The sequence below is a fragment of the Leptodactylus fuscus genome, chromosome 3 (genome assembly GCF_031893055.1).
Source record: "Leptodactylus fuscus isolate aLepFus1 chromosome 3, aLepFus1.hap2, whole genome shotgun sequence".
Classification (NCBI taxonomy): Eukaryota; Metazoa; Chordata; class Amphibia; order Anura; family Leptodactylidae; genus Leptodactylus; species Leptodactylus fuscus.
The window spans coordinates 137528692-137600780 of NC_134267.1; the positions used below are offsets into that span (position 1 = coordinate 137528692).

At 44.5% G+C, this 72089-nt stretch overlaps 3 protein-coding genes across 3 annotated transcripts in view; 2 read left to right on the top strand and 1 right to left on the bottom strand.

Moving 5' to 3' along the window:
* LOC142197823 (glutathione S-transferase 3-like) overlaps positions 1–13795 on the top strand; it is a 21627-nt gene extending 7832 nt beyond the window's left edge. Inside the window, exons 2-7 of the mRNA XM_075268436.1 lie at positions 2297–2389; positions 5358–5409; positions 8343–8475; positions 10928–11069; positions 11499–11624; positions 13633–13795. Coding sequence (XP_075124537.1) covers positions 2303–2389; positions 5358–5409; positions 8343–8475; positions 10928–11069; positions 11499–11624; positions 13633–13755 — 663 coding nt within the window. The 5' untranslated portion in view covers positions 2297–2302 and the 3' untranslated portion in view covers positions 13756–13795. The remainder of the gene's footprint in view (positions 1–2296; positions 2390–5357; positions 5410–8342; positions 8476–10927; positions 11070–11498; positions 11625–13632) is intronic.
* A 3365-nt stretch (positions 13796–17160) lies between these two features.
* On the bottom strand, positions 17161–27114 carry TMEM14A (transmembrane protein 14A). The gene is made up of 5 exons (XM_075266673.1): positions 27094–27114; positions 25106–25185; positions 22270–22371; positions 20783–20870; positions 17161–17405 (listed from the first exon to the last, which is right to left on the bottom strand). The coding sequence occupies exons 2-5, from the start codon at positions 25179–25181 to the stop codon at positions 17366–17368; spliced, it is 306 nt and encodes a 101-aa protein (XP_075122774.1). The 5' UTR covers positions 25182–25185; positions 27094–27114; the 3' UTR covers positions 17161–17365.
* Positions 27115–61681: 34567 nt separating this feature from the next.
* On the top strand, positions 61682–63110 carry LOC142197809 (cyclin-G1-like). The gene has a single exon (XM_075268405.1). The coding sequence runs from the start codon at positions 61833–61835 to the stop codon at positions 62718–62720; it is 888 nt and encodes a 295-aa protein (XP_075124506.1). The 5' UTR covers positions 61682–61832; the 3' UTR covers positions 62721–63110.
* Positions 63111–72089: the final 8979 nt, after the last annotated feature.

Sequence of the window (72089 nt, forward strand, 5' to 3'; positions counted from 1 at the left end):
ACCTTTGTCGAAGTCTGGAGGGCATGCAGGGTTTTTCTGTCCGCTTGAGAAGTCGGACATCTTCTCTTGCGGACAGGGAAGGATGTGCACGGAGTGCAAAAGAACGCACCCGATGCCCATTCAAGTGAATGACAGGTGTCACGGACACAGCTAGTGTCCGCTCCTAATGTCCGTGACAGATTTTGAGCGGACACTAGGAGCGGACACTACATGTCGGACACCGACGGTAGTGTGAACGCCCCCTAATAAAACTGTACTTGGGTGTTGTTCCTTCTAGGTAACTGGGTTTGCAGGCTCAATAGCTTTAATGAATACATAGTATGTGTGTGTTATGTGTTTAGGTGTGTCCTATAATCTACATACTGATAACCATAACTAATGTATATAACGTGCTGTGTATGATGACTTGCAGTTTTTTATGCATATATATATCAAGGAATTACTCCAGTTTTATTTTATCTACAATCATGAAATGTCAAATACTAACTGAGGTTTTTACTAAATCCAACATGTATGGTAACAATTTATAGAATCTTAAGAGCTCCATAACGTTCTTAAAGGAATAGCCTTAAACCTGCTGAACCAGGCATGCATATGTATTGGGTGGGTGGGTGGGAGGAAGGAACGGTTGATTGGCTGCTTCTAGAAAGATGTAGGCACTTGAAATGCTCCACTTGCAATTGCAGGCTTTGCATGTATTGTATGCATCTATTGTTCCCCTTATGCAGTCATTTTAATCTGTAGGGTGCCCCTATGGAAACTACTTTATATTCATTTGTCTTAAGTGCTTAGAAGCTTGAAAAATCACTTGCATATAGGAAACAGAGCTTATTCAGATGGGTGCAATTCACGTGCGTTATATAGACCATATAATGGCAGTAAATCTTATCCCAACCATGGACCATTGACCTGAACTAGCTGCATAGTCAGGTATGATTCTTGTAAATAATGAACCGTCACTCGGTAGCCCTAACTGGTGCCCGGAAAAGGCTTCTCACGGCCGTCATAAACAATAAAAAAGAATTTCTGGCACTCAAAAGGTATGCTTCCAGTGTGCAAAACTTTGTCCGATAAAAGTATAGACATTTCGGTCAAATACAGACCTTCAGTGTGTTGGTAAGGAGTAAATTGGAAGCCAAAGGATATGGAGTATGGAGTCCAGGTGAGTCACTTCCTCACCTGGACTCTATACTCCATACCCTTTGGCTTCCAATTTACTCCTTACCGACGCACTGAAGAACAGGCATGTCAAACTCAGGGAACCCCGAGGGCCACATGGGTAACGAGAGGTTGTTGCGAGGGCCACACACAGGAGCTAATGGCTAGGGCCTAGGGGACTGATCACTAATACCATGCATCACAAAAATCCGGCATTTCTATTGCAGGCTACATAGAGTAGCCTACAATAGATAGTATAGAATGACAGGCTGGAGCCTCACAAGGCTCCCGGCTGCCATAAAAATGCACGCAGGCCCCGAATCTTGCTCCGGGTGCCTGCGATTGCCGGTAAAATGGCACCTCAGTTAAAGCTGGCAGACACCATTATTGTGTTGGAGTGCTGGGGGAGGGGGGCTACTGGATGTCTGGCCCTTCCTTGGGCCTGAGGACTGTTTTTTTGTTTTTTTTTCCCACCCACTTGCAATTCTTGCACTTGGGGGTTGATAGGAGCACTACAGACTGTAATGCTCCAATTAACCCCCAAGTCAAAGAATTACAAGGTGGTTGGGAAAAAAAAGTCCTCAAGGAAGGGCCAGACAGACCTCCAGAAGCCCCCCTCCCCCAGCACTTCAAACCCCCCCCCCCCCCCCCCCATCATCATAAATCTAGCATTTATCTCCTGCTTACCTGCTTCTGCTCTTCAACCTGCGCAGCGGTCTTGTGAGACCGTGTAGGACGCAGGCACACGTCGGGTGCGGGCCTGATTACGTGGCCACGTCACCCGGTGTGTGGGGAGGAGGGAGCGGAGCAGGCAGGGAGCTTTCTTGTAATTGCTTACACACCCCTCACTATTTAGAGCAAATGGGTACTCAAAAGGCTAAGAAAGCTGTTGGGTCGTGTGTGTCAGCATTAGGGTCCATTCACATAGAGGAAAATGGTGAGGAACTTGGTGTGGCATTTGTGGTGTGCTTTTTTTCAGCCCCTAAATTCCACACCAAATTCCTCACCATTTTCCTCCATGTGAATGCACTCTTAGAACTCCACTAAAATGATGGTAACTTCTCACAGCAATAAATCTGACTGCTTTGTCTCCACAACATCTCAATATCTAATTTGTTTTTCTTCTGTTTTAAAACAGTTAATCATGTGTGACAAACCAGTACTTCATTACTTCAATGGACGCGGTAGAGGGGAGGCGATCAGAATTATGTTAGCAGTAGCTGGTGTTGAGGTTGGTAACAGAACTCATCAATTTCATCTTATGTGATAAAATTTATATTCTATGACCTGTTTTCAAGTCTATTTTTTCTTCCATTTGCAATCTGGCCTGTTTAAAATATTTAAATAAAAAAAATTAAAAGCTGTGAGCTGGATGAAAATCCTTAAAGGGATTCTACCATTAAAATAGAATTTTTTGTCAGTCACACGTAGCAATAGCGGTAAGAAAGGCTATTCTTCTCTGCGCTGCCGTTCCAAAGAAATCCTGGTGTTTGTTAGTATGCAAATGAGTTCTCTCGCAGCACTGGGGATGGTCCCCAGTGCTGAAATACCACTGGGGGGTATCCCCAATGCTGCTAGAGAACTCTAGGCTCCATTCACACAGAGTAACGTTGGCGTTTTTTGTGCTTATTTTGGCACATAGCGCTGCGTTTGCGCTGCGCTATTTTGTGGTCGCGTTGAACGGCGCAAACACGCCGTATATGCGGCGCTATGTGCCAAAATAAGTACAAAAAAACGCCAACGTTACTCTGTGTGAACTTTAAATAATTCCAGGTAAAATCACTAAATGTGAAACACATAAAAATTAGTGATGAGCGAATTGTATATCAGCTGAGTAGTATATATAGTAGTAATCAGCCGAACACCAAAGGGTTAAACTCATCGAATATTCGAAGTGTTTAACCCCTTGGTTTTCGGCCGACTACACGCATTCCTATGCCGGCGAGGTATTCGATTGGATACTACTTGCTCATCACTATTAAAAAAAGTCACGCATGAGGCTAATGACCTAATAAATAGTTCATTATGAAAACATTTTAAGTATTCATGCCCAATATAATCAAAAGGGACACAGCGGTCCCAAGTAAAGGTAACCAGTAGGACTTATCCAATTCCAATGAGGGAAGGGATACTTCAAAGGTCTGGAAGGAATTAACTAGGCAATCTTTTACGAAATAGATAGGGTGAAGCAGAAAAATGCAGAAACAGCCCTTATGCTTAATTAAAGATGCTGCAAAAGAGGGAACTGAGCTCACTGTAATGCCTATCATAGGGTCACCGTCCTATTTAGCAAGGGCCCTGGTCGGAACCTCACCCTCTCTAAGGGTGCATCCCTAGATGGCCCTTCCTGTAAGATATATGCAGATAGATAAGAGAGGCTAAAATAAATGGCGGAAACGCATTGCACTTGCTAAATAGGGTGGTGACCCTGTGATAGGCATTAGGGTGAGCTCGGTTCCCTCTTTTGCAGCATCTTTAATTAAGCATAGGACTGTTTCTGCATTTTCCTGCATCACCCTATCTATTTCGTCAAAGGTTGCCTAGTAAATTCCTTCCAGACCTTTGAAGTATCCCTTCCTTCATTGTAATTGGGTAAGTCCTACTGGTTACCTTTACTTGGGACTGCTATGTCCCTTTTGTTTATTTTGGGCATGGATACTTAAAATGTTTTTATGATGAACTATTTATTAGGTCATTTAGATCTCTGCTTGTGGTCATGCACTTAGGCCTGGTTCACATCTGCGTTTGGTATTCGGTTCAGGAAGTCCACATCAGGACCCCCCAAATGAAATACCGAACACAAGTGGTGAGCACAGAAAGCACACAGACCCCATAAACTATAATGGGGTCCATGTGTTTTCCGCACGATGTCCGCACGAATCATGTGGTGAGGAAAGTAGTTCATGAAGTACTTTTCTCTCCGCGTGACTCATGCGGAGACCGCATGGAAAACACACGGACCCCATTATATTGTATATGGGGTCCGTGTGCTTTCATAAGCTCAACGCTTGTCAGCGTGTTCAGTATTAATTTTGGGGTTCCCCATGCAGAATCCCCAAACGGAATACTGAACGCAGATGTGAACCAGGCCTAAGCTTACTCCCAGTGGATAAAAATCAGTCCTTGTCACATGACCATGGACTGTATATTACAAACAGGTGCACAGCTAATTACCAAGCAGATGTCTAATTACTGTTCTGAGAGTCTAACAAGCTGTGCACCTGTGTGTTCATCACATGACCCTAGACTATATCACATGACCCATGGACTGATTTTTATTCACTGGCAGTACACTGAGTGAATGACAGCAAGCAGATATCTAGAAAATGAAGGATTGATGCAGAAAGTATATTGGAGAACTTTTCATTATGCACACATACATTGGTCTCTTGATACTGGTTTTGAGTGGCCAACCCCTTTGAGGCCCGATTAACATTTGCATTCAGAGAGCACTTTTCTCGTTTCATGCGGAAACCACACAGACCCATTATAGTCTATGGGGTCCGCAGGTTTCCTTAGGTCACCGCTTTTTAATGCACATAGGTTTCTGTTTTCGGGGGTCCCCAAGAGGACTCACTGAACGGAAACCCTAATGCAGATGTCAATCGGTCTAAGCCTTTTTGTACATGGCTAAAGTGGGACTGATATGGAAGTAGATCTTAGTATGCTTCTGATTTCATAGGCAGACAAACAGGTGTTTGTTTTGGTTTGGAGTTTTTTCTTTTTTCTTTTTATTTATATTTTTTTAAATTTATAACACTCGTACACCAAAAAAAAAATTATTGCATGTTTCATAAAATTCTGCATGTCTTGTTACTTCCTTAGTTATGCATTTTCTGGCATTTGCCTACTATTTAATACTGCATAAGGGAGTCTGCACACAGAGTTTACGCTCGCTCATTCTGAACGTAAAACTTGTTCAGAGTGAGCGGCGTAAAAAACAGATCCCATTGACTTGAATGGGTGCCAGCATACGTACGCTACCCATTGAAATTAATGGCAGGCTTTTTTTTTTACCTATTGCTTTCAATGTGATACACGCGTATGCCAGCACCCATTCAAGTCAATGGGATCTGTTTTTTACGCTGCTCACTCTGAGTTTTACATTCAGAATGAGCGATCGTAAACTCTGTGTGCAAGTTCCCTACCTCCTATTAATGAGGTTTTAGCTAACGATTGTTATACTTTTGTCTTGACAGTTTGATGAAAAATTTTACAAGACAAAGGAGGAATTTAAAGAGCTGCTGCAATGTAAAGTATTTTAGTTCTTTTTAGTAACTTTATAAAGATGCTAAAACTTAAAGGGATCCTATCATTCAGATGGCATTTCTTTTGTGCCTAACACGTCGGAATGGCCTTAAGAAAGGCTATTCGTCTTCTCCGCGCCGCCATTCCGTAGAAATACCAGTTTTCATAATTCTTGTTTTGTTTTTTTTTTAAACTGTAATGTGATCTCTAATCTTTCTGTATAAAGTAGTCTACCACCTCCAAGCATATTCAGCTGTTACTGCTGTATTAGGGCCCCTTCACATGGAGTTTACGCTCCGTGTATTCTGTACATTTTACACGTGTAAAATGTAGTTAGCCATTGAGTTCAATGGCATATTTGTATAATGCGCGTCTTTTTGCGATGCAGTGCATCGGCATCCAGTCGCGCACTCTGCTCCGGATTAGGCCCAAATAAATGGGCCTAGTCTGGAGGGAGTGTCTTCAGGTGGATGGCGTGAGCGAATCCGCCTGAAAGAATGAGCATCTCGCTTCTTTTTCCAGGGAGCCAGAACAAATGGCTCCCAGAAAAAAAGAGCTGACCGGTTCCCATTGATTTCAATGGGAGCCGTTTTTTTTCTCAGGATTTTGAGGCTGTCAATTATTTATAGAACTGACTCCGTGATGTCTGCTCTGAGGGCAGGGCCCCCACGTGGTGTAAACACCGCATCAAAAAACAGCATTTTACAGTCTCTACAAAGTGGAGGGGATTTCATGCACAGTGGAGATGCTGCAATTTCCAATACTGTCGCGTTTTTGCACATCGCAGCATGTCAATTATGCCTATAGGGAAACCGTTTCCATATGTGTAATTGAAGCAGAAAGTTCGCAGAGGAAACTTCTGTACTCTGGAATTTCTGTGAAAAGTTCTGCGAGGAAAAACTACCATGCATTTCTGCTGCAGTTTTCCCCACATTGCTTTCTTGCTGTGGCCCAATACGTGGGGCCTTATCCTAGCGTGCTGCCTGCAGTTTAGGCTGCATTTTCTCAAGGCCATACATATAAAGTTCTTTAAGTCTCCTGATAGGTTAAGCTGTAGACTCTGTATTTTTGGAATCCACCTTAATCTTTACATTAAACTGTAAAAATTATTTCCATTTTTCATGGTGACGTGTGCAGATCTACAGAAGGGATACTGTATGTGATTGTGACTTGTTCTCTGTATGAGGTGACATATGTAGAAATATGTTTATGCGAGCAGTTTGGTGTGTTAACTATTTCTCAATAGTCAGCTTGATGGCTGCAGGCAATTTGGTGTAGACGAGTTCGCACACAATTTCATAATGGAGAATTGAATTCACTGTATTATATATTCAAGGATACACTAAAGGGTTTATTATTTGACCCGATTATCCGGATTAATTGCACATAGCAACGCTCATTTGTTAAACATTTAACTAGTTACTGTCTCTCCAAAAAACTTTCAACAGTACAGGCAATTGAAAAGAATTTTTAGTATATATCAGAGAACCCCCCCCCCCTTCCTCCCCAGTTAAATTGACTTTCATTGCAATCCTGAGTCAGACTGCAGGTTGCATTATGTAAAAATCTATAGATTGGGAGGAGTGAGGTGTAAGAACAAGATAGATAGAAACAGATGCTGCTAGAGCTAAGAGCATTCTGTCACTATCCATACATGTCAGTAATTCTTTATATAGGCCCTGCATGATCCTGGAGCTGTTTTTGTGAGAGAAACTGTTAGGGTAAGTTCAGACAGGGTTTTTTGGATCGGAAACCTGAGGCGGAGGTAAGTTCACACAGGGTTTTTCGGTCAGGATTTTGAGGCCGTATCCGCCTCAAAATCCTGACCAAAAAGACAGCTCCCATTGAAAACAATTGGAGCTGGTCAGTTTTTTTTTTTTTTTTTTTTTTTCCTGGAGTCAGCTCCCGGAAAAAAGAAACGACATGCTCATTCTTCAGGCTGATTCGCCTCGCAATTCGGCCTGAAGAAACTGACTAGTTTGGGCCTAATCCGAAGCGGAGTGCGCAACTGGATGCCAGTGCAGTGCACCAGCATTCAGTCGCGGCTACCCGTATTTTGGTCCGGAACCGTTTGAACTTACCCTTATGGCATGTATCACAGCTTGTCTCCACCAACCAGCTCAGAAATGAACATTTTGGACAGTCTACAAAAAGGAAGACTATAAAATGTATTGAATAAGATCCAGAAATAGTCTTACTCGTGCACATATCAGTTGAGCCTTCATAAAGTACCTGAAATGACAGGAGTTCTTTAATCCTCATGCTGTACTACATAATTGGTCTTTTGAAGGCCGAATTATCAACAATATGTAGCTGGGCTGGTTAGCTAACTTGCAACTTGTTCATATGTAAAGGCCATCTCAACCTCATCCTAGCCACATCTTCTAAACAAAAAATCCCTGGTTGTAATCTCCAGAATATCTAGGCTCTCAGCCTAAATGTAAACCTCATGGCACAGATTATATTAACTGCGCACAGACTTGTTAGATTTGTCTAGGATGTTTATAATTTATTGGATGGAGAGTAGAGATGAGCGAGTACTGTTCGGATCAGCCGATCTGAACAGCACGCTCCATAGAAATGAATGGCTGCACCTGGTACTTCCGCTTTGACGGCGGCTGGCCGCTTAACCCCCTGGGGGCCGGCTACGTCCATTCATTTCTATGTGAGCGTGCTGTTCGGATCGGCTGATCCGAACAGTACTCGCTCATCTCTAATGGAGAATACTCGTGAATGGAGTTTTCTAGGTCGTGCAGATTTCAGTGTTGTTCACCCTTTGCAAATAAAAGGGTGAAATTCCATGCAGATGTAAAACCTGTTTTGCCACAGATTCATGGCATAATCTACAGTATAAAAAAACAAAATACAAAAAACCTTTTGTACATATCTCAGTGCACCCTAATACATGTGACACTTTTTTTTTTTTTTTCTTCTAGCTGGGAAACTGATGTTTCAACAAATACCAATGCTGGAAATAGATGGGCTTTGTCTGGTACAAAGCAGAGCCATTCTGAGTTACATAGCAGAAAAGTATAACTTGTATGGAAGTGATCTTCAAGAAAGAGCTTTGTAAGTACATTTACTTTATATTTTTAAGTCCTTTAAAAATTTTTGTTTTTGCTAGGTTCACACCCGCTTTGGGGTTTTCATTCTCCAAGCAGACCCAAAAAAGTGAAACCCAATCCGCTAAACAAGTGGTTACTCACAGACCCCTTAGACCAGGGGTAGGCAACCTTCAGAACTCCAGCTGTTGTAAAACTACAACTCCAAGCATGCTGACTGTGAAGGATACTGCCTTATCAAAGAGTGATACTAAGGCCTGGTTCATCTGCTTTCGGTAATCTGTTTGGGGACCCCTCAAATGGAAATCTATATGCATTAAAAAGTGTTTAGCTAGGAAAGCACACAGAACCAATAGACTATAATGAAGTCCGTGTGGTTTCCGCACAAAACATGCAGGAAGAAAAGAGCTACTTGCAGTACTTCTCTCTCCGTGTGATTTGTGAGGAAACCACATGGACCCCATTATATGTGTAAACTGTATTTTATTGAAAATTTTACAACAAAATAAAAGGAACAAACATGTAAAACCACAATGTATAGCAATAACGCAAAATGAGGACCAACCATGGGCAGGTCTAATAGCGCAAAAACAACCACACAACGCCCAAAATGGGCCAAAAAAAGACAAACACGCACCATGAGCATACAACACTAAACCACACAGAAGGCGCTACCCACATGGACCCCATTATAGTCTATGGGGTCCGTGTGGTTTCCTAGCTAACTGCATTTTAATGCGTATAGGTTTCCGTTTGGGGGGTCGCCAAGTGGACTACCCATACGGAATCCGAAACGCAGTTAATAACCGGGGGTAAGGCACCAAGCAGCAGACTGCAGCGAATAAGTGCTGCAGGAAAAAAAATGCATTGCGTTTTACCACAGCAATTTTTTTAATTCTTTTTCCTCCGTGGACCTTCTGCTTCAATCATACCTATAGGGAAACCGCCAGTGTTTCCGCAGGTATAAATGACATGCTGTGATTTCCAAAAAAGTGACTGTTTTGGAAATCGCAGCATTTACACTGCCAGTATTTTTCTGCAATGTGTGGAAGGGATTTGCTAGCATCCCATCCATTTTGCAGGAACTGTAAAACCCTTTGGCAATTACACCACATGGGGATTCAACCTGAAAAGTGTTTTCTGGTGTGCATTTTACCCTTCCCTCCCTACACTACCATTCCTTTCTGGAGAGGCAGAGATGAGTATATCCAGTGTCCAGGCGTGAGCAGAGTTGAGAGACAGGCCTGCATACCAGCAATATAGGATATCAGTGTTACATGATTTGGTTGACCAATAGTCCATGCCTCTATCTGCTTCTTAGTCAGCCAAATGCTATGTGGTTTCTGGTCACAGCCATGTGGAACAGATAACCTGGTTGTCTGTCTTCTGGTCAGAAGCTAAAGGTGGCCATATACCTTCAATAACTGTTGTCTATAAGACCAGATCAAAATATTACACTGACGCTTTAGTTTTGCCTCACCTGTTAGTTAGTAATTAGAGATGAGCGAACAGTGAAATATTCGATATTCGTTTCGAGTAGAGCCTCAATATTCGACTACTCAATCGAATATCGAATCCCATTATAGTCTATGGGAAAAAATGCTCATTTCAGGGGAAACCACTATTCGACTAAAGGAGAGTCACCAAGTCCGCGAGTAGCAGGAGGAGAGTGTTTAGGAGGAGCGCTGTGCAGTTAAAGTGCATGGACCCCATTACATTATATGTAGCTGCAGGATGTCCTGTACATATTGCTGAGCTGTTAGTGTCCTTTGTATCACTTCAGGGGTTGACTGTCATAGGCGATGGCTCCACAGATCACCACACTAGCAGTGTTGATCCACAGTAATGACAGGATTGAAGTGCTGACAACTAGGTCTCCATACTGTAACCCAACCATCGTCAGATTCCAAACAGAACCTGAATTGACAAAATCTAGTCCATAGCAGTCCAGGTTCTTCAGGTGTCAATGTGAGGACACTTTATGGATATTGTGATACCAAATTCCTTGTGTTAAACTCCTGCAAATGTTGGGGTCTGCATATGCTTGTCACTGGATCAGTCAGTCTTCTCTACTAATGGTCTGTTTGGGCCCTCCAGAGCCTTGTTGCTGCACCCAACACCTCCTAACCTAACAGCTTGTCCATAATGGTCTAGATGGTGGTTAATTTCTGGAAATGACCATCCTTCTCAGATCACTTAAGTGATGTACCCCTTTCAAAGTCTGTCAACAGGACAGACTTGGACAAACTGCTAGACAAGACTATCACCAAGAGGTTGACTACCCTAAAATAGCCTTTGAGAGCCTATTATAGGGCAGTGAGAAGCACTTCTAGGCTCTGTAATCCTCTCAGTTCTGCAGCTTATTGGAATTTCTGTATGGGTATGTTGTTTGAGTTTTGTTTGGTTTTTTTTCTCAGAAAAAATGTATGTATAATATTTTTCTCTTTATTTCATTTCAGTGTTAACATGTATGTTGAGGGAACCACTGACCTTTTAACAGAGGTCTTGAAATATTTCTTCCTTTCCGAGAGCGAAAAGGAAAAACAACGAAGTTACATGAAGGACAGAGCATGCAACAGATACTTTCCTGTGTACAACAAAGTGAGATTACTATAGTTTTCTACCAGTTTCATATGTGGTTGCCAATTTTTGTTCTGATACTGTATTCCCTGTATGTATACTGTATATACTGTATATTGTTTTCCCCTACACACAAAATAGGGGAGGTCTAATCCCTGGGGGTCCCATCAATCATGAGAACAAAGGTGTATTTCCCACTGTAGTTGAATGGAGCAACAATTTAACATGCTTGCTGCTGCTCCACTCATCTCTATAGGACTCCTGGGATGATCCCCAGATTTGCTGGTGCTGCTACAATTTTTTGTTTAGAAAAAAAAAATAAAATAAAATATATATATGTTTTGATCTGACTTTGACATTCAGAATTTCTCTGCATGATTTGCCAGAATGGATATGTTATACAATGTAATGGATGTATCATTGCTTTCAGAGTCTCATTTTATGTTTTAGGCTCTTGAGGATAAAGAATTTCTAGTTGGAAAGCGGCTCAGCTGGGCAGATGTGTATCTGTTGGATACCATATTACAAATAAAGGAATTTCATCCTGACATCCTGCAAAACTTTCCCCATTTACAGGTATTTGTTGTACAAAGTCAAATTGAGTGCTGTATGTATAGGACAAGGTGCAAATGTGTCACTGAAAAGTGCTTTTCAGTAGTTTTTGAAACTTCAAGGAGAACCAAAGCATTCTTAAAGTCTTGTCCTTTTTGGAGACCTGGACCAGCGTTGTATGCTTTGGGAACTCTGCTATGTAATTGGGTGTCAAAATTTTGGGTATTTAGAGACTTCATCATATTCAGGGAACAGGCATGAGTGAGTGAATGGCGTCCTTCATGTACGGACTGTTACTAAGCCCCTCCATTTTCTTCAGAAGCCACTAAAGACCTATAATGGTTTATCAGTGTGGGGTAAAATTCCCATTTTATAGCTCTATGGGGCCGTTCACATGGATTAAACGTGAGCTGATTATGGCAAAATACATGTGTAAAAAATCAGACTCCCATTGACTTCAATGCCATTTTTTACACGTGTAAAAAACGTGCCAAAAAGTGTTTTTTACATGTGTAAAAAAAAAAAAAAAAAAAAAAGGCATTGAAGTCAATGGGAGTCTGATTTTTACACGTGTATTTTTCCATAATAGCTTGTGTTTACTCCATGTGAACGTCAACTATGAATGTAGAGTGGATAGTATGTTGACCTTCAGCACATTCATATCCTACAGACATACATCGTAAATGGCAGTTGTGTCCATCTTATCTTTTAGATATGTTTGAGGCCATCCATATTAGTTCAGCGTGTGTCTGGCTCTGGGCAGACTGAAGCAACTACAGTGTTTGTGCAGACTCTGTCCAGTTAAATTTAATATGACAAAGCTACAATATTCTACACTGACTTAGACAATAAACTGGCTGCAAAGTTACTATACCTTCCACAACGTAAAGCACGGCTTTCACCAGTATGTCCAATGTCCAGACCTGGAATTACTAGTGAAGGGGGTGCAGTACTCCACAAACACGGTTTTCTTCACAGCTGATCATTGGATTGCTGAGTCAGAATCCCAGCTTTTTTTGTTGCAGGTTTTTTTGTGCCAAAGCCAGGAGTGGATTGAGCAGAAGGGAGAAGTATAAGACCTTCCTATATATCTCCCATTCCTTTTGTAGCCACTCCTGGCTTTGGTTCAAAAAAATCGCAGCAAAATCTGCAATAACAAAAGCTGCGTTTCTGCAATGTGGGGCCTAAGGCTGGGGCCCCACAGAGCAAAAATTGACCCCAAGTACCTGCAAAGTGGATGGGATTCTGGCTAATGGATTTTTATATTCACCATAAAATCCTTTTCTTGTTGTACTTATTGGGGGACACTGCACCGTGGGTATAGACCTGGCCACTAGAAGGCTCACACTAGGAAAAGCAAAGCATGTCCGCTCCGCCTTCAGACTATACCCTCTCACTAGACTCTGTGCTAACCGGTTTGTACTGCTGCAGTAGGAGAGAGACTCAAATAAACAAAAAGAACATGGAACCAACAACCAACATCATGACCTGAACCCAAAAGCGGGCCAAAACAGCCCAACACTAGGGTAAAAGCGGTGAGCACAGTGTCTGTGGAAAGGGTATAGTCTGGAGGCAGAGCAGACATCCTTTGATTTTCCTAGTACCAGCCTCCTAGTGACCAGGTCTATACCCACGGGGCTGAGTCTCCAATGAAATAATATCTGCAACGGAAATGTTGCGATTTCAAAATTAGTTGCATTTTTGTAAATCACAGCATGTCAGTTATACCTATGGAGACGCTGGCATTTTTTGTATAGGTATAATAGAGACAAAGTCCCAGAGGAAAACTGTGGATTTTCTGTGAAAAACGCTGTAGAAAAAAAAATGCAATGCATTTCCGCAGCGTTTTTTTTGGCTGCAGTTCGCTTTGTGGGGCGTTAGCCTTAGGGAGTTATTCCAGGAATATAGGTATATATTAGGAAACTACAGTGGGTGCAATTCCCCCATATTTCTCAGCAGCTCCAGTTATTGTAGAAGATATGATGCACTATTGCTATTTCAATGCCTTTTTTTTTTTTTCTTCATATTTTAGGCTTTTGAAAAGAGAATGTGTGAAATCCCAAATATAAAGAAGTACTTGCAGCCAGGAGGTCAAAGAAAACCAATGGCTGATGACGAGTATGTAAAAACAGTAGTGGCACTTGTATTCAGCTAATGTGAAACAAGCATGTGGCTTAAAAGACCTGTTGTTGGGAACAATGTACTTGTATTCGTTTCACAATTAAACTCCATTATTATGATTGCCGTTTCTAATTTAATCAAATCTTTCCACACATACAAGGATAGATCAGGTCCCCGCTGATCTGCACCAGGACTGTTTTTGCTTCTTTATCCTAATAGGATACAAAACAATGAGTCACTTGTACTTTTACACTAAAAAGCTGAATGTTACTGCTCTTCTGTATTTCGTAGTTTCATAACTCACCTTTATGAACTTGAACATAGGCTTGACTGCATTATTCTGATTTACAATAGCTGCTATGAAAAGGTGTGTTGCATTTGGAATCCATCCATTTGCAATCTGTGATGAAAACCTAATTATTGCGCATCCACCCAATTAATGACCTGACCTGACTTGACATTATATTATGCTTAAAGACATGAGCTGAGTAATCTACACCAGAAGAAAGGAGTGGTAACTGTCTTTTCACTTGTTGCTATATCTGTGGTATTCAGCACAAAGTGTGCTGGACTAGACCCACCCGTCTCATATACAAAATGCCATCAAACATTGTTCCCTATGAATGCAACATATGGTAGAGGAGACTGCAGTCACAGGTTGTTCTAGATCTACAGGTTGCTGCTGGATGGGCCACGCATTTCAGCATTAAAAGCTCAATTATATTGCACAGTTTCTAATTCTAAGCCATCTCTAGTACAACATTGCTATAAAAGCAATACAGCCTTACAGTGGATAATTTGTCCTTATATATAGCAATGAAATCTGGTTTATGTGGTGGTCCTTTTTGGGCAACATTTCCTTCTAGGCCAATAAACTGCCCTGCCAAAAACTGGAACATGCCAAGCAACGCTCAGTTCTGCTGAGTAGTGTCATCTGTGGTGACAAGTCTTATGGCCACTTCACGTTCCTCATTAATAGATGGCTTTAAAAGGCCTTGTACCACATCGCACAGTGCTAACATCATATTCAGGTGGGCATAATATGATGGCTTTCTCTGACCACTAAATATAAACCTCTAGAACAGGGGTGGGCAATTAATTTTCCCATGGGGCCGCATAAGAAATTGAAACTATGCTAGAGGGCCGCACCATGACAAATTTAGCTCCACCCACTTCTATGTTGACTCCGCCCATTCCCAATCATCTTTCCATGTGCCCCCACAAAGTATAATCCTCCTACAGTCACCCGTACATTATATGCCCCCACATTATAATGTTCCCTTCCAACTGCCCCACAGTATTAAGTCCCTCTCCTGGTGCACCAGTATAAACTGGTGGAAACTAGAGGGGACATGAAGCTGGGACAGCTGGAGGGGCACATTAACAGTAGGGGTAGTTGGAGGGTGACAATAAATTGACAGCTGGAGCGGGACATGAAACTGGGGGCAACTAGAGGGGGACATTAAAATCGGGAAGCTGGAAGCAGACATTAAACCATAGGGGTATCTGGAGGGTGACATTAAACTGGGGACAACTAGAGTTGTCCCCATTTTAAGTGCCCTCTTCATCTACCCCCAGTTTCATGTCCTCCCTCCATCTCTCCCCCAGTTTCATGTCCCCCCTTCCATCTGCCATCTCTGCCCTAGTATAACATTCCCCTTCCATCTCTGCCCCTAGGTTACTGAGACACACACATACAGATAGACAGACACATATACAGACACACACACAGACACACACATACAGACAGACACATATAGACACACAGACAGACACACACACTCCCCCCTGCATCTCACATTCCCCAGTACCTTATGACACACACCACAAGTCTCCATCTTCCTGCACTGTCCTGCCGGCACGAAGACTCGCCCCCTAGACACGCTTCCCTAGACAAGCTGTGCGGGCTGGTCTGAATCAGACGGCCGGATATGGCCTGGGGGCTGTGCTTTGCCCAAGTCTGCTCTAGAGAATGTGACGGTCTAAATAAGGCAATAGTGGAAATCATGGTTAAAATTAGTTCACAGATCCCTACCAGTCCTCATCTGTGTCTTATGCTAGCAATAAAAACTCTCCAACTGACACACTCACTTGTGGACAAGTCAGTTTCTCTATTCATTCCTAGGTGAGCCCTTACAGTCTCTTACAAAAGAGTACACCCCTTATATTTCATTATATATTTTCATGGGACAACACTGAAGATATGATACTTTGATACAATGTAGTCAGTGTACAGCTTGTATAACAGTGTAAATGTTGTGCCATCAAAATCACTCAACCCACAGCCATTAAAGGGGCTCTATCACTAGGAAAAGTCATTTTTAACTAATCACATCCTTGCATAGCCTTTAGAAACGCTACTTCACACCTACCTTTTGTATGTAAATTGCCTCAGTGGTTTCTGAATAAGTCCGTTTTTATTCATATGCTAATTAGACTGTTGCATGATACATTGTGCACTCCTCTCCTGTTGTTTCCTATGGAAGGCTGCTGTTGCTGATGACTCAGCTTCCTGTTTGCCTCACACACATAGGAGATAGGAGGCTGCTGGGAACTTCCTGAGCTGGCTGGAAGCTCATTAGCGTATGAATAAAAATGGACTTATTCAGAAACCACTGAGGCAATTTACATACTAAAGGTAGGTGTGAAGTAGCATTTCCCAGCTATGGCCAGCACTGTTTCACTCTTTTTTTTTTTTTTTTTTTCTTTTTACATAGCACAGGGATACTGATTTGGCAGAGTGAGAGACTATAGACCAGGGTCAGGGAATAATCATACACATTAGGGAGAGTGTGTGCCTACATAGGCGTATGGAGACTTACATGTCATTCCTGCTCCACTAGGGATTCTGGGTAAAAAATATGCAAATCTATTCTCCAGGATGTAATTAGGAGAACAGTGCCCTCTAGAGGGCAGTATTCACTGTTCTCCTAATTACAGCCTGGAGAATAGATTTGCATATTTTTTACCCAGAATCCCTAGCGAAGCAGGAATGACTGGTAAGTCTCCGTACGTCTATGTAGGCACACACTCTCCCTAATGTGTATGATTAACAAAAACAAATACCGAGCCGATCCTCATGTATTATCACAAATAAATGGTGTAGTAAATAGGTACCAACAGGTGTCTGCTCACCTTGGTGGGTTGTGATGAGTCACAACAACCTGAAGAGCCTTAAACACTCGTAGATCCCAATAGGAATTACTGTGGCAGCAGCTGCAAGGGCATCTCGGTTGCTAATGTATATGATTATCCCCTAACCCATGTATATAAATGGATTATAACACATCATCTTCACATGCTTTGCTGGAGGAGGTCAATGGCATCTCTCTATATTAAGGAGCGGGAATTGCTCCTGAACATGATCTGTTATTGGCAGGTTAAACCAACTATACAGTATTTTACAAAGTTCAAATTTCTTCACGATACAGACGCATGATAATGTTTAGCATGCTTGTTTTATTTATTCATTCCAGCTGAATTAATTGGCAATATAAAAATATTAATTCTCATGTAAAATTAATATGGTACAAATGAACAGATTATAAAGATTCAGTGCACAATTCATTCTTGGCAAATGTATACAAAATTGATCCATATTGAAGAGTTGGCAAGAAGATGACCCCTTCGGAAAGAGCAGACCTCTAGCTCAGGTTGATCAACAGCTTCAAGACCATGGAAATGCTGTAGAAAGAGGGAAGTACTTATGAGTTGTAAAACAGAAACACACGCATACTGTGATGGTCATTAAATGTAAACTTTTTGGTTTTCAAGTACATGCAAATTTACACAGGATTCAGAATGTACAGAGGTTGTGATCCAGATGAAATTGGCCATACACATGAGACAGTATGGGCCATTTGATTACATTCACATACTATAAACAGTTTGTCACGGAGCAAAGGTATACGTCTTCCTCCGGAGGATATCTTGAATCAACATGGACGCAAGAGGTCAGGAGACAACAGCAATTTATTGTAATCCACAAAGTTAGTAGCCGGTGGCGGTCACATCAACCGTAACAACAATAAGTCCACAGAAGTCACAATCCAATGATAGCTTTGGCTCCTTGGTCCTGTAACTAAATCCTGGCTCTCTACAGAGCTGTGCACAGGCCGGCTAACACATACTAACTGCTAGCTACAACTATATACTAAGACTGTTACACCTATATCTGTGGGTGGGAAGGGCTGAGTCACAGATCCTTCCCCCCTCACCTATACCAAGGAGAGCAGACTCCCTGTCTACTATGGACAATGCACCATCCAACATCTTCTTGGAGACACTGATCAGATTATCTCCACCCATTGTCCTCACTGGTCCTCACTAGTTAGAGGTATTTGCATACAATGTGCTAACACACTAGACCCTAATCAGCCAACTACACATTGATGTATATAACAGGTTAGAGAATACATTCCACATGAAATATATATTACACATTGCCTATAGTATAGACTCTAACCATCCCGTGACAACCCCTCCCCCTCTCAAAACATGTGCATGACACAATTGGCCTACACAGGTAAATTGGGGAATGCACATCAGTCTCTATAGCTCATATGTCCTCCTGCCGGGATAACCCATCTGCGTTCTGGTGTTGGTTCCCTCGGCGGTACTGAATGGTAAAGTTGTAGAGTTGAAGGGCTGGCATCTGGCAGAAAATCCGGTGGATCCATGTTGGCGTCTCTCTGAGCTTGGCTTCGGGTCACTGCTCCCACAAAGTGGCACTGTAGATTTCCAACATCGTTGCCTAACAGAACATCGGCCGGCAGCCCGCTCATCACACCAATTGTGCATCGTTTTGGTCCATAACTATAGTCGAGTTCCACGGTAGCTTTAGGAATACGTTTCCGAGTACCTCCTGCCAACTCGATAGAAAGGCCAGGGCCCTCCTCTAGGGCCTCGGGTCGAACCACTCGGGGGTCCGCTACCGTTAGGAAAGCTCCCAAGTCCCGGAATCCAACAACTGTTCGGCCATCCAGTAGGACCTCCTGCAAGTGCTTCCGCTGAAGGTTTGCGGGATGTGTGGCGGAAGGCTGAATCCCATAGACCCCTGGAGGTGGAACAGATGGGTCATCTGGAAATGGGGCCACACTTTCTGTCCTAGGGGTGGTTCCCAGGTAGTGAATAGGCCGGGATGCCACGGTGGCCCGTGCCCCCATGTTAACAGGGCAACTAGCTTGCAAATGTCCAGGCCGCCCGCACCCAAAACATCTGCGCTCTAGCATTCTTCCAGTAGGTCGTTGTCTAGGGACAGGGTTGTTCATAGCTGGAGGCCGATGGGCTGGGGCAGGGGTAGAGGGGGAATTGTAATCCTGAGGCCGGGCACGAAAGGTGCGTGGCTGGATGAAGGGTGTCTGGCGGACTGTGGTAATTTTCCGCTCCTCTGCAAACAACCTCTTCCACTGCGGCTTGATGGTCAGGCCCTCATCTGCAAGGGAAGCAGCTTGCTCCACTGTGGCTGGGTTCCGTTCCAGCACCCACTCACGAATCTCAGCGGGGCACTGGGAAAAGAACTGTTCCTTAAGTATGACTTGGAGGATCTTATCGACTGTGACAGCCTCCTCTCCTTCTAGCCAGCGCTTGCATGCTTGCTTCAACTTGTGGGCGAACATGTGGAAGGAGCTTCCCCCATTGTAAGACAAAGAGCGGAACTGAACTCGGTAGGTCTCTGGAGTGACTGCATAATACTTCTGCACCGCTCTTTTAATGGCCTCATAGTCCCGCTGATCACTAGGGTCCATGGCTCTGAGAGCTTCCGCAGCCCCATCTCGTAGGTGCCCCACCAGATACCGGACCCAATCCTTCTCTGGGACTTCCATCAGGTGGCACTGGTGTTCGAAGTCCTGAAAATATCCATCAACATCCCCAGCCGCTTCATCAAAGGTCTTGAAGTGTTTATGGGAGACATATGGTGGTTCTCTCACTGTTGGGCTGGGGGTCGACGTTTGATTATAATTCCGCGTAGTTATCTCAGCCATTCGCATTTCATGCGCCATTCTTTCCTTTTCATGCGCCATTCTCTGTTCCTCCTTCTCGGTTTCCTGAGCCCTCTGTAATGCTCTACTCCTTTGCTCTGGAGTTGCTCCTAGCCCCAGCACTGCCAATTCCTCCTCATACAAAACAACCCATCTGCTCTTTTGGGTCTGTACCTGCCACTCCCGTATCTCTACTGTCTCCTGGGGGCAGCCCTCCTCATGGTCACTTTGCAGGGTCATCTCCTCCAGTGCCTCGATCAGTTGCTCTTTCGTTCTTCCCTGGTAACTCAGGTTTAGTTCCCGGGCCCTTACTTGTAGACTTGCGATAGTCCAGTTCCTGTATTCTGAGGTTGTAGCTCCATTAATCGCTGAGCTGCTGTAGTCCATCTCGCTGTCCGCTGTTGATCCCACCGCTGCCAACCAGTTGTCACGGAGCAAAGGTATACGTCTTCCTCCGGAGGATATCTTGAATCAACATGGACGCAAGAGGTCAGGAGACAACAGCAATTTATTGTAATCCACAAAGTTAGTAGCCGGTGGCGGTCACATCAACCGTAACAACAATAAGTCCACAGAAGTCACAATCCAATGATAGCTTTGGCTCCTTGGTCCTGTAACTAAATCCTGGCTCTCTACAGAGCTGTGCACAGGCCGGCTAACACATACTAACTGCTAGCTACAACTATATACTAAGACTGTTACACCTATATCTGTGGGTGGGAAGGGCTGAGTCACAGATCCTTCCCCCCTCACCTATACCAAGGAGAGCAGACTCCCTGTCTACTATGGACAATGCACCATCCAACATCTTCTTGGAGACACTGATCAGATTATCTCCACCCATTGTCCTCACTGGTCCTCACTAGTTAGAGGTATTTGCATACAATGTGCTAACACACTAGACCCTAATCAGCCAACTACACATTGATGTATATAACAGGTTAGAGAATACATTCCACATGAAATATATATTACACATTGCCTATAGTATAGACTCTAACCATCCCGTGACACAGTTCTATACATTTCACTTATGTGGAGGCCGCTATACTTGGCAGTAGGAAAAAGGAATAAACTCACCTTATTATTGCTAATAATCCGGCAGGCATGATTTTCTTACTGCGATTGTACCTCAGGCCCATTATTACAGATAAAGTACCTGCTGCGACTATGGATGAAAATTTTTAGGTTAGGATAGTCTTAATGAAGTGACCACACCAGCCACAATAAAGTACAACGAGGGTGATTTAGGATGTCTGACGCACATCTCTTTGTGTAGGAGGTGTATTTTCTGGTAGGACTTGAGAAAGTAGCGAGAGTGGTGAAAAAAAAAAAAAAAAAAAGCGCCTTGCCCCAATGCTTGTAAATATAACTAAACACCATTTACATGCAATGGAAAAATAAAGTCATTGAAATCCTGAATGTAGGATTTTCTAAATCTACAGTATGCTTTACCTGTTGTGGGCTTTTCTGGATTAGACACCTTTGTGATAAGAGGTAAAACCCACAGAAAAAAAATCTATATCAGTGGAACAATTGTAGATTTTGCAACGCATTTCAGTCTTTTTGCATTGCAGGCTATAAGGCTAAGGCCCCACATTGCAGAATGTAGTATTTTTTTTTTTTTAAAGCTTTTTTTGTTTTGGCAAAAATACTAGTGTTTCCGCAGGTAAAATTGACATTCTGCAATTTTGAAAATGCAGTCCCCCAGAAAGCAGTGAGTCAATAATCTATCCTGATATCACATGGTAGGCCAGATGCTGGGAGGAATTAGTTAACATAGCAGGTAAAAGGCCTAGTTTCTAAAGCTAAAATGTATTTAGGAAAATTTACATAAACTGGCAGCATAGATAGGAATACCCCATTTAAGGTAGAAAAGAATTTCTCTGCTTCAATGTCTGAGAAGAAGGATTTTTACACTATGCAGTATTTCAGTCCTGTGTGAGAAAAATTACACTGTGTATGGGCTTGCGAAAAACTACCAACAAGAAATATTTGATATGCTGCAAGGAGACATCCTTGTATATAAAATGGGAGGCTCAAACCCACAGGATAGGTCATAAGTATCAGATAACTCAGGGTCCGACACCAGAGCCCCACACCGTTCAGTTGATGCGGCTCCTAGAAGCTGTATATAAGGTATATAGCTGGAAACAGAGGTGCTTCTATTTATGTGAATGGGAGAGGAGCTGTAGTTTCCTGGGACCACTGCTAAGGTGTATGAAGCTTTTTCTGTCAGTCCGTACACCTTAAATACAGCTTCTGGTGGCTAGATCAGTAGTGCGGGGTATGTGTGTTGGATTCTCGAGACCCTCTACAACCCCTTTAAGAGAGTGTGAGCAGTATGGCTATACAGTATGAGATGCTTTATATTATATATACTATACTATATATTATACATCTTTATGCAACACAATGAAGATCAGGTGTTCATTTCTTTCTTTTATTCCCATGCTATTACTTACAATTATCCTCAAGACACACCCATATGACGCTCCTAAATCACAAAAGTCTGAATTGCATCATACGGAATCATTGTTCCTACAAAACAGGAATGGTTTACTTACTTAATGATATCTTGATATCCCTTGGATTGCTTGAAACACGCAGGGCCCCATAAGCTGCCAGCAATCCAAAAGTAAGACCTGCAGCAAGGGATACTATACTACCTGCAAAACAAAGCAACAACAATGAAAGGGAGAGAAATAAAAATCCTTTATTCCATCATGAACGGGACTTTATAGATACTAGATTTTCAGATATTCCAGATAGTCAGAGAAACCTCAGGGACCCAAACATATCTTAAGCATGGAGGTGTCCTATTCATTAATTGTGATCAAAATAAAATATTCTATTAAATGTGAATTTGATTTAGGTTATGGTCGCTCAGCCCTATAATATAGTATACAAAGCCAAATGCAGTAACTTGTTTATGTCCTGTGTTGCACACATATATCCGAACCTATGTTACAATCCTTCTGTCTCCCCCTGACATTTTCCACCAAGGGAAATCAAGGAGCACCCATACACAAAGATGGTTGGTCAGTCCCACAAAACTCAGCAACCTTTTATGTATGACTAGTTTTTGACTGAAGAGCCTCAATTATGTCCTTAGTTCCTAGTGAATGCACGGGCTAAATATTAGTTAGGCCTACAAATGGCTTTTTTGTGTATTTGTTAATACACCCACTAATTCAGGCAAGACAAACAGGAAAAGTTACAAGTGGACAGCATAAAACTATAAAAACTATAGCATCCAATGAACCCGATTATAGTCAATGAGGCTCATCGGATTTATGTGCTACTGCTTATTTAATGGTCCACTAAACTGTCCCAAACAACAGACCTGAACAACAAATAGGCGAAACTAGTGTGACTAATTTTTTTTTTTTTTTTTTACTATTTTATTAGCCAGACGTTCCTTTCCTTCCACATTCAAATACGCTATGGTCACATCTATCTTTAAAGGGGTTGTCCCATCACAAGGATCCTATCTATACCTCTTGTTAATGTGGATGTAAGACTTTTCCTAAATACACTGCTTCAGCAAAACTGCTTTGTTTGTCCACTATCTTACTTTATTCAATTCATTGTTGACACAGCCCTTGACTTATCTGCTCAAAAGTCAAGTGATGTATCTGCTGCTCTCAGGGGGGAGGGAGGAGGGGCTAAGTGCAGGGAGCCAGCCTGTGTATCTAGCTATTCCTGTGTCTACACCACGTGACCTAGGTCCTGATCTCAGATAGAGCAGGGGAGCTGCTTTCATTTCTGAACGTCTTCTGTTCTCCCAGTTATCAGGCTAGCTAATTCAATTGTGTTCATTATGGCAGAGACAGGCAGTCTCTGGATGTAACACAGAATGGAGTTGCTCCTGCCTGTACTTCATAGTCCAATATTGTGCATATAGTATTTAAGGACCTTCAATGACATCACAGGACCTTCAGCCGCCCCAATAGGATCACGCTATGCGGTGGGCGGAGCTAAACGGCAGGTTGCATGTGAAACTCCGCCCACCAAATGATGCAAGAAACCAGGAAGAAAGAAGATTTTACAGCAGTGAAGACTGGTGAGTATGCAACGTGGGAATACCCCTTTAAGATATCATCCCTCAACCTGTCCTCTCCATCCACCTATTGCCCTATCTCATTGCTTCCATATGACTCAAAGCTGCTTGAACAACAAGTCCACTCTGAACTATCCTATCTCTCGTACAACTTAATCTTTGACAGACTACAATCTGTTCCTCACCCATGAAGAGATGGCAACTAGGTGAGGTTATTGAATTCTTGTGAATCCTAATGGATTCACATTCTACAAACCCTTACTCTGAAACTACTTAATAGAAAATAAAACTTGGCAGTTTAATTACTTTTACTTTGTATTACGCGTTACCATTTTTTATATTTCCCATTTTTTGTAGACTATCTTAGTTGAGCTCCTGAGGATCCCTTGATATGTCAGGTGCCATAACCGCAGCTTCCTTCATGCGTACAAACCTTCCCTTCTGGTCTCCCTTTGATTTCTGTTTATTGAGTTCACTCTTTTTTCCATTATCCATTCTCTTCCCCCTTAATTGGTTTTATTTAAGTCTTTGACCTTTGTTACACCATCAGCTGGCTGGGATGCTCCTGATCTGTATATTATTGTGCAACAGCATCTCTGCTGCTTCTATCACTTACTATTCATATAGCCCAGGGACTCTCTTCTTAGTATGAGACCACCCTGTACATGACGACTTAGTCAGACCCAATGATTGTGATAATGTCATCTAGCCATGTGACCCTTCACTCACCCTTAGAGATGAGCGAGTACTATTCAAAACGGCCGTTTCGAATAGCACGCACCCATAGGAATGAATGGAAGCTACGTCCATTCATTCCTATGGGTGCGTGTTATTCGAAACTGGAGTTTCAAATAGTACTCGCTCATCTCTACTCACCTTCATTATAGCTGCGCTCCCTGGATCATTTCATCTCTCCCAGCTATGTGCAACATTTCCTTCATCTTTATTAAGTGCCCCCTATGTGCAGAGGACATGATTTAATAATTCTAATCGAGGTAGAATTGACGATTAATTGTAATTTTTATTTAGGTCATAATCGCCCAGTCCTACTATAGATTTAGAAAAGTAAGGGTGTATTTATATGTATGCCTCTGACTTTGGGGGGGATTCAGACCTGATTCTGCTTCCCATTGTGTTCAATGGAGGATGCAGGATGCTGAACAAAAAAAAAAATGTCCTGCTCGACTTCATTGTGGGGGATCAACAATCTGCCAAAGGGAGTGGAGGATCAGAAATTGAAGAGGAATCCAAAGCAGATGTCATTTTCAAATTCCTCTTCATTTTCTGCCATGTGAATGGAGCCTTGCAGAAACATATATTTCTATTAATATTCCTCTTACCTTTTCGGGAAAATCCCATAAAGCCCCCAGCAACCAACAGGGCCGCATATCCAAAACCAATCCAATCAATGGCCATGATTCTGGTAAAGTAAGAAGACACAATTTACTGTTACATAGAGTGCCTAAAAGTATTTCAAATCAGAATATAGCACAGAATGTGAACAGATAAGAGATTACTGCACAAGTGTAAGTAAAGAAATATGCCAGTTTGGAAACTAATTTGGTAAACAAGAGCCCTTTTCCTGCTTATAAATCATGGGGACCAAAGCTGTGTAAACCCCGTGATCAAAAATGTATCACCTTTCCTGTGGACAGCGGAGAATGTTGACTGAGAACCCTACTTAGAACAAATGGTCAAACAAGGAGGAGCAGAAAGGAATTACAAAAGAAGAGGTGGAACAGAACAGGAATGTGGAACCTGATGAATCTGAGGACACTTGGTAGCTCTCAGTCAGCAGAGAGACTTCCTGTTTGCACTTGAACTCATAATAGGAGAAAAAAAAAAGTGAAATGGCAGGTTCACTCTAGGACAGTGTGTTATCAATGGACATACACAGTACAGTTAGTATGGTGATGAAGCGGAGACGTCAGTCAACTAGATGGGTTGGAGATGAGCAGCAGTGAGTGAAGCCCCTTGATGGAAAGCAGCGCCCCTAATGCCCTTTTCTGCTCATGTGCTTAGGAATAAAAGCATGATTTTTACAAGAACAGAGCAGCGCCCCCTCCCTCCCGTCTAAACTGTACTCTTCCACAGACTAGTACTAGGGGCGTTCCTCACAGCTTAGCATCATCTCTGGGCGGTAAGGAACACCGCCTCTGACAGTATAGAGCTATGGACGAGTACTGTCTGGGACATTCCCCGCAGCCCAGCTAGACTGTCAGGAACGCCCTTCTAATGGAGGGTAGAGATTGGTAACGGCACCAATATCTCCTGCCCTGGGGCACATAACGGCAAATCTGACAGGAGTGCACTGCATTCAGCGCACTGTCTACCTTCTAGCGGTATATAAAACCGCATGTGCCCGAGGACATGAAGGTCTTCTTTAATCAATAAGGCTCGGTTAGAGTCTCCACCGCAAATTCAGTCTACAATTTATACTGAAAGCCGACGGACGCTAGGTGGGCCTCATTACAGTCTATGGTGTCTATGGGTAACCTGATTTTTTTTTAGCGGACAGGTTCTAGTCGTGATAAAAAATTTTTTTAAAAAAAAGTTCTATTTTTTTTTGACTACTCTCAGCTGACACTCAAGTGATGTACTCGTAATGTGAATAGGCTCTAAACTAGTGATGGCTCTTTCAAGTGTAGGACAAACAGTAGTGTGAACCTAGCCTAAGAGCCGATTCTAGTCACTGCTTTTCTTGCTCTGCAGACAGCTAACCACGCCCCTAACTGTTAGCCACGCCCTAAGGTTGCTGCCTGCAGAGCATAGAAGACTGTAATATATAGAGTAACCGTTAGGGGGCAGAAGGAGTGCGCTGCGTTCAGTGACAGGAATGCCCATCACTACTGTACACAGGAGGGCACCTGCAGCCCAGGAAAGCATGCCACCGGGCTTCATATACATGACCATAGGAGTTAATGAAATGCTTGAAAAACTAGTGGAAAAATGGATTAGCTAAGACTGAAACCAATCAAATCTCAGCAGCCACTGTAGTAACTTGGTCGCCATCAGCTTGTACTCCGTGCACCACATGAGCACAGTGCAGGTACAGAGGGCTGAGGTAACTGTCCCGCCATAATGTACAGCAGACAAGCTGTGATAGGCATGTCCTGTGCCTGACTCCAGCCCGGGCACTCCCTAACAAACCTATGGGAGGAAGTATCTGCGTCTGGAGAAACGCCTGAATACTCAGAAAGGACTCTCCATTATGAAGTTACATAAAAGCCGCTCCTGTACCGCACCCCGCTTCTCTAATAATTGTCAATTAAAAGTCAATGTATTAATTAATCAAAGACCATGGTCAGGAGCCGGAGCTCACACCTACCTCAGCCTGGTGTCCGCCTCCTGCTGCTGACCTTTCAACTGTGACATAGTATGACACCAGGGGTGGTGGCTGTGCTTACAGCACATGGATACTGCATAGCCCGGCTAGAGTACCGGCTTTTTATCATTTCCTGTATTATTATTCTCCATTTCGAGAAAAATATTAAACTTATTGTTGTGGAAATTGTTCGTGCCTTGTTTTCTGCCCATTTTGTGTGTGTAGAGCGACATCTTGTGGCTGCTTTTGGTATTGCAAGCATGTTGTGTAGGTTTGCTAAGTGTTTAAACACTGAGTTTAGGGTAAGTTCACACGTAGATTTTTGGTCAGGATTTTTAGGCCGTATCCACCTCAAAATCATGACCAAAAAGACGGCTCCCATTTAAATCAATGGGAGCCGCTCAGGAGTTTTTTCCGGGAGCCGGAAGAAATGGCGAAAAAAAGAAGCGAGATGCTCATTCTTCACGCTGAGTCACCTCGCGATTCGGCCTGAAGACACACCTTCCTCCGGACTAGACCCATTCATTGGGCCTAATCCGCAGCGGGGTGCGTGGCTGGATGCAGTGCACTGGCTTTCAGTTGCGGCTACCCGATTTTTGGATCTTAACCTGAGGCGGCATCCACCTCAGGTTCCGATCCAAAAGACGCTGTGTGAACTTACCCTCAGGCTGCACAGAGGAGTTTGTCAGTAAATACCAGCTTCTCTGTCGTTGCTAATGGACAAACACAGTTCTTGCTAACTTTTGTGAAGGCTCATCAGAGAGATTCAAAATATAGGACCAAAAAGCACTGAGTCACCCAAAGTGTTTCTTTTATGTTCCGCCTAGTAAGGATAAGGTTCCACATAGCGAATCACAGCTAAAAATTCACCAAAAACGCAATGCTTTTTTTCCCCCATAGCATTTGCTGTTTTTCTCTGCTATTCTTCTCACTTATTCAATATATAAGGAACAAGCTTGCTAGTCCAAAGCTAAAATTAACAAGCAGCTTTTCCGCAGATCTTTTTTTCTGCTAGAGATTAATTAAATTTCATTTACATTGTTAGTATTGTAAAACATAATTTTTTTTCTGCTAAATTTTTGCCTTGTGGGGCCTTAGCCCAGGACCGCACCTCTAAAGAGGCGAGGCGGGGCAGCCGCCTCAGGCGGCACTTTCGGAGGGGGCGGCAACTGCAGGACTTTTTTTTTTTTTTTTTTTTAACCTAAACTAGCCCAGGATAGGCCGCTCTGAAAACAAACCAAGCAGCCCTATCTTGGGCTGGTTTGGACCTGCAGGAGGCGTCATCATGCTGCCTGCGCTGAGATGCAGACCTCTTTTGCTGGGTGAAGAGGAGGCGGCGCGGGAGCAGCAGTGGAAAGGGAGGTAAGATAATACTTTTTTTTTAATAAGCCGCTACCTGCTGGAGTATCCCCAGCAGGTAATGGCCTATTTACCTACCTTCCCGGACTTGCTCATGGCCATTCCCCTGCTTCCCCTTCTGCTATAGGACGTGGGTGGTGGCTGTGAGCAGGCCCAGCCCAGGCCTCAAACTCCAACTACTACCACTATTATTATACTCGGGGGTCTTTTCAGACCTCTGAATATAATAATCGCAGCTCCAGGGGAGGTGAGTGAACATAATAAACAGTGTTACTCACCTAGCCTGGATCCGGTGTTAATCCTAGCAGGCTTTGGGCCTGTATGGTAATGTCCCAGACCATGTGACATCTGGGACATTACCATACAGGCCCAAAGCCTTCTAGGAGTAACATCGGATCCCAGAGAGGTAACAAAAAGTGTTTATTATGTTTCTTCACCTCCCCTGGGTCTCTGATTATTATACTCTAGGGTCTGAAAAGATCCCAGAATATAATAATAGTTAATGGGTGGGCCACTATAGGGCATAATAGCTGGGTGGGCAACTGTGGGGTCTAATAGAGGTTGCAGGGTCCACTGTGGGGCATAATTCTGGCTGCAAGGGACATTTATAAAAGCGTTCAATAGGGGACATTATATACACTCAGTGACCAAAAGTCACGGGAAGGTCTGTCCCACTGTCAGTTGTGTTGGATGTGACGCGATGCGGCCTATGGCTCTAGTGTCTCCAGGATGTCTGATGCAGACAGGTGTCTCGTGAACATGGCAGCTCGTTGCGAGTTAAGTGACTTTGAACGTGGGGTGATAATCTGTGCAAGATGCATGGGGCATAACATTTTGGAGATTCAAAACACTCAGAAACAGTAGAGGTGGCAATGCAAAAAACGCTATATAGCGGCAGGCATGTCAGGAGGAAAAAATGTATATACTATGTGGTCGGATGTAACCAAGCCTAATTTGGGTGGTGCTCACTCCCAGATAAATAGCGCATAAGTCCACAGCGAAAATAGAAATAATGGAGCACTCACCCAAGGCGTCATTAACCCCTTCCCGCCGATGGCATTTTTTTATTTTTTTATTTTTTTTACTTCCCTCCTTCTAAACCCCATAACTTTTTTATTTCTTTGCTACCAGAGCCATATGAGGTCTTAATCTTTGCGGGACAAATTTTTCTTCATGATGCTACCATTAATTATTCTGTATAATGTACTGGGAAGCTGTAAAAAAATTCAGAATGGGGTGAATTTGAAGAAAAAATGCATTTCTGCAACTTTCTTACAGGCTTCGGTTTTACGCCGTTCACTGTGCAGCCAAAATGACATGTCCCCTGTATTCTGTGTTTCAGTATGATTCCGGGGATACCAAATTTATATGGTTTTATTTACATTTTAATCCCTTAAAAAAAATCCAAAACTGTGTTAAAAAAACTTTTTTCTAAAAGTCGCCATATTCCGACAGCCGTAACTTTTTTATATGTCCGTGTTCGGGGATGCATAGGGCGTCTTTTTTGCGGGGCCGGGTGTACTTTTTAATTCTACCATTTTTGGGAAATGCTATTGCTTTGATCACTTATTATTCTAATTTTTATCAGAATCAAAACAGTGAAAAAACGGCGGTTTGGCACTTTTGACTATTTTTCCTGCTACGGCGTTTACCGAACAAGAAAAATATGTTTATAGATTTGTAGAGCGGGTGATTTCGGACACAGGGATATCTAACATGTAGGTGTTTCACAGTATTTAACTACTTTTATGTGTTCTAGGGAAAGGTGGGTGATTTGAATTTTTAATACTTTTTACATTTTTTTAATATATTTTTTTTAACTTTTTTTAAAATTTTTTTTCGCATTTATTAGTCCCCCTAGGGGTCTTGAACCCCAGGGGGTCTGATCACTAATGCAATGCATTACAATGCTAATTCATTGCAAAAAATCATCATTTCTTATGCAGGCTGCATAGACCAGTCTGCTAAAGAAAGAGGCTGCAGACCGGCCGGGAGCCTTTACAAGGCTCCCGTCTGTGATGGAAACATGACGTTGGCCCTGGAGCTTGCTCCAGGCGCCGGTGATCACCGGCAAAATGGTGGCGCCCATGCTCCGCCGGGGACCGATCGGAGGCATTAGCGCTGGCTGTCTACTGTGTAACACAGTAGACACCCGGCGGCTATGGCGCCAGTCCAACTCCCGGGCGGCCACCATAGTTAAACACCCGACATACGCCGTACTAGTACGGCGGATGTCGTGAAGGGGTTAAAACTTTTCAGACATTATTTCACTTCATTAAAATCAACAGCAGGAAAGAGGCATGCAGAGATGAAAAACAGCAGCGAGATTGGAGATTACCCGGGAATTTGGGTTTCCGAGGTCAACAGTGTCACGGGTGCATGCAATATTGCAGAGACAACGTTGGCAGCCGTGTAAACTGGCGCAGCAGTCGACCATGAGTATTCGATGAACAGATGTCATGTCACTTCTGCAGAGTTATAAGGGGCTCTCAATGGTCTACTGTGGGTCAAATCACTGCCGATTTGAATGTGGGGCGCCAGGACCCCATTTCCACCAGGACTGTACACTGAGAACTGCTCCGCATAGGCTTCGGCAGTCAACGCCGACCCATATTCCTTTGCTGACACCTCAACACAGAGCTCCAAGACTGGCATGGGCCCGTGACCATTGTCATTGGACCATGGAACAGCGGCAGCATGTGGCATGGTCTGATGAATCACAGTTCCAGTTGTACAGAACCAATGGGCATGTGAGTGTGGTGTATGCCCTATGCCCCATGCCCGAGTGTGGTGTATGCCCCATGAAGCCATGGATCTGCCATGCCAACATGGACGTTTACAAGCAGGAGGTGGCTCCATCATGCTGTGGCCCGTGTTCACATGGTTGCAATTGCGCCCCGGGTGCAGGGATCAATGACCGGTATACGATACGTGCAACTTATGGCAGACCATCTGCATGCCTTTCTGGTGTTGGAGTTCCCTGATGGGGATTCTGTGTACCAACAGGACAATGTAACATGTCATCGCTCGTTGGTGGCACGAAACTGGCTTAATGACCTCATGACTGTTGATTGGCCTGCCCGCTCGATCAATCTCAACCCCATAGAGCATTTATGGGATGCTGTGGATACGAGTGTCCACTCCATGGACCCAGCGCCAACTACACAGGACCAATTGTGGGCTGCAGCGCATACTGCAAAGATCAATATCCTTCCAGAACTCTTCCAACACCTCGTGGAGTCCATGCCTCATCGTCTTGCTGCAGTTATCAGGGCTTGCAGAGGGGCGACCCGCTATTAACGGTGCATCCGGTACCTTCCCATGACTTTTGGCCACTGAGTGTATATACATGGGGGCCAGGTGCATGGAGAAGTAAGGAGTTAAAGATGTCTGTGTTGCAAACTTTACATATTCAAGTCGCAGCTGAAAGAAATGGTCATGGCAGTCCAAAGGGAATAGACAGGAAATTGGAAGACGTCTCTTCCAAATATTACTGCACTGTATTCACTGTAATGTTACCACTAACACCTGCGGACGATCAAAAGACGCCAAACACCCCTCCCCTGCCGGTATTCAGTGCATCTTTTGATCGTCCGTTTCAGGCAGCAGAGAGGCTAGGTTCACCAATGCCTTAGCCTAATATAGGAAATGTCCTGAACCTGCAAAATTGAATCATGAATAGTACCCAGGACCCCCTTCACCACACATCAAAATGAATGCAGACGATTTACCTGACTCTACCTCCTTAACAAACCCTAAAATACAATCCTCACACCAGATTCTCCTGTTTTTGTGGGTCCCGATTCTGATCTCCATCTGCATCCTCAGGATGCAGATAGAATTGAATACAATAGTGTATCACCAGCTCCATGCTCCACCATACAGGCCTGAATCAGACAACTAGGCACCCTGAGCACCAAGTCACAGACAGCACTCGAGCCAGAGCCTGCGAGCAGCACAGTGGGAACAAAGCTAGGTATGTTTTTGTGAAAAAGCAATGAGTATGTGCATACAACTCCCAAAACATAAATGTAAAAAATTGTATCAAAAAATATATCAGAGAATGTTAAGATAATCAATGTTTTCCACTCACAGAACCGTTGTCCTTGCGTGTGTATGCGATCTTGCGCGGGATCCAGTCAGTCCGGGTGCCAGGATGTTCTCACGTGGCAGAGACTTCATCAATGAAATAGCAAAGGATATGCAGCACTCCACAGATCCCAAATATATTAGGGTTAAAATATAGCTTATTTAGTGAAGTTTTCTACTTCTCATTAAAATTTCAAAAGTACAGACATGGAGGAAAAAAATCTACACGTTCGGCGTGTGAAATGCGTAGGCTTTTTTCCTCCATGTCTGCACTTTTGAAAACTTAATGAGAAGTAGCAAACGTCACTAAATAAAAGCTATGCTTTAACCCTAATATAATTGGGATCTGCGGATTGCTGGATATCCTTTACTATTTCAGAGTATGTTTTTGTGTTTTGTTTTTTTTTTGTTGCTTAATGTTTTATATTGTTTTTTTGCTTTAGTAATTCATTTTTTAATAAAAGAACATACAAAAGTGTTGTGGCAGAGACACATATAGGCGCTGTAGTGAAACAAATTACCACTAGAGATGAGCGAACACCAAAATGTTTGAAGTTCGAAATGCGATTCGAACAGTCGCTCACTGTTCGACTGTTCAAACGGGTTTCGAACCCCATTATAGTCTATGGGGAACATATACTCGTTAAGGGGGAAACCCAAATCCGTCTCTGGAGGGTCACCAAGTCCACTATGACACCCCAGGAAATGATGCCAACACCCTGGAATGACACTGGGACAGCAGGGGAAGCATGTCTGGGGGCATATAAATCACTTTATTACATGGAAATCCCTGTCAGCTTTTCGCAAGCTAACTTTTTCCAATAGGAATGCATTGGCCAGCGCTGATTGGCCAGTTTACAGAATTCGGCCAATCAACGCTGGCTCTGCCGGAGGAGGCGGAGTCTAAGATCGCTCTACACCAGCCTCCATTCAGTTCCGATATTAGACTCCACCTCCTCCGACAGAGCCAGTGTTGATTGGCCGAATTCTGTAAACTGGCCAATCAGCGCTGGCCAATGCATTCTATTGGCGTGATGAAGCAGAGCTGAATGTGTGTGCTGAGCTCAACTACGCCGGTGGCGTAGCTGGGAGTTCAGTGCACGGCCAGCTCTGCTATGCCGGAGATTGAACTCTCAACTACGCCGGTGGTGTAACCAAGAGTTCAGTGCACGGCCAGCTCTGCTATGCCGGAGATTGAGCAGAGTTGGCCGTGCGCTCTGGTGGTGTAGCAGAGCCGAGCGTGCAGAAGGGTTCAAGTGCACCCTCGGCTCTGATGTAGCAGAGCCGAGTGTGCAGAAGGGTTCAAGTGCACCCTCGGCTCTGATGTAGCAGAGCCGAGTGTGCAGAAGGGTTCAAGTGCACCCTCGGCTCTGATGTAGCAGAGCCAAGGTGCAGAAGGGTTCAAGTGCACCCTCAGCTCTGATGTAGCAGAGCCGAGGGTGCAGAAGGTTTAAAGCGCACACTCGACTCTGATATAGCAGAGCCAAGTGTGTACAAGGGTTCAAGCGCACACTTGGCTCTGATGTAGCAGAGCTGAGTGTGCACAAGAGTTCAAGCGCACACTCCGTCCGGAGATGTAGCCGTGCTGATGCGGTCAACACTGCTACATCTGATATCGGAGCACAATGGAGACTGCTGTGGACTCCACAGCAGTCTCCATTGTGGTCCGATCTGAGATGTAGCAGTGTTGACCCTTGTGCACTCTCGGCTCTGCTACATCAGAGCCGAGGGTGCACTTGAACCCTTCTGCACCCTCAGAGCTGGCCGTGCACTGAACTCTTGGTTACACCACCGGCGTAGTTGAGAGTTCAATCTCCGGCATAGCAGAGCTCGCCGTGCACTGAACTCTCGGCTACGCCACCGGCATAGTTGAGCTCAGCACACACATTCAGCGCTCAGATCTTAGACTCCGCCTCCTCCGGCAGAGCCACCGCTGATTGGCCGAATTCCGTAGACTGGCCAATCAACGCTGCTCAATGCAATCCTATGGGAAAAAGTTTATCTCACAAAAATCACAATTACACACTAGATAGAGCCCCAAAAAGTTATTTTTAATAACATTCCCACATAAATAAAGGTTATCCCTAGCTATCCCTGCCTGTACAGCTATCCCTGTCTCATAGTCACAAAGTTCACATTGTCATGTGACCCGGATCTGAAATCCACTATTTGTCTAAAATGGAGGTCACCTGATTTCGGCAGCCAATGACTTTTTCCGATTTTTTTCAATGCCTCCGTTGTCGTAGTTCCTGTCCCACCTCCCCTGCGCTGTTATTGATGAAAAAAAAGCTCCAGGGAAGGTGGGAGGGGAATTGAATTTTTTTGGAGTTTGCCACGTGATGTTCGATTCGAATCGAACACATCGAACAGCCTGATATCCAGAAGGGACTAATTTTGGGGCACGTGACCCAGATGTGTGAGAGAGACCCCTTCAACAGACCGCAGTGCTATTCAGGCTCTGTACTGTCAGGTGGTCAGTGTCTGTCATGAGCAGGTAAGGGGTGAGATTCTGAGATTGTCCACCTCTGATTGGAACTCTAAATCAGGTCTGCTTGTCAGCTCCTGACTGACACTGTCCACCTGACAATACAGACCCTAAATACCATGTCAGGCATCAAAATGAACTGCAATGACTGCTCAGGAATGGTGGGGGCTAGGGAAAAATTCCAACTGTGCTGGAATCAATGGAACAGCATCTTTTAACAGATGCTAACAACTGGAATTGGGGAAGGTGGTGAAAAGCCCTCTTTAAAAAGGACCTTTCATGTCCTTTGGCACACGTGGTTTTATATATCACTAGAAAGCCAACAGTACGCTGAATTCAGCGCACTGTTGACCTTCCCGTTATGTGCTCTGGGGGAAGAGATATCGGTGCAATTACAATAGCTCTTCACTGTCAAAAGGGTGTCCCTGACAGCCTAGCTGTAAACTACCGCCACCACACCACCATCTGAACAGATTCTACTGTCACCTACTGTCTCAATCAGCGCACGGTCAGCTTTTTTCTTTCATCATCTGCCCCGGGGGATGAGAGATCTGTGCAACTTCTGATAGCTCTTCACTGTCAGAAGGGCGTTCATGACAGTCTAGCTGGAAACGCCCCACCTGACAGTACTGTCCGTAGCGCTATACTGTCAGAGGGGGTGTCAGGAACACCCCTCCTCCTGACAGTACTTGTCCGTAGACTAGTACTGGAGGAATGTTCCTCACCACTCAGCATCATGGCTGGGCGGTAAGGAACGCCCCCTCTGAAACTGGTTAATTCGGTTCTTCCATTTAACCAGATTATATACAAAGGGAGGGGCTGTCCCCAGAAATTCCACAAAGTTTGGGGTCCGTGGTGTGACTCTCCCGTAACCCAATACTCTGCCCCCGTGATGCGCTCGGCCCTTGAAGCCTTCGTTTCATAAGCGGGGGATGCTGCCGGTCAGGTCCACGACACATAGTATTCATATGTAATCTGGTTGTTGTGACTTGTGACTATGCTCAGAACTGTGTTGCAATCGGGGTGGTTGGGTTGGAGTCGGGATGAATTAGTGCTGTGGCATTGTTTCTGGTTAACTGTATTTTTCTTGTGCTTATATTGTACTTGTGTTTTTCTTTTCCTTGATTGCATTATCTGCTTTGTTATGTAATCTTCAATAAAACGAGTTTAAAAAAGGAACGCCCCCTCTGACAGTATAGAGCTACGGACAGTACTGTCAGGAGGGACGTTTCCAGCTAGACTGTCATGAACGCCCTTCTGACAGTGAAGAGCTATCAATAGTTGCACAGATCTCTCATCTCTCCCCCCCCCCGGGGCACATAATGAAATGAAAAAGCTGACCGTGCGCTGATTGAGACAGTAGGTGACGGTAGAATCTGTTCAGATGGTGGTGTGGTGGCAGTAGTGCTATTAAAGATTGTAGGCCCTCATGAAGAGATGAGTTTTCATGCTCTTCTTGAAGCTTGTGAGTGTAGGGGACAGTTTTATGTGCCATGGTAGTGAGTGACAGAGTATGGGGGATGCACTGGAAAAGTCTTGGAAGTAATTGTGTGAAGAGTTGATTAGAGGAGAGTGGAATAGGAAGTCTTGAGAGAATTGGAGGTTACGTGTGGGCGATTAGGTCAGATATGTATAGAAGGGACAGGCTGTGGAGTGTGGATGGCTTTGTATGTCAGCGCTAGCATTTTAAATTCTATTCTCTGGGCAAATGGGTAGCCAGTGAAGGGATTGACAGAGGGGAGAGGCTGATGAAAAACAGGAGGAGAGGTGTATTAAGCAAGAGACAGATTTTAGAGTAGACTGGAGGGTGGTGAGAGCATTTGCTGTAAGGCCATGGAAAAGAGTGTTACAGTAGTCCAAGTGGGAGATTATGAGGGCATGTTGAATGTTCTTGAGTTGGAGACAGCAGGAGGAGTTGAAAGTTTGGAGGCGAGGCTTGAAGGATAGGGTAGAATCAAGGGTTACCCCTGGGCAAAGGACTTGTGGGACTGGGGTAAGTTCCATATCTGGAGCTCCTCCAGGTTTCAGAAAGAATTACTGCCTTAGGGTGCATGCACACTACGTAACGCCGGGCGTGTATGAGAGCCGTACACGCCGACGTTACAGCAGGGCTGCCGAACACTTCCCATTCACTTCAATGGGAGCGCTCGTAAACGCCGCTGTTACGAGCGCTCCCATTGAAGTGAATGGGAAGTGTTCGGCAGTCTGCTGTAATGCCGGCGTGTACGGCTCTCATACACGCCCGGCGTTACTCAGTGTGAATGTACCCTTACTTAGCATTTATACAGATTGAACATTACACCCAGCTAGTAATTACCTTAAAAATTCACAAGCCTGTTGCTTCAGTAATATAAGTTGCCAGTGGTGTAACTAGGAATGGCAGGGCCCCATAGCGAACTTTTGACATGGGGCCCGCCCCGACCGACACCTACGCCGAAGACCTCGACCGACCCCTCCTACGCATTCTTGTGCGCTCTATTATGCCCCATAGTGGTCCCTGCACACAGTATTATACCCCATAGTGGCTCCTGTACACAGTATTATGTTCCTTAGTGGCCCCTGCACACACTATTATGTCCCTCAGTGGCCCCTCCACACAGTATTATCCCCCATTGTGGCCCCTCCACAGTATTATACCCCATAGTGGCCCCTGCACACAGTATTATCCCCAATAGTGGCCCCTCCACACAGTGTTATCCCCAATAGTGGCCCCTCCACACAGTATTATCCCCCATAGTGGCCCCTCCACACAGTATTATCCCCCATAGTGGCCCCTGCACACAGTATTGTACCCCATAGTGGCCCCTGCACACAGTATTATCCCCCATAGTGGCCCCTCCACACAGTGTTATCCCCAAAAGTGGCCCCTGCACACAGTATTGTACCCCATAGTGGCCCCTGCACACAGTTTATTATGTCCCACTGTGGACACCCATAAACAATTATTATACTCTGGGGTCTTTTCAGACCCCAGAGTATAATAATCGGAGACTCAGGGGGAGAAAAACATAAAAAAAAACTCTGTTACTCACCTATCTCCCAGCTCCTACGATGTAGGCCTCCGAAGTAGTTCAACTTTAATGACGTCAGACGTCACTTGACCCGGGATGTCGGCCGGGGTTATGAGACGTCAGACGACTAGGCCGAAGCCTGCCCAGATCGTGGAGAGGTAAGTAACAGTGTTTTTTTATGTTTCTTACCTCTCCCGGGCCGCCGATCATTATACTCTGGGTCCGAAAAGACCCCCAAGTGTCAGGTATAATGATAGCAGCGGTAGCGGCTGTCACCGGGCCCCTAATGTCCCGGGCCCTATGGCAGCTGCCTCTGCTGCTACGGCAGTAGTTACGCCACTGGAAGTTGCAGAGAACATTAAAATTCGCTTTGCAGCTTTTTTAAGGTTAGAGATAATATTTTATCTACAGAACAACCAATCATGTTATCTAATTGAGATGTGAAAAGTACAGAATTAGGAGATAATAAAAGAGATGCTAGAAATAATCTGGTTTATTGTTTAAGTGGTACAACGTGACAATTGCCTGAAGCACATGAAGATGTATCACTTTTAGATTGAAAGGTCTGTATACTAACTATGGTATTCACTTACTTAAAGGGACACTAAACCCTGAAACTAAGAAAAAACAAAAAGACACATCATTCAGTTAATCTCCAAGTATTTCTACATAATTAACTGTTGTGTTGACCTACAGTAGGCAGACAGTGCTTACTGCTTCTCTACAGCTCTATCTTCACTAGAGAAGGGCTTGGGGGACCAGCACGACATTACGGGAAGTTCAGGAGGGGACTGACTTAGATCCCATTGATATAAAGCTGTGATGGCGTGTTATTGACTGTAATGGAAACAGTACAGCTCCAAGGCAGGAATTACACCAGGGAGAGGGGAGTATACCATGTTTGTTGTTTTCATCTACTTTGTGCAAGTCACTCAGCTTACATACTGTAGATTCCTGAAAGGCAAAACTAGCTAGCCATGTCATAACACAGAGCAAGGTTTATGTAGGTAGTCCATGCAGTTAAGCAGTCCATGTTACAGTATGTAATGGTATATTACACATAGTAATAGTTCCTGGGACCCTGAAAGGAATATACAGTCCTATGAAAACGTTTGGGCACCCCTATTAATCTTAATCATTTTTAGTTCTAAATATTTTGGTGTTTGCAGCAGCCATTTCAGTTTGATATATCTAATAACTGATGGACACAGTAATATTTCAGGATTGAAATGAGGTTTATTGTACTAACAGAAAATGTGCAATATGCATTAAACCAAAATTTGACCGGTGCAAAAGTATGGGCACCTCAACAGAAAAGTGACATTAATACTTAGTAGATCCTCCTTTTGCAAAGATAACAGCCTCTAGTCGCTTCCTGTAGCTTTTAATCAGTTCCTGGATGAAGGTATTTTGGACCATTCCTCTTTACAAAACAATTCAAGTTCAGTTAAGTTTGATGGTCGCCGAGCATGGACAGCCCGCTTCAAATCATCCCACAGATGTTCAATGATATTCAGGTCTGGGGACTGGGATGGCCATTCCAGAACATTGTAATTGTTCCTCTGCATGAATGCCTGAGTCGATTGGAGCGGTGTTTTGGATCATTGTCTTGCTGAAATATCCATCCCCGGCGTAACTTCAACTTCGTCACTGATTCTTGAACATTATTCTCAAGAATCTGCTGATACTGAGTGGAATCCCTGCGACCCTCAACTTTAACAAGATTCCCGGTGCCGGCATTGGCCACACAGCCCCAAGGCATTATGGAACCTCCACCAAATTCTACAGTGGGTAGCAAGTGTTTTTCTTGGAATGCTGTTTTTTTGGACGCCACGCATAACGCCTTTTTGTATGACCAAACAACTCAATCTTTGTTTCATCAGTCCACAGGACTTTCTTCCAAAATGAAGCTGGCTTGTCCAAATGTGCTTTTGCATACCTCATACGACTCTGTTTGTGGCGTGCTTGCAGAAACGGCTTCTTTCTCATCACTCTCCCATACAGCTTCTCCTTATGCAAAGTGCGCTGCATTGTTGACCGATGCACAGTGACACCATCTGCAGCAAGATGGTGCTGCAGCTCTTTGGAGGTGGTCTGTGGATTGTCCTTGACTGTTCTCACCATTCTTCTTCTCTGCCTTTCTGATATTTTTCTTGGCCTGCCACTTCTGGGCTTAACAAGAACTGTCCCTGTGGTCTTCCATTTCCTTACTATGTTCCTCACAGTGGAAAATGACAGGTTAAATCTCTGAGACAACTTTTTGTATCCTTCCCCTGAACAACTATGTTGAACAATCTTTGTTTTCAGATCATTTGAGAGCGGGCTGTCCATGCTCGGAGACCATCAAACTTAACTGAACTTGAATTGTTTTGTAGAAAGAAATGGTCCAAAATACCTTCATCCAGGATCCAGGAACTGATTAAAAGCTACAGGAAGCGACTAGAGGCTGTTATCTTTGCAAAAGGAGGATCTACTAAATATTAATGTCACTTTTCTGTTGAGGTGCCCATACTTTTGCACCGGTCAAATTTTGGGTTAATGCATATTGCACATTTTCTGTTAGTACAATAAACCTCATTTCAATCCGGAAATATTACTGTGTCCATCAGTTATTAGATATATCAAAATGAAATGGCTGCTGCAAACACCAAAATATTTAGAACTAAAAATGATTAAGATTAATAGGGGTGCCCAAACTTTTTCATAGGACTGTATTTTAAGTTAAGATACAATTAGAGAACGAGTATGGATAATTATATAGGTATAGTTAGTAGTTCCTATTACAATATTACTTTGTATATTACTCAGCTTTCCTGGACCCTGAAAGGCATATCTGCAGTACTTATTCTTGCTTTTCTGCTTTTTTGAAATCCTTCCCACCTCTAGAAGTTAGAAAATGAGGCTTACTGCACTTACTCCACTGCACATGTGCACCACTCTGAAGCCATCTGAATGAGATTGAAAGAAGCCAGGGACAAATCTCAGTGCTCAGCTTAAAGGGGTTGTTCAGGAATTAGACAAACTCCAGGGGAAGAGTGGGAGGGCCCGTCCCCTGCACTTTCGTGTCTACCTTAGTTCCCGGAAGACCTGCACCCCACGTGACCACTTAGGCCAATGTACTCCACTCACCCAGCATAATGTCCCATAGTGGCCCCTTAACGTAGTATAATGTCTAATAGTGGCCCCTCCACACAGTATAGTGATCTACAGTGGCCCGTTCATAAAGTATAATGTCCTATAGTTGCCTCCATACAGTATAATGTTTCATATGGGCCCCTCCACACAGTGTATTATCCCACAGTGGCCCCTAGAAATTTTCACAAAATTTTGGGTTCCGTCAAACTCGAAATTTATGCAGTTTGCCACTCACAAGTTATTATTATACTCTGGGGTTTCGTCAGACCCCAAAGTATAATGACCGGAGGCCCAGGGTATGTGATCAAACATAAACAATAGGCGCTACTGTGAGGAAGGGTGTTCCTGACTGACTGTCAGAAACGCCCTTTTGATAGTGAAGAGCTACGGCACTGGCACCGATAGCTCTTCATCGGGGGCACAGAACGTGAAAGCCAATAGTGCGCTAAATTCAGTGCACTGTCGGCTTTCTAACGGTGTATTACACCACATGTGCCCCAGGAGGTGAAAGGTCCTCACTAACCTTTTACCCTGGTGCAAGAAAGTCGATTATCATTGTGGTGTATTTTTGTTTTTAAACTAACAATAAATACTAATATTTTTAAATGCCTCTAACAGTCCTGTTTATAAAATTGTTTGCTATTGATATTTTTTTTGACAATTATTATATTGAATTAAATATTATACTGAATTTCTTCACAATAAGATATTTTCAGTAATGAACAAGATTGTTTAAATTATTTTCCCATGCTAACCCTTTCATTCCCACAGATGTTTGGATTTTTCTGGCAGGCAGTGCCATGTTCTCAGGAACTTACGTTTCATTATATCCCAAAAGGCCTTTAAGTAAACACAAGGGCATATGAGAACTACCAATCCGTGTCAGAGCCATGTTCTTTGTCCTAATAATGACGTAGTTTTTCTACATAAAACATTTTATTCCAGCTCTATAGTAACATATACTTTTTCTTTATGTCAAATAAAAAATACTGTAAAGAAAAAAAAATATCTTACATTGTAGAATAAAGCGACATGAAATTACATATTATCCAAACAACAAATATAGTAAAAATCCTTAAATTGGGACACACATTGTCATAGGAATCCTTGGATAAAAAAGATATGTTGAGTCTCTTAAATTTTGTTTGTTATATCTGTTCTCTAGTAATATACTTTCCATTTCATCTGTAGTCATGCAACTTTAAGGGTGCATGCACACTACGTAACGCCGGGCGTGTATGAGAGCCGTACACGCCGGCATTACGTCAGACTGCCGAACACTTCCCATTCACTTCAATGGGAGCGCTCGTAAACGCCGCTGTTACGAGCGCTCCCATTGAAGTGAATGGGAAGTGTTCGGCAGTCTGCCGTAATGCCGGCGTGTACGGCTCTCATACACGCCCGGCGTTACGTAGTGTGCATGCACCCTAATATGAAAAAAAAGTTTTAACAGAGGTGCGAAAGAGAAAGTTTATGGAAAATTCCAGAATATACCAAGAAGCTTTTACGCTGCGATTCTGGCTAATCTCATCCACACATTGCAGAAAAATATTCACAGCGCACACACTGTGATTTCAAAAACCGTTGCATTTTTGGAAATCGCAGCATGGCAATTATACGTACGTAAACACTGACGTTTTCTGTATAGGTATAATAGGGATAGAAAATCTGCAGAGTAAAAGCTGTGGACTTTCTGTGAAAAGTGCTACAGAATAACTGCAATGCATTTCCACCTCCATTTTTTCGGCAGCACTTTTTGGCTGTGGCTAGCTACGTGGGACCTTAGCCTTATAGGGGTTTTCTGAGACTTATAAATTGATATGCAACATATTTTATAAACTCTGCAGCATGCCCTCCTTCGGAAATGTAAAAGTGTCTAAAGCAGTTAAGCCACTTTAATTTTACCAATTTGTGGTAGCATCAGAATATCAGTTATCTGGTGTCTGTGGCACTTTATAAGACAGTCATACCACCAATCAGTGGATTTTAAGCAAATTTTTATTAAAAGGGACATTTCTGTTGCAATATGGTCAGTGTGCTTACCGCTTGGAAATGAACATACTATAACAAAGTGCAAATCATCATTTATATTTATCTCTACCTGCAGCCCTAAACAAGATATTAAGGAGATGTCAATTTTCAGCAAATAAATGTTATTGTTTGTATACTGTAAAGTTCTACAATTTTTCAATACACTGTCTATAGTAATTCCTTACATTTTTCTAGATCTCTACTGTTTGTCATGTATTCCTTACTTTCAATGGTTAAAAATCAGCACATGGTCATGTGATGGACACACAGGTGCACAGCTCGTTACAAGAAAGATGTCTGATTACTGTGCTGTCACTATAACAAGTGCAGTGACCCAGAGCGGCCACTGATAGTGAGTTAGGGCCCTTGTGCGCCTGTGGCCAGTAGCTTACTCCTGGGCACTGCTCCCCAGCACCTCTGTGGCACCCCTGTCAGTATTTAGGCAGATGCATACCTCCCAACCGTCCCGATTTCCACGGGACAGTCACGATTTGGGTGACCTGTGTCAGCTCCTTCCTTCAGCCGCATGTGTCAGCGAGAGAGGCGGGCAGAGAGCGGCGAGGGAGCGGAGGAGAAGGTAAGTTTAATGTGGAGGTGGAACGTGAATCTGGGGGCAGATGAAGGAGAGGACGGCATGACACTGGGGGCAGAGATGGAGAGGACGGCATGACTCTGGGGGCAGAGATGTGGGACATGAATCTGGGGGCAGAGATGTGGGGACATGAATCTGGGGGCAGAGATGGAGTGGACATGAAACTGGGGGCAGAGATGTGGGGACATGAATCTGGGGGCAGAGATGGAGGGACATGAATCTGGGGGCAGAGATGGAGGGACATGAATCTGGGGGCAGAGATGGAGTGGACATGAAACTGGGGGCAGAGACGGGGGACATGAATCTGGGGGCAGAGATGAAGAGGACATGAATCTGAGGGCAGAGATGGGGGACATGAATCTGGGGGCAGAGATGTGGGGACATGAATCTGGGGGCAGAGATGTGGGGACATGAATCTGGGGGCAGAGATGTGGGGACATGAATCTGGGGGCAGAGATGTGGGGACATGAATCTGGGGGCAGAGATGTGGGGACATGAATCTGGGGGCAGAGATGTGGGGACATGAATCTGGGGGCAGAGATGTGGGGACATGAATCTGGGGGCAGAGATGGAGAGGACATGAATCTGGGGGCAGAGATGTGGGGACATGAATCTGGGGGCAGATATGGAGGGACAGGAATCTGGGGGCAGATATGGAGGGACAGGAATCTTGGGGCAGAGATGTGGGGACATGAATCTGGGGGCAGAGATGTGGGGACATGAATCTGAGGGCAGAGATGGGGCACATGAATCTGGGGGCAGAGATGGGGGACATGAATCTGGGGGCAGAGATGTGGGGACATGAATCTGGGGGCAGAGATGGAGAGGACATGAATCTGGGGGCAGAGATGGAGGGACATGAATCTGGGGGCAGAGATGGAGAGGACATGAATCTGGGGGCAGAGATGGAGGGACATGAAACTGGGGGCAGAGATCGAAGAGGGACATGAAACTGGGGGCAGATGAAGGGTGTATATGAAACTGGGGGAGAGATAGAGGGGGGACATATAATTTACGGGTGACTGTAGGAGGATTATACTGTGTGCGGGCACATGAAAAATTAACGAGTGGGTGGAGTCAACACAAAAGTGGGCGGGGCTAAATTTGCCACGGCGTGCTACGCGCGCCGCACATTTTGTCCCTCTTTCGGTTCTTCAAAAGTTGAGAGGTATGCAGATGTATCTCTCTTTTATATAGGTTCTGATGTACTTTGCATTGTAAATGTATTGTTATGTACTGTCACTTTAAGTTTCCTGTGTCTGCTAAACATGTGAGTTGTGAGCACCAATCCCTATCCAGTCCTCTCCCTGGGAGGAACTTCCTTCCTCTCAGGTCTGCAGTCTAGACCAGACCTGGGCAAAGTCCAGCCCCCGGGCCATATCCGGCCCTCTGAATGATTCAGTCCGCCCCGCACAGCTTTGACTAGGGAGGCGTGTCTAGGGGGCGTGTCTTAGTGCCGGCCGAAGATGGAGATGTGGAGCGTGTCATAAAGTACTGAGAGATGTAAGGTGAGATGCAGGGTGGAGAGAGAGAGAGTGTGTGTGTGTGTGTGTGTATATATATGTGTGTGTCTGTCTATATGTGTATCTGTCTCTGTCTATGTGTCTGTCTATATGTGTGTCTGTCTATGTCTGTCTGTCTATATATATGTGTGTGTGTGTGTGTGTCTATAGGTGTCTGTCTATCTGTATGTGTGTGTCTCAGCAACCTAGGGGCAGAGATGGAAGGGGAATGTTATACTAAGGCAGAGATGGTAGATGGAGGGGGGGGGGGGGACATGAAACGGGGGGAGAGATGAAACTGGGGGAGAGATGGAGGGGGGACATGAAATGGGGAAAATAAAGGGGGATATGAAACTGAGGGAGAAATGGAGGGGGGGGACATGAAACTGGGGGTAGATGAAGAGGGCACTTAGACTGGGGGGACATTAAACCATGGAGGTAGCTGTAGGGGGACCTCTCTGCCTCTAGTTGTCCCCAGTTTAATGTCACCCTCCAGCTACCCCTACGGTTTAATGTCTGCTTCCCGGTTTTAATGTCCCCCTTTAGTTGCCCCCAGTTTCATGTCCCGCTCCAGCTGTCAATTTACGGTATTGCCCCCCTCCAACTACCCCCAATGTTAATGTCCCCCTCCAGCAGCTCCAGTTCCATGTCCCCTCTAGTTTCCCCCAGTTTATACTGGGGCACCAGGAGAGGGACTTAATACTGTGGGGTAGTTGGAAGGGAACATTATAATGTGGGGGCATATAATGTACGGGTGACTGTAGGAGGATTATACTGTGTGGGGGCACATGGAAAGATGATTGGGAATGGGCGGAGTCAACGTAGAAGTGGGTGGAGCTAAATTTGCCGTGGCATGGCCCTCTAGCATAGTTTCAATTTCTTATGCGGCCCCATGGGAAAATTAATTGCCCACCCCTGGTCTAGACCTAGAGTCTAGGGAAGGCAGACATACCTGCCACCAGCTCTTAGCTTCTGTGTAGGCCTCAAGCCTGAGGTCTATGCACACTTGTTTTCTCTGAAGTTGCAGTGACACTGCAGGTCTCAGCCGAGACCCCTGACAAGCTGAAATCCGGGTCTGGAAGATATAGCCCGCCGGTACAGCTGGGCTGAAGTGCCTGCACCCCTGAAATCAACTCCTGCACCTTCTACCTCTCCGGACAGAGCCCTGCGAGCTGCGGAAACTCTGCAAGGTCTCCTACCTCCCTAAAGTATTGTGCATACTGTTTGCCAGGAGGGGCAACTACTTCAAGGACCCTCCTGCCTTGCTAGTGGCCTTTCATCGGTCCCCGAGCCACTGCACCCCGACATCACCAAACGTGAGTCTTTATCCGTAACGATCCAAGTTACGAAGCCGCAGTTACCGTTGTCTCCCACAAGGGCTGGCCTGTCCTATCATCTACTCTCCTACTGTATTTGAACACCTTCACGTTGCTAATAGCAACCGTCCTCCCAACTGCTGCTAAGGGACATAAGGATTGGTGATCGGTGCCTCACTTAACTCTTCAGTGCCTGTACTGGACTTTGTCACATTGCACTGTGAACCTGCTGCTGCAAAGCGCTGTAAGACTGTCGGTTTCTTCAGTAAAGTTAACCTGTTCACCTTAACCCTGTGTGGTCGACTGTTATCCTGCACATCGCACCTGGGTGAATGGAAGAGTGGAAAGGGTTGTGGATAATCAGGGATACACCGGGACACCACTCTGCCCAAACGTGACAACACTACATTGCCCGTTGCCCCTGGTTACCACACAAGCTGTGCACCTGTGTGTTCATCACATGACCATGGACTGATTTTATCCAATGGAAATAAAATATGAATGACAGCAAGCAGAGATCTAGAAAACTGTGATGAATTGTCACAGAAAGTATATGGGAAAATTGTATAACTTTTCAGTACACAAATAACAACATGTATTTGATGAAGATGGGTATCGCTTTTTATCAAGTTTGATTGGCCTACAGAGGAAACAAGTGAATCCTCCAGTGGGTCCCTGACTCAGGGTTACTAGTGGACCACTAGCCCCTCAACCCCTTCCCAAAGTGGTGCAAGGCACTCACTGGGCTACATACAAATAGGCCACATACAGCATATCATGCAGCCTATGTGCCTATGTAATTAACTGGTTAAAAAAATGTATAAACTACCCAATTTATTAAAGGGATTCTACCATTAAACTACCTTTTTTTCTAATGAACACGTCGGAATAGCCTTAAGAAAGGCTATTCGTCTCCTACCTTTAGATGTGGTCTCCACCGCGCCGTTCCGTAGAAATACCGGTTTTAACCAGTATGCAAATGAGCTCTCCGCAGCAATGAGGGCGGGCCCCAGCGCTCAAAGGCCGATGAGCGCATCCCCATTGCTGCCCGAGAGCTCTTTCTGGCTTCTCTTGCTCTTGCAGTTCAATACAGGAGCTGGCCGGCGGCCATTTTGGGGTAGCCGCTCTTGCAGTTCAATACAGGAGCTGGCTTCTCCTGTATAGAACTACAAGAGCAAGAGAAGCCAGAAGAGGTGGAGTTGCTGCAGAAGAAGGAGGCGGCGCAGGAAAGAGCTCTCGGGCAGCAATGGGGATGCGCTCATCGGCCTTTCAGCGTAGGGGCCCGCCCTCATTGCTGCGGAGAGCTCATTTGCATACTGGTTAAAACCGGTATTTCTACGGAACGGCACGGCAGAGACCACGTCTAAAGGTAGGAGACGAATAGCTTATCTTAAGGCTATTCTGACATGTTCATTAGAAAAAAAAGGTAGTTTAATGGTAGAATCCCTTTAAATATAGACATATTTGGGGCATGTAATGACATCTAGGCACAGAGATAGATTGACCATTATCCTCCCTTCTGGCATTAAAGGGATATTCCCATAACTCTTTTTCTGCAGCCTGAAGGCTCTGTGCTCTCTTCACTTCCTAGATTTCTTTGCACATTGGTGGGCGGGGTTTCACTTGCTCTGCTATCTGCTATGCATTACCACAGTATGAAACTGATGTGGAAACTGATGTAGCAGAGCTGGAGGTAAAGGACTCCTTATCTCAGCCCTTATCAGCCAAATTCAATTAAACGGGCTGATAAGTGGAAAAGCTGAAGATAGACAGCACTGTAATCCCGGAGCTCTCACCTCCCCCTCCCCGAGAGCAGGCTGCTAGTCACTTGGGAAATGAGCAGATAAGCCCAGTGGCCATAGAAACGCAGTGTCAACAATGAAGTGAATAAATTAAGATAGCGGCCAAACAAAGCAGTTTTGATAAAGCAATGTATTTAGGAAAAGTCTTAAATCCACATAAACTAGCAGTATAGATAAGATGCTTTTCATGGGACAACCCCTTTTACTGTGAAATAAAAATGACAGGTTACCTTTATGCTGCAGATCAATTTAATCATAGCAATACAAAATTTATATAGTTATGTTTTAATGCCTTTGAAAAAAAATGTATTTGCATCACCATAGTTTGACTGCCATAACTTTGTTTTATATTTCTCTCCAACAAGCTGTGTAAGGACTCTTTTTATGGGAAGAGCAGAAGTCTTTAGTGTTATTTAGATTTCTCTTCTGTTCAGTCACTTAATTTTGGTAGTTGACAAAATTCAACCATTTAGGGTGCATGCACACGATGTAACACGGCGCAGATTCTTGCACGATAACTCGTGTAAGGATCAGCGCTGCAAAACAGAATCCCATTAACTTCAATGGGTTCCGTTTAGCGCGTAACACATTGAAAGCAATGGATTAAAAAGCCTCCCATTGCTTTCAATGTGTTACGCACTAAACGGAACCCATTGAAGTCAATGGGATTCTGTTTTGCAGCGCTGATCCTTATACGAGTTATCGTGCAAGAATCAGTGCCGCGTTACACCATGTGCATGCACCCTAACACTTCTACTTTTGAAAGCACTCTCACTTTTCCCGAATTTTCGCCCCACACCTGCCTAAAACTTACAGAACGTTACAGCAACATCTCCTGTCAGCTGTAGTTGAGGAGTCAGTAAATCTGATGCATTTTTAATGCACTTTACTATCTTTTTTCACCTCACTTCTTTACCTCAAGCCATCTAAAACAATTCATTAACCACTATACCAAAACAGTGGGACACATAAAGCTTATTTGTATGCAATAAGTCTTTTCAGTACATGCAAGACAAGAGAACTTTGAAGACATGCACGAGAAAGTAGTACTTGCTTAGCACATGTTGCAGAATGTCTTCAGGGTACAATTTACATCTAGATTTGAAGTGCTAACCTTTGGTTTTGCAATGACTGTGGAATACAGTGCTATATGTCTAACAGGTTTGGCTGCTTGTGCCTGGAAGCCAGACAGTAATGATCTCATGAATATTTTCATTAAAAAGTAATTCAGCCTTACGGGTTTTTATGAGATCATTAGGGATTGGTTAAATATTTAAATAAGGATATAATTACAATAAGCTGATTTGTCATCATTTTGTCATTGTTCATTTAATCTAAAATTAATTCTTATTAACTCATTTGTTGCTTCCATATAGTTTTGTTAGGCATTCTACTTCAAGGCAATGTTGGGATCTGGGAATAATATGCTAGTCTTGTAGATGGTATTTTCACAGCTGTTGCAAGTTTCAGGTTATGATTTGTGATCATTTCAATACTACATATATAGAATGTGTACAAATATAGCTGCAACATGATATCTTCTTACAGAACACCACAAAAGCCATTGAAAAATCACATTAAAGTTTTATGACATAGTTACTGTACAACTAGCATATCTAGACTAAGATATGAAATTACTGTATGCTTTATGTATGTGTTGATCAAGCACACTGTGCAACGCAAAAATACAAGACATGTGCCAATACATTAAGAATATTTTAGTGTAAGTGCTTGTAGGAATAGGAAATAGCTATAAATCTCCCAAAACCAGGTTAAATGTATTATGTGTATTATGCACTATACCTAACTTCCACTAGATGTCAGCAATGCAATTAGCGGAGCAGCTGTAGAATATATTTCACAATTTCTGTGTTCTTTTATGATTATCTTTACAGTTTTAGTGTTTATAGTTATGTAAAATGTCCGCTGTCCCATAAGAAAATAATACTTTAAAGAATGTATCATGAGCTATTACTGTATATGACAATATTCAGTATATCATGAGTCTACTAAACATGCATGTTATGTTTGTGCATGTTTAATATCCACACAGGTTGGTGGTGCAGTGTAGTTGTGTCAGAAAGAACTACTTTAGTGGTCTTGACTGAAGAATGCAGAACAGATTTTAGGATAGAAAGCTCCACAGTACTCCAACACAATAACTTAAACTACCCTGAGATGAGGGCAACACTTTTCTCACAGGTAAAGCTCAAACTCACAAAATGAGTAGAGATGAGCGAGTACTGTTCAGATCAGCCGATCCGAACAGCACGCTCGCATAGAAATGAATGGACGTAGCCGGCACGCGGGGGGTTAAGTGCGCCAGCTACGTCCAAGCGGAAGTACCAGGTGCATCCATTCATTTCTATGGAGCGTGCTGTTTGAATCGGCTGATCCGAACAGTAATCGCTTATCTCTAAAAATGAGATCCCCCAACAACTGAGCTGCTGAAAAGGCACAATACTTTACCTTATACAGCTAGTCCTTTGACTTGCGCAACCTAAGCATCGTACCCCAGCCAGCACGAGGTCATACCAAAGGACACTCCTCTAATAACTCTCCCCATGTTACAACACCACAACCAACCACAATTCTCTAGGTATACTCAGTGCAGAGAAATTCAGTAGATAAACTATTGTCAGTAGAGGGTGCAATGATTGGTCACTTATGCAATCTATAGAGATGTTATCTTCTATTGTAATACTGTCTGTGATGTAAATGAGAAGAAAGATGCAAAGAAAACCCAGAATTAGGATTATTAGGATTCACAGTCTTACGCTAGGTTCACACCTGTGTTCTGGTCTCCGACTCTGTGTCCGGATTAAAAAACCCGGTTTCGCGGCAGAGAGCATAAAACGCTCACCGCCGCTCACGGCCGGACAGCTTTCTCACCCATTCAAATGAATGGGGGAGAGACTCCTGCAGGTTTCTGTCTCCTGCTCTGTTTGATGCAGAAAACGGAAACCTGCATAACGGAGTGCCGGGCGCAGATGTGAACGAGCCCTTAGTGAAAATTGCGCCCGGCATTAAACAATACTTGGAGCTGAATGCTCAGGAAAACATCTGATCTCCAGGGGTCCTAACAGTCTGAGAAATCTAACAGAATGTCTAACCCCCTGCTGATCAACTGTTTGAAGGTACTATGGTGCCTTTGTGAGTACCCTCACCCCTTTTCTATTTACACTGCACAGTATTTGTTTTACAATGACCATACAATGTAATTACAACTTGTAATAATAGTGCAAGGCTGTTATAAAAGATGGCGTATGATGTGAAAAGTGAAGGGGCTCCTCACAGTGTAATATGTTCCTCAGAGCCCCCTACAGTATAATGCTCCACAGTGGCCTCCACAGTGTTAAATGCTCCACAATGGCCCCACACAACATAATATGCCCCATAATGGACCCCACACATTATAATATGCTCCACAGTGGCCCCCCACACATACAAGCACATGGCAGATAGAGAAATCCTAGGAATCATAGCAGCTAAAAAGAAAGAAACAAAGACACACTGCAGGATCATTTAGTTCTCTGTGTGAACTGATGTTGATAATGCGGCCGAATGTGGTTGGAGGACATGAGGAGGGGAGTCACAGCATGTAGATATAACAGGCAGAAACACTTTTTTTGCAGAGGTGAGGGACATAGGCAGTTATCACGATAACATGTGGTAGTTCCTTTGGTAGGTAGTGAGATCTCCTGCTCACAGCTGATAGTTCAATATCTTGCATCAGCACTATTGTGCCTTAACCACAAAAAATGCCCCAAATGTCCTTCATCACAGCCCTCCCCCTTTCTTCTTACCACTGTGTTCTACTGCCCAAAGAAGTCAGAGACCATCCAGGTAGACAGGGTGCTGCTCTCTTGCCAAGCTTCCATACACTCATGGGGTAGGAGGGTGATGGTAGGTTCCCAGGTTGTAACAGAGTTCCACGTGTCCACAGTAAAAGAAAGAAATACCAGTCAGCTGTAGCATCTTCACACATCAGCAATAGAAGCCAAAATATGCCCCACAGTGGCCCCCACATAATATGCTCCCCCTCGAGCCACTTCAGACGAGCCCCACAAAATTCAATGAAGGTTTGGCTGTGCAATTCATTTCAGTGCTATTATTATACTCTGGGGTTTTCTCAGGCCACTTACAGTAAGTATAGGCCAAGAGGAGGTGGCTAAAAATAACAAACACTTATATTTGCCTTGCCTCAGCTTTCCTGGGCATCCTTGCTCCATGTGGCTCTGTCCAGCCTCTTTTTAGGTCTTCTTCTGCCTGTAACTGAAGCCACGTGCCCTGGAGGTCACTGCTGGGGCCTGGGATTCAGCGCCAATGGTCACATGGAGTGCGCTGACATCAGTCTCAGGCTGGAAGAGCCCAGAAGAGAATGATGGGGGACCATCAGAATTCCAGAAGTGAGAATAAATATTTGTTTTTTTTAATCACCTTCCCTGAGTAGGCTACTATTGTAAAGTTGCCCAGTAGCATATACAAACATCATGTAATGATATGTATAGCAGAATCAAGGAACCAGGCTTTCTCTGACCACTATCATGGCAGTGCAGGCCCGATCACACTCCTTGTGACCACGATCCTGACACCCCTGTTAGTAACACTACATATCCCAAGATAGAGAACTATGAAAATCTAGACTATAAGAAAAAAAAAAAATTCTGTATACTAAAAGGAAGTGAGTGACCACTTCTAATGCCCCAAACTGTGGACTGATAGACTCCCTTTAAATGGCTTGCTTTGCCTCTTGACACCTTGACAATTAGCTTTTACTGCCCCCCCCACAGTGGAAAAATGATGAATGGTCGACCATGTAGAGCGTAGGGCAGGGTCCATCTGAGAGACTCTGCATTCTGGTTCATAGAGGATTGTCCCCAGTGAGTGGCCCGTGTTTATAATGTCGACATGTCCTAACAGAATATGAATTATTACTGGCTCAAGTATAAATATCAAATACTACAGGATGTTTTCCTGGTGAATAGGACAATGCTGCTCAATGTTATAATGTGACGAACAAGTTTCTCCAGCAGATTGAACACATGATGGAAATGCTTTGAGCTTGAGCCACACACTTGAGACTTACAAATGACTTTTTTTATGGTACCCCTATCAATCTACTTGTACGATGAACTCCAAGCAATGACTTCATTCCATTCTGGTGGAAAATCACATTTTCTTTTCATCTGTTAATATATTATTCTTTGTCAATTCTCAATGCCTTCATCAACAACGCATCAGACAACTTTTACATGAAACAGTGAGATCACGATTATTACAATGGGCTTAGTCAGCAGTAGATTTGCTCTAACATCAGTACATCAGGGTCTAGTCACTTTCAATAGAAGTTGTAGTCAGCTATTCAATGAAATGTTGTGTTGTGTTGATTTATGCATAAAGATGTATTATACAAGACAAAACAATGCAATAAGTGGGAAGTTTATGTGTATGGTTGAGTATAAAGCCTGATCAGATAACATCACTATGATATGCCTGTAGTCTTGAATAGACTGTATTTTATCCCACTGAAAAAAGCATTGAGAAGAAAGTCTGGGGCTGCAAAAGGGTTAAGAAAATTTGGTGAAAATTTGAAAAAAAGGCAGTTTTCAAACATTGAAATTATATGTCTTTCATGTAGGTAGTCATACTATCCAAATTACTTCATAATGAAATCAGTACCTACAGTTATTACAGCAATCATAAACTTATCCTGTCCAAAAGCACCGCCCTCAACATTTCCATGCCGGAACCTCTACTCCATTCCCTCCATTCCTCCTTCCCGTATACGTGGTCCTCAAATGTGGTTAAGTACCTGCTTCCTAGCAATCTATCTGACACATACTCCCTGTACTTCCTCCCGATTCTGCATACCATTCAGGCAGATCTTAATCTTTGGGACACCAAAGGCTTCTCCTGACTAGGTCACATTAACCTGCTGAAAATGAATGTTCTCCCCAGAATTCTATATCTCTCCCAGACTGTCCCCATAATATTACCCAAACATTTCTTCATCATGGTCCACAAAACTTTCAATGAGTTTATTTGGGCTTTGAAGCCCCCGAAAGTTGCGAGGAATAGCTCCAAATGGGGTGAGGGTCCCTGATTGCTCTAGTTACTTTCTGCTGCAGTCACTACATGCATTCTTGATTGGCACCACGCTGCATGCTCTAAACTCTGGCTGCCTTGGAGGGATCTCTGAGCGTGTACCCTCTCACTGCCCTCCCGTAGCTTCATAAGTGAAACTGGTCAGTCAGCATGCGCCATGAGTTATCCCTATGTCACACTAGGTACTCGGATCTTGCAGACTATATGGTGCTGTGTAGAAACTGTTTCGAAATGATGCCCCTATGACCCTTAACTCGGGCAACCCAAACTTTCCTGTTGCACTTTGCTCCCCTTTTCTCTCCTATAATGTAGGTCAACCTACCCTCAGGTTTCATCAGGTAACCTGTTACTCTTCCCTGCTCCCCAGCTCTGAGTTGCTTGGTTCAGGTTCAGATCCTGATTCCGCTAACTCCCACTGGCAATATGCTCAGCTTTCCCATTTTTATGTCGCTCTCAAGACATCTTATGTTTTCCATATGGCATTGTTGCCTTTCAAACACCTGTGCCTCTCACCCCAGGTTCCACCTCATACTATCTCACTTATCTATGGTATATTACTGGAAGACTCCGAAGACAGACTATCAGTGTACACGGGTAGTTGGGAGAGGGAACTGGGAGTCTTGTTCTCCTCAGACGTGTGGAATTCTGCTTTCCAGGCATGCCACAAGTTCTCTATATCTTGTAAGGCACAGGAAAAGAATTACAAGATCCTCTCTCGATGGTACAGAGTCCCATCTGTCATTCATAAGATCTACCCCTCCATCTCGGATCGATGCTGGAGATGCAACATTAACCAAGGCGTGATGACGCACGTCTGGTGGGGATGTACACTCCTGCTCCCCTTTTGGTCAGAAGTCCGTTGCATCTTTAAGACGGTCACCGATGTCGTGCTGAACGATGATCCTGCCCCCCTCCTTCTATCCATCTTCCCACGTAAGGTCAATAAGCCCTCCCATAGGCTACTAGGATTCCTTTTAGTAGCAGCAAGGTCCATTATCCCTAAATTGTACAAATCCCTGACGCCTCCCTCTCTATTGTCTTAGTCTCAGGAGGTATTACACATCTGCAGCGCGGAAAGCTTGCTTGCAGAATTGAAACAGAACAATAGCGCCCACCAACAAAAGTGGCTCCTATGGAATCACTTTTATTATTCTGCTGAGTTCCAATCTGCCTTCCGTTCTATGTCTCCTTAACCTAATCTTTCTTTTCTCCTTAATCTTTTCTCGTTTTTATTTTTCTGACACAATTTATAATTATCTTTGTTTTTGCACTTATTGTTTGACTCTGCTGCAACAGAGCTTCTGTTACTCCCCGCCAAACCGTTCCCTGTTCCTTGTTCTCCCAATTTCTTTCCTTCTTCCCTTTGCTCACCTTAGTTGAAACTTTTTTGAATTTGTTCTGTATTCATTTTCTTTTTGGTGTTGTCCCTATACAAAACTTTAATAAATGTATTAATGTCAAATTACTTCATAGATATAATGTGCTATATCTCTGTTTTAATCCCCCTTTAATTCAGTTCAGTTCTGAAGGGGCTTTGAAAGTCTTCTGTAAACGAAACCCCCATAAATCACCCCAGTCTCAAAACTGCACTCCTGAAATAATTTGAAACAGCACAGGAAGTTTCCTAACCCATTCAGCGTTTCACAGGAAAGAAAATAAAATGGAGGTGAAATTTACAAAGGGTTAAAGGAGAAAATGCATGAAATTATCCTGTAAGACACTGACCTGGATTGGTGACGGCTGAGTGCAAGTCCTGGAACGTGGGCGGAAACAGGTTGGGAAACTTTCCCTATAAGAACCCCTGACTGAACCTGCCTAGCGTCAGAGTAACGTCCTTACAAGGGCGCCCCCACAGGAACCTAAATAGATTCCCTATAATTACCCTACCAGTGGGCTGAGATGTCAAATGAGACAGGGAATTACTAGTAGCGGCAGGTAACAGAGAACAATAGCTGTACAGAGTTCAAGCTAGACCAGTAGTAGGAATAAGTAAGAAGTAGAATACTGAAATAAACAGGAAAACTAAACAGGCAAGGAACAGGAAGGGAAAACAAAGATTAAGTGTTTGTAGCAAGTGTATAAGTATACAGACACTGGCAATACCAAACTATATAGAACCTATAGCAGGCAAATGAAGATGGGCGAGTGGAGTTAAATAGGAACAGGGCTACAACCCCACCCATCACAGATGGGAATGACTGGCCAGACAGCCTGCCAGTCAAACTGACACCAAGGAGGCAACTTAACCCCTTAGTGCACTAAAAACAGCCAGAGGAGTCACTGACACGCCTCCGGGGCATGCGCCGCATAGCAGGAATGCCACGGCGTCCCCGAATCCTGACATATCCCACATGTGAATGTAAACTGATTTATGGGCACACATCAAGACAAAGGAGGGAAGGAGCGCTGATCCGATTTTGGAGGGCAGATTGTTACTGAAATTATTTTCAGGGAAGGTGTATAGTGAGCATTTTGACCACAAAGCTGTTTCACAGAATTTTTTACTATTGGGACGTGAAAATGAAAAATTACTTTTTTTTCCAATAAAATGTCAGTTTAGCCCGAATTTTTAAATCTTCACAAGGGGTTACAGGAGAAATTTAACAGCCCATTCTGTTATGCAATTTTTCCTCAATATGACAATATCCAATATATGGTGGTACACTCATGTCCGGCAGCGCTTGAAACAGAAAAAATACTAATTGGCTTTTGGAGGACAGATTTTGCTGCAGTATTTTTCAGGCACCATGTCCCATTTTCTGAACCACTAAGGTGCCAAAACAGTGGAAATCCCCAAGAGGGTACCCCATTTTGTAAACTAGACCCCTCAAAGGATATTCTGAGTACTTTGACCTTACATGCATTTCACAGAATTAGGTCATGAAAATGGAAAGCTATATGTTTTCCTATAAAATATTGCTTTAACCTCTTGTGGAAATACAACAATTGAGAATAAAGGAGGAAATACACTAACAATTTGCTAACCATTTTCTCCCAACTACCTAAATGCCCCACATGTGGATGTAAACTGATGTATAGGCACACAGTAGGGTACAGAATAGAAGGAGTGCTATTGGGCTTTTAGAGGGCAGATTTTGCTGAAATCTATTTCAGGCACCATGTTGCAATTGCAGAACCCCAGAAGTGCCAGAACAGTGGAAACCCCCAAATTGTGACCATATTTTGGAAACTAGAACTTTCAAGGAATTTATCAAGGGGTATTTAGACTCTGCAGGTGTTTCTCAGCATTTTTTACCATTGTGATTGGAAAATTTAAAATTATTTTTACAAATAAAATGTTTCTTAAATCTCTCCTCTGACCATCAGCAATGGTCAAGGTTGTCCACTTTCCACAATCCTTTACATCCTGGCCATTGAGCACCTCCTTGTGGTTATATGGCACTATCCAGATATCAAGAGACTATGGTGACTATGGCATTGGCTACCTACACCTTAAAATCTCGGTGTTCGCAGATGATGTCTTGCTCTTCATAGCCAAACCACTAACTAGGCTCCCTTCTCTCCTTTGGGTAATAGACACATACAGTTTTTTTTAGCAGTTATAAAATCAAGCTCTCTAAAAGCAATGACTTTAACATCTCCCTTCCCTCAGTTCATTTATGCTTTCCCTTTTACTTGGTTCCCAAAAGCCATCAAACACTTAAGAGTACCTCTACTCAATTCTCTAAACGATATATATGCGCTAAACCTGCTGCCTATTTTATGCACTCTTCAATCTGACCTGACCTCTTTCCCTGGGACACAATGGCTTTCTCATGGCTTGGCTGTATAAGCATCATAAAAATGAATATCCTACCCTGGTTACTATACCTCTTTCAAACAATTCCTATTATGCTTCCCAAAGAAGTCCTATCTATGATCCAAAGAGTCTTCACCAAACTCATTTGGGATGTGAAACACCCCAGAAATGCTAGAAAATCCCTGGTACACCCTAATCAGGAGGAAGGGGGTGCTGGCAATCCTGGACTGTACTTGTTATTATTTGGCTGCAGTCACTGCCTTTATTATAGATTGGCACCACTCCTCCTGGGGTAAAGGAGAAAAAACACTCACAATTTGTTTAGCAATTCTGACTTACAGAGGAAATGTCCCACATATGGATGTAGACTGCTGTATGGGCACACATGGAACAGAACCTTTTTTCGGAGGGCAGATTTTGCTGTAATAGTTTTCAGGAACCATGTCTTATTTGCATGATAATAGAGACTTCAAACTCTAGTTGCAAGTTCAACAATAATTCCCTTATTTATCACTGATAAATCTCTACTCTGTTTGGATATCTCTGTACATATTTTTCCTTACACTGGATCGGTGATAAATAAAGGAATTATTGATGAACTCGCAACTGGAGTTTCAAGTCTCTATTATCATTAAACTGACAGTTTGGGACCCTACTTCTTCTCTCCAGAAGAACTAACGCAAGTTAATGTTACACCACATCGCTTAACAACATGTTTTATTTTCAGAGCCCGTAAGGTTTCAGAACAATGAAAACTCCCAACGTATGAGCTTATTTTGGAATCTGGACCCCTCAAAAAATGAATGAAGGGGAATAGTGAGCATATGGATCCCAAAGGTGATTCACAGAATTGAGCAGTAAATTAGAAACAAGGGGAGAAAGGGGTGCTAAGAAATAAATGCCAGGACAATGTGACATTATCTTATTCAGTACACCATCCACAAATGTCATATGTAGAGATGAGCGAACAGTAAAATGTTCGAGGTTCGATATTCGTTTCAAGTAGCCCCTCAATATTCGACTACTTGAATTGAATATCGAACCCTATTATAGTCTATGGGGGGAAAATGCTCGTTTCAGGGGTAGGCAACGTTCGATCAAATTATACTTACCAAGTCCACGAATGAGGGATGGGCTGGATCCTCCGTGCAGCCTTCTCCTTGCAGCGTCCTCGCGGCGTCTTCCGGCTCTGAATTCACTCTGCCAGGCATCGGGCCTGGGCAGAGCCGACTGTGCATACCCACACTACAAGCGGACATGCGCAGTCGGCTCTGCCCAGGCCCGATGCCTGGCAGAGTGAATGAAGAGCTGGAAGACGCCGCGGGGAAGCTACACGGAGAAGACTTCTAAAGGTAGGAGAAGAACCAGCGTTGATTGGCTGACTGTATAGCATTCGGCCAATCAGTGCTGGTTCTGCATCGAACTTTTACATTCAAACAGAGAGTGGTACTCGATCGAGTACGAGTATTTCGAATACCATAGTATTCGATCGAATACCTACTCGATCGAGTACTACTCGCTCATCTCTAGTTATATGTATATAGGAAAGGAAAAAGAGAGGATAAAAAGAGGCATAAATAATCAAATGTTTATTAAATTACTTAAAATACTATATAGAATAAAGGAGGCATTGCAGGAAAGAAAAAAGAGGAAAATATCTCCTCACTCAGACCCCAATAGAACAGAGTGGGAGAGAACTATGTGTATATTGAAGCACATTAATATTGTGTAACAGCATTGACTTGAAGAGGAATGTAGAAAAAGCAATAAACACAGATCTGGAGACACAAAGCTATGTTTCCGAGAATCGTTATTTTATATCCATCAGTAGCGGATTACAATGTACTATAAAAAACAAGTGATATACACAAATTATGTCACTGTATAAACTACAATGAGTGGGTTATTCTCACCCCTGATCTGGGGGACTCCCAATATGTATTTCAATGCCGCTCCGCTATGCAGCTGGACATACAGCTCACTCCAGGGAGTACTTAGCACATAATGAATTTCAGCTCTCACCATGGATTACTAGCTTGAGGTAAGTTTATTAAAGCTGGTGTCGTTTTTAGTTCAGATTTTACTGCTGGAGTGTTGCTATAGTATAGCCACCAACACCGAGACTATTATAAGTCAGTGCAACTGAGAGAGGTATGAACCACATGATATACAGAAACAGACAGCATGGGAGCCAGCTCAGATGTAATGTGCTCCCAGCACCTATGGTAAAGAGATGAAGTCCAAAATAAAAGGCTATGGACTACAGCGCCTGTCAGTAGTATGGCCGTGACAGTAAATTGTATTGCGCATGACTCACTAGTATTGCAGATTGCTGTTTGTGATATAAATGGATGGGTCTAACTTTCCCTCATAATTCTGACCCTACACTGCCTGACATATCCACCCAATGTACATTTCACTGACTGATTCGGCTTCTTCTGGCTTGACTTTATTCCAAGATTATCCTTCTAGGTTTCATTCAAATCAGGCATTGATCTACAGAAAGCTACTTTCCAAAAGGTGGTGATAGAGTTCCCCTTGTCCACCATATTTTGCACATTAATTTCCCAGAATTCCTAGCAAGACAGGCATGGTCTAATAAGTCCCTATATGCTGCAAAGTGGTCTCTTTGAGGCAACACGTCATGAGACATAACCACTGGGGGTGGTGTGAAATGGTTATAATGGAGAATGCTCTTCCACTGCTCCAGTCTAACTTAGTCTAGTCATGGTATTGCAGCGGGGGAGCATGGGAGGAAACTGTCATCTCTCTGTTTTGGCAACTGGTAGAGGTACCCAGTGGTTGGACTTCACTGAAGTAGGATTTGTCATTTAGCCAGCATGGTGTAAATGCTGTGAATCCCATACACACATTGCAGAAAAATACGCACAGCAGAAACGCTGTGATTTCCAAAACTGTCATGGTTTTGGAAATCACAGCGTGTCAGTTACACCTAAGGAAATGCTGGTGGTTTCCCTATAGCAGATATGGCGAACCTTTTAGAGACCGAGTGCCCAAACTACAGCCCAAAACCCAATAAATTATCACGAAGTGCCAACACTGCAATTTAACTTAACCTTAATACTGTGCAGATCCACAATTGTGGACAGTTACGGACACGCAAAATACAGTCATTAGAATGGGGCTCAACCGAGCTTTCAATAGTACAAACAACTTTATACTGAAAGTTAATACTTTGCATTTGGCATAATTTTGAACAATTAATGTTCACTATTTACATAGCACAGGATCTGTTTTATAGTGACCGTGCAATGTAATTACATCCTGTACTAATATCACGTCTACTATAAAACAGATACTGGGTGATATAAATAATGAGGGGCCTCCACATAGTACAATTTCCTCGAGTCAGCTGAGTAAAGGAGTACTTGAGGGGGGGGGGAAGTCATTTCTTGGGGTGGGGGAAGCTTTTAATTCATCGACTACGAAACCTTAAGACGTTATAAGAGAACAAGAAGCATTTGCCAAGGCAAGAGCGTAAAAGCAACTTTAGTAGCAACTTAAGACAACAACCTCCCACACCCCATCAAGATGATTGACACGCTTGTAACATCAGAAGCTCAGGACCTTCTTTACCAGCTGAACTCACTCTTGGAGCAGGAGCTAAAATGCCAGCCAAAAGCTTGCGGATTGCGGTTGATTGAAACTGCTCACGATAATGGCCTCCGGATGACTACCAGACTTCGTGACTTTGAAGTGAAAGATTTGCTTAGCTTAACTCAGTTCTTTGGTTTCAGTACAGAAACCTTCTCGTTGTCTGTGAACCTTTTGGACAGATTTTTAGCCAAAATGAAGGTGCAACCCAAACATCTAGGCTGTGTCGGCCTAACCTGTTTCTACTTGGCTGTAAAAACCACGGAGGAAGAAAGAAACGTACCCCTGGCGACGGACCTGATCAGAATAAGTCAGTACAAGTTCACTGTGTGCGACATAATGCGGATGGAGAAGATTGTTTTGGAAAAATTGGGCTGGAAAGTGAAAGCCACAACCGCGTATCACCTCCTACAACTTTACCATTCCCTTATTATTGAGAACTTACCAAGTGAAAGGCAAAAACTGTTTACACTGGAACGTCTTGAAACAAATCTTAAGGCCTGTCACTGTAGGCTTGTATTCTCTAAAGCAAAGCCCTCGGTGTTGGCATTGTCCGTACTGGCTGTTGAGATTCAGGATCAGAAGTTACATGAACTGACAGATGTAATAGAAAGTCTACAGAAACATTCCAAGGTCAACGGCAGAGACTTGTTCTGCTGGAAAGAATTTGTATCCAAGTGCCTTGCAGAATATTCTTCTAGCAAATGTGCAAAGCCAAACGTTCAAAAGCTAAAATGGATTGTATCTGGCCGCACGGCGCGACAGCTGAAGCACAGTTACTACAGAATAGCACATCTACCCACAATTCCAGAATCTGGCCTCTAAAACCTAACTAAAGATTCAAGAAGGAAAAGGTATTTTTGAGTGACTTCATTCTGTACGGACAATGGAGCATGTTTGGAATGGACAAACTGTGAAGCCTACAGATAACATGGCAGCTAGTTTAAGTTCTGTGAAGTTTCAAAGACTAAAAACAAAGGCAAAAAAAAAAAAAAAAGAGAAAAATGGAGGAAAGGTTTTTAGTACTTAGAGGAATATACACAGGACAAGAGACTTTGTTGTTGTGCCCTTCGGCAGGAGGAGTGCTGGTTAAAAATGTGAAACGCGACGTTGAGCCGAGTCCTGGCTCCAACATGGACTGTTGTATGTTCACTCCGAGGTGCAAGGTTAATTTTGAGGGACACTGTTATGTAGAAGGGCAATTGGGGTAACTTTGAGCATAAGCTATAAGCAACTACTGCAGGTAGATTTAACCCTTAAATACTCAAGACAAGTCCGATACAAAGATGACTTCTAAGCGGAAGCGCTTGGTCAGGCTGCAACATCAAATAGGCAACCCGTTGCCTGCAGCAATGTCTGCACAAGTTGTAACTCAACCGGACTTGTGATAAAGGAGCATGAACATGGCCGTATTCTAGGTTTTCCTATATCACCCATAGGATCTGCTGCTGTTTTTTTTTTTTTTTTAGGGGAGGAAACTCCTTACTATGGCCATGTGAATGCGTCCTAAGTAACCCTAACCTCATAACGTGAACATACTCGGGCATTGCTGGTCACCCAACTAATGTCCTGTGTATTTTCTCGAAAAAAAGCAAAAAAAAAATGCACTTTACTAGGTTTTTTTTAATACATTTAAGGTGGTGCTGTGATGCCACAAGACGTTTGAGTGTGTGTGTTAGTTTTCAGGGGTCTTAAATGTCTCCGTGTCAAGCAAAATGCGACTGTCCTACACCGGTTCACAAGTCTGCCTTCTGACAATCGTGGTGGTTTTTTCGGCTAAGGTTGTCATTGTCTTCTGTACTGTACGAGACCGCCAAAGGTCTAGAATTTGAGTAAATTATTGAGAAGTTAATTTAACCCTTAAAATCTACTGCTGACAGATATACCTTACAGTAGCCATAGGTTCATCCTGTAAATGGGGTCGGGGTTACTAATGGTACACGAACGTCCACGCTGTTAGTGCCAGGAGGGAGACGAGAACTATGGTATGATACTTTCTGAAACTGGGAGATGAAAAACTAAGTAAAAATTTGTTGAAGTCGCCTATGACGCGCATGGACACAGGTACAGCCTCCGTTATATCAGATGGTTCTGCATTTCATGTTTATTGCTGTTATTTAATATTTATAGTCTGATATAAAGGGATTGTACGACGTGTCGCTGCTGCGGTTTCTGGGTGGTCAATGTCTGTTGTGTAGCTTGGTACATAAGCGTTTGTGATACTGACTAACAGCTAGACACGGGAGCCGCCATCACTGCTGGAGCTGCCAATAGGTCGGCGTAGTCTGAAGGCTCAGCCGCAGTGTTACGAGGAAAGTAATGCAGTAAGAAGTGTACCTTTCAATAAATGTTATTGAAAAGCAAAAAAAAAACAAAAAAAAAACAACAATTTCCTCCACAGTGATCCCCACACAGTATAATCTATTCCACAGATGGGTGCCCCACAGAGAAGGCTCTGAGTGCCACCTCTGGCACATGTGCCATAAGTTCGCCAACATGGCCCTATAGGTATAATAGAAGCATAAAATAAGCAGAGGAAACCTCTGCAGACATTCTGTGAAAAGCTCTTCAGGAAAAACCATGATCCGTTGCCACTGTGTTTTGCTGTGGCTCGCTATGTGGTGTGGTAACCAGGGGCAACGGGCAATGTAGTGTTGTCACGTTTGGGCAGAGTGGTGTCCCGGTGTATCCCTGATTATCCACAACCCTTTCCACTCTTCCATTCACCCAGGTGCGATGTGCAGGATAACAGTCGACCACACAGGGTTAAGGTGAACAGGTTAACTTTACTGAAGAAACCGACAGTCTTACAGCGCTTTGCAGCAGCAGGTTCACAGTGCAATGTGACAAAGTCCAGTACAGGCACTGAAGAGTTAAGTGAGGCACCAATCACCAATCCTTATGTCCCTTAGCAACAGTTGGGAGGACGGTTGCTATTAGCAACGTGAAGGTGTTCAAATACAGTAGGAAGGATCGTTGGATCGTTACGGATAAAGACTCACGTTTGGTGATGTCGGGGTGCAGTGGCTCGGGGACCGATGAAAGGCCACTAGCAAGGCAGGAGGGTCCTTGAAGTAGTTGCCCCTCCTGGCAAACAGTATGCACAATACTTTAGGGAGGTAGGAGACCTTGCAGAGTTTCCGCAGCTCGCAGGGCTCTGTCCGGAGAGGTAGAAGGTGCAGGAGTTGATTTCAGGGGTGCAGGCACTTCAGCCCAGCTGTACCGGCGGGCTATATCTTCCAGACTCGGATTTCAGCTTGTCAGGGGTCTCGGCTGAGACCTGCAGTCTCACTGCAACTTCAGAGAAAACAAGTAGGCCTAGACCTCAGGCTTGAGGCCTACACAGGAGCTGAGGGCTGCTGGCAGGTGTGTCTGCCTTCCCTAGACTCTAGGTCTAGACTGCAGGCCTGAGAGGAAGGAAGCTCCTCCCAGGGAGAGGACTGGATAGGGATTGGTGCTCGCAACTCACATGTCTAGCAGGAAACTTAAAGTGACAGTACATAACAATACATTTATAATGCAAAGTACATCAGAACCTATATAAAAGAGAGATACATCTGCCTAAATACTGACAGGGGTGCCACAGAGGTGCTGGGGAGCAGTGCCCAGGAGTAAGCTACTGGCCACAGGCGCACAAGGGCCCTAACTCACTATCAGTGGCCGCTCTGGGTCACTGCACACCCCCGGGCTTTGACAAAAGCCAGCCTCGGCGCAGAGCTCGAGGGCGACTGGTGGACAGTCTAGTCCTCAAACTAGAAGGCAGGGGTTCTGGGTCACCTCGACTCAGGATTTACTGCAACCATCAGGCTCAGTGGTCCTGCAGGCTAGGCCTAAGAGAACCTGAGGAGGGAAGAAGTTAGGCACTCAAATATATGTAAACAGGTGTAGTGCAAACAAGGTATACATCTTTAAATATCAAAAATATACATATTGGCATAGATGTGTAAACAATAGAAAAATACATAAAAACATAAAAATCAGAGTGCCAATCCAAGAGGGCTCATAGTCTTTAGAGTCCGTGTAAAAGGGGGCAAGGTAAGTAGATGTATAACGTTCATGGCAGAGCCAGGCACACAGCTTAAACGTTGCATAACAAAGAAACAGTCCATAACAAGGGCAAGTCTTTGCAGGCTCAGATGCATTAGAGTCCATGCAGGAGATAAAGAATTTAATCCTTGTAGCGGGCAGGAGGCACCTCTTGTGCTTCTCTCAGACCTCCTGAGAGCCATCTCTGCAGCAGGGGGAAGTCCGTGAGGTTCTGCAGCAGGCAGAAGTGGCTGTGTAGCCGGCAAGGTTGGTGCAGCCGGAGGCATGGCTGCAGGCTGTAGAGCAGATGGGTAGCACCCTGTCAGGAGAAAAGTGGTTTCCTGACACAGCTCACTGATGGGAATGATAGTTCTGAAGGTGGTAGAAGGAGGATGAGGAGGAGGTACCTCTGGAGCAGGAAGAGGGTACCTGATAGGAGCTTCACTCGGTGGCAGCACCGATGCAATGTACAGTTCTTCCCTGTGACAGGGCTTTAGCCGGTTTCGGTGAACGACTTGGGGAGCTCTTCCTTCTTTAAAGATCTCACATACGTCAGGGTAAGGCACAGCTGTGAGGATATATGGTTCTGGTTCCCACAGAGGTTCTAGCTTGTGGCTACGGTGCTCCTTCTTCAGCCAGACCTTGTCTCCAATCTGGAGGGGAACAGCATGCGCTCGCTGGTTGAAATCTTCTTCCTGACTCCGGCGAGCTTCTTCCATTCGGAGATTAACAATTTCTTGCGCCTCTGTTATTCTTCTCTGATGTTCCATAACCCAGTCATCCCATGGCAGGGGATTTGTAGAGTCGGGTATCTGTATCCCGAGAGCTCGGTCTTTTGGGAGTTGTCCTTGTCGCCCGAACATCAGGTAGAAGGGCGTGAAGCCAGTGGAACAGTGGACGGTGTTGTTATAGATTTCCACTAGCTCAGCAAGGAGATTAGGCCACTCTTGTTGTTTCGCCACTGAGGCTGTGCGCAGCATGTTGATGAACACCTGGTTAACCTTTTCGCACAGCCCATTGCTTTGGGGATGGTAGGCAGTTGTCCGCAACTTCTTGCACTCATGGTACTGGCATAACTCCTGGAACAGCTGGGATTCGAAGGCAGAACCATGATCTGTCAGGACTTTCTCCGGGCAGCCATAGTGCTTCACGTACTCCTGGTAGAAGACAGCAGCTGTTGTGCGGGCGGTAAGGTCCTTGACAGGGACAACTGCGGTCCATTTGGAGAAGTGGTCTACCATTGTGAGAGTGTAGGAGTAGCCAGACCTAGTAGGGGCCAATTTTACATGGTCCAGGGCAACGAGTTCATTAGGCCTTTGAGTCTGGATGGGGTGAAGTGGTGCACGCTGGTCTCTTCTTCCTGCCTTGGTCAAGTTGCAGGCGGTGCAATCCTGGCACCACTTCTCGATGTCGAATCTCATCCCAATCCAATAGAATCGGCGGCGGATTGTAGCTTCGGTCTTATAGACTCAGAAGTGACCAGACTGGTCATGGTAGGCGTCCAGCACCATGTTGGCGTCTCTCCTGGGGATAATAATTTGATGAAGTCGTTGGTTGGACACTGGATCTAGGGTGTTTCGGAGGATCAGCCCCTTTTGGAGGAAGAGACGCTTTCTTTGCCGCCACAAACGAAGGAGTTCGAGGTCTGAACAAGATTGACGTAGGCGGACAGGAGTTCTTCCGGTGAGCAGGTAGTCGTGTATCTCACCTAGGCTGCGGCTCTCTTGCTGCAACAGCAGCCACTTGGAAGGTTCCTGTAGAGGATCAATTGAGTTAGATGGTGACGCTTCTGCTTCTACAGCAGCGGTAATGACATTTTGCTGGCCGAATCTGTTATAGAAAGGCGGCATCTCGACTTCTTCCCATTCATCTGGGACAGCAGACTCTTCTCCATTTTGGAGTCGTGACAGGGCATCTGCGTTTGTGTTCGTCTTTCCGCTTCTATATTTTATAGTGAAGGAGTAGTTCGCCAGCCTAGAAGCCCATCTTTGCTCAAGTGCACCCAGCCGTGCGGTGTTCAGGTGCGCCAGGGGATTGTTGTCAGTGTAGACTACGAAGGACGATGCAGCAAGATAGTCCTTGAATTTTTCAGTGATAGCCCACACAAGAGCCAGGAGTTCGAGCTTGAAGGAGCTATAATTGTTATCGTTTTTCTCAGCTCCTCGGAGACTTCGACTGGCATAGCCGATCACCCTTTCACGGTTGTCTTGCACCTGAGACAGCACAGCACCAAGTCCTTGGAAACTAGCATCAGTATACAGCCGGAAGGGTTGACTGTAGTCCGGGTAAGCTAGGATAGGAGGCTGGGTGAGCAAGGCCTTCAGCGCCTGGAAGGCGGTTTCTTGTCTTTTGGACCACTCTACTGGCAGCTTTCTGTTGTAACTTTCTTTGGGGCACCCCCGAAGCAGCTCTGTCAGAAGCTCGGCAATCTGTGCAAAGTGGGGGATGAAGCGGCGATAATAGCCAGCGAAACCCAGAAAACTTCTGACTTCTTTGACAGTAGAGGGTGTCTTCCAATCCGTGACAGCGGAGACTTTATCCGGGTCAGGTGATACGCCTTCTGCGCTGATGATATGGCCTAGGTAATTGACACGAGGTTTCAGGAGGTGACACTTGGAGGGTTTAATCTTGAGACCGTGCTCTGTGAGCACCTGGAACACTTCAGCAAGGTGGTGTAGATGGTCTTTGTAAGACTTGGAATAGATGATGACATCATCCAAGTAGAGCAACACATGTTGGAAGTTCACATGCCCTAAGCATCTCTCCATCAGTCTCTGGAAGGTGGCTGGTGCGTTGCAAAGCCCGAATGGCATGCTATTAAACTCATACAGGCCCATGGGAGTAGTAAAGGCAGTCTTTTCGCGGTCCTCCGGAGCCATGGGGACCTGCCAGTAGCCACTTGTCAAGTCCAGAGTGGAAAAGTAAGCAGCAGAGCCCAGTGCAGTCAAGGATTCCTCTATACGTGGCAGAGGGTATGCATCTTTATGGGTCACAGCATTCAATTTTCTATAGTCCACACTAAATCGGATAGTCCCATCCTTCTTTTTGACTAGCACAAGAGGAGCGGCCCAGGGGCTCTGACTTTCTCGGATGACATTGGCCTCTTTCATTTCCCGCAACAGCTGCTTAACAGGTTGGTACATTGCAGGAGAAACAGGCCGGTGCCTCTCTTTGATGGGAGGATGATCACCAGTGATGATGCGATGCTGAATTGAGGAGGTCTTTCCATAATCAGAGGGGTGTTTGCTGAAAGCGTGGTGATGACGTTTGGCCAGGTTAATGACACCGTTGATGCATTCTGGAGGTGTGTTAGCGTCTCCCACGTTAAGCTCCATCCACCAGGGTGAAGGGCTGGTCCTATCTGTGTAAGGTGTGGTGGTAGCAGCCCGTTGTTTTGCCGTAGCTGTGTCAGCAAGGATATCTGCAGGGCACAGCTGGTGCAATTGGCCGACCGGTGTGAATTTGTAAAGGCTCACAGGTGCGTCACTCATGTTGATGAGGCGTACTGGTATCTTACCGTTGGTGACAGTCACAAGACTGCATGCAGCTTTCACCAGAGGTTGAGTCTCCAGCTGGATGGCTTCCAGAAGAGCCTGATAATCTTCATTCTTTACACCGGGGCATGCGTGGCACCAGACGATCGTCTCAGAGTTGGCAGACAGAGTCACAGGGTGGGTGTCCCGGATCCGGACACGGCAGATCTCTCCGTTGCGGTTAGCGAACCGCTGATGTGCCACCAGCACCTTGACATGGTGTTGGATGGCTTTCCTGTGGGAAGAAAAAGCAGTGGAGAGAGACACGTGCAAGGCACTGATTATTTCATCAAAACAGTTCTTAAGGACATTCATGCCTAGCACTAAGGCAGCGGAGCCCTCTTCTTCTACCCCTGTGACAATGACACCTTGTTGAGGGAGACGGCAGTCGCCAATCTGGATGGTGGGTTCCCAATAACCCACTTGAGGAATAGGCTGACTGTTACTTGCTAAGAGATCAAATCCTTGGCCGCCAATGTCTTTGGATAGGTCTCTGAGGTTCCAGTGTTGAACATAAGCAAACTTCTTTAGGGTAGTGACTTGAGAGCCAGTGTCTATAAGGGCCTCGAACGGGACTCCATTGATTCGGACAGTGATGTACGGACAGGGCGCGATGAATTTGGGCGCCTTGGAGGGACCTCTGTATATTCCTCCCGAGGGTTGGTCCTCTGCCTCGGGGGCATCCCGTTTAACTGAAAGCATTGGTTGCGATGGTGGCCAAATTTCTTACAATAAGAGCAAACAGTTCTATTAGCAGGTGGTGGCCTGTCAGGTGGAGGATGCCTGGGACGTGGATAGTACTGTCGTGGCTCAGGTGAGGAAGAGCGGGACAGGGAAGGCTCCCTAGAGGGAGGCGCGGCTTGCACTGTCAGTCCCTCTAATTTTTTTAACAGCACTTTCAACTATTCTGTCCATGCAATCTTTCAGACAGGCCACCAGATCAGGTGTAGAAACTTGGGCAGCCTGAGTAACAGCAGGAACAGCTGGAGCGGCAGGTAACAGAGGTGTAGGAGCGACAACTGGTCCACTTTCTACGCTGGAAGGGTGAGAGTACAGGAGGGGGCTGTAAGGTGACTTGGTCCCTAAGACTTGGATGGCTAGCGACTTGAAATCTGCAAATGAAACGTCCTGATTCTGCACCGCTAGCATGCGGAGTTGGCTTTGTACTAGCCGGGAGTCTACGCCTTCAATAAATCTGTCCTTGAGCATCTTATCAGCTTCAACCGCACTAATGGAATCAATTTGCTGTACAGCCCGAAAAGCAGTTTGCAGGGCTAAGGCATAGTCTCTCAATGTCTCACCTGGTTGTTGTCTTCTATTGAAGAATCCCAGTCTCACCTCTGTAGAAGATTTTGGTTCAAATTCCCGCTTGAGCTGGGTGAAGATCTTTTCAACAGAATCTTTATCAGCTGTGGGCCAGGAGCGAGCTTCTTGGAAGGCGACTCCTTCCAGCTGGCCCAGCAGTACGTTCACCTGCTGCACTGGGGATAAAGGTAACAAGTGAAAAGCCCGGAGTATTTGTTCCTTAAAGTCTGTTAAAGTGTGGGGGTCCCCCCGATAACTGGGTAGGTGCGGAGCCCCCAGAAGAAAGTTCACTCCGGTAGCTGCAGCAGTTGATCCATCATCAGGAATAACATTTAATCGAGCATTGTCCGCGTCAGGCATGATAGTAGGATAATGTGGTACTGTCTCTTTAAATTTTTCTCGTGCTTGCGGCGCTGCGCCGGGTGGTCAATCAATTCACTCTTTCTCCCTCTTGCCAGCGCTGCTGGCTTACTCACTGCGCGGCTGCAGAGGCAGATGTGGACGCTCCGGTGCGGTCCCTGTAGCTGGGCGGAGCTCCGGAGCTGTCGGCGGCTGGTCGTGATGTCACTCCTTTTCCAGGAGTGCACTGCAGCCGGCTGAGAAGAAGGCACGCCTCCTGACACTAGAGGGGAAGCCCAGGGCTTCAGCAAGATGGCGGCCGGAGCGGAGGCCACAAGAGGAGGAGTCGGCAGAAAGCAAGTACACAGTCTGTGGAGGGGGCGGAGACACTCCGGGGCTTTTGGCGCCAATCCAGGGGCAGTTCTGGCGCAGCCTGAGGATTTTGGCGCCCGCGGCAATACAGTCCACAGACACGCCAGCCACACAGCAATGGCGGCGGTTTTAAAAGCACAGTACCCCTTTATACACAACAGTTCGTTACTCACTCTGAGATGGCTGGTAGTCCACAGGAGGGGTAGCGATGATGGAGTATAATGTCCAGCAATAAATTGGGGCCCAATTTTCACAAAGTTCATATCCTGTTCGTGACGCCAGAAAAAGGGGTCTTGTGGTAACCAGGGGCAACGGGCAATGTAGTGTTGTCACGTTTGGGCAGAGTGGTGTCCCGGTGTATCCCTGATTATCCACAACCCTTTCCACTCTTCCATTCACCCAGGTGCGATGTGCAGGATAACAGTCGACCACACAGGGTTAAGGTGAACAGGTTAACTTTACTGAAGAAACCGACAGTCTTACAGCGCTTTGCAGCAGCAGGTTCACAGTGCAATGTGACAAAGTCCAGTACAGGCACTGAAGAGTTAAGTGAGGCACCAATCACCAATCCTTATGTCCCTTAGCAGTAGTTGGGAGGACGGTTGCTATTAGCAATGTG

Coding starts and splice junctions, on each gene's coding strand:
- TMEM14A (XM_075266673.1), bottom strand. CDS start 25,181: ATGGCCATTGATTGGATTGGTTTTGGATATGCGGCCCTGTTGGTTGCT. Junction 20,871..22,269: donor GGATATCAAGATATCATTAA/GTAAGTAAACCA, acceptor TTTCATCCATAG/TCGCAGCAGGTACTTTATCT. Junction 17,406..20,782: donor GGATTATTAGCAATAATAAG/GTGAGTTTATTC, acceptor CTCTTTCTACAG/CATTTCCATGGTCTTGAAGC.
- LOC142197809 (XM_075268405.1), top strand. CDS start 61,833: ATGATTGACACGCTTGTAACATCAGAAGCTCAGGACCTTCTTTACCAG.